The sequence below is a fragment of the Primulina tabacum genome, chromosome 18 (assembly GCF_025594145.1).
Source record: "Primulina tabacum isolate GXHZ01 chromosome 18, ASM2559414v2, whole genome shotgun sequence".
NCBI lineage: Eukaryota > Viridiplantae > Streptophyta > Magnoliopsida > Lamiales > Gesneriaceae > Primulina > Primulina tabacum.
In genome coordinates this window covers 1,782,330-1,851,934 of record NC_134567.1, presented here as the reverse complement: position 1 = coordinate 1,851,934, position 69,605 = coordinate 1,782,330, and the positions used below count along the sequence as shown (strand labels likewise).

The 69,605-nt window shown below is 36.8% G+C and overlaps 2 protein-coding genes across 2 annotated transcripts; both read right to left on the bottom strand.

Annotated features, from left to right (window-relative positions):
• Positions 1 to 10,681: 10,681 nt before the first annotated feature.
• LOC142532781 (myosin-11-like) lies at positions 10,682 to 37,334 on the bottom strand. Its single transcript, XM_075639227.1, is given in 39 exon segments — positions 10,682 to 11,044; positions 11,391 to 11,473; positions 11,600 to 11,680; positions 11,767 to 11,823; positions 11,905 to 11,961; positions 12,055 to 12,154; positions 12,250 to 12,320; positions 12,539 to 12,682; positions 12,781 to 12,984; positions 13,090 to 13,248; positions 13,337 to 13,576; positions 13,660 to 13,704; positions 13,787 to 13,898; positions 21,715 to 21,821; positions 21,823 to 21,855; positions 27,720 to 27,941; positions 28,075 to 28,173; positions 28,437 to 28,556; positions 28,636 to 28,841; positions 29,085 to 29,262; positions 29,744 to 29,804; positions 29,900 to 30,009; positions 30,120 to 30,251; positions 30,401 to 30,571; positions 30,656 to 30,782; positions 32,866 to 32,903; positions 33,322 to 33,423; positions 33,497 to 33,554; positions 33,678 to 33,779; positions 33,890 to 34,036; positions 34,127 to 34,263; positions 34,381 to 34,530; positions 34,630 to 34,789; positions 35,052 to 35,110; positions 35,225 to 35,381; positions 35,457 to 35,602; positions 35,713 to 35,856; positions 36,483 to 36,611; positions 37,170 to 37,334. Coding segments are annotated over 39 exon segments (4,590 nt in total). The 5' UTR covers positions 37,173 to 37,334; the 3' UTR covers positions 10,682 to 10,905.
• Positions 37,335 to 58,552: 21,218 nt separating this feature from the next.
• On the bottom strand, positions 58,553 to 61,814 carry LOC142532686 (scarecrow-like protein 14). The gene is made up of 2 exons (XM_075639050.1): positions 61,487 to 61,814; positions 58,553 to 61,196 (listed from the first exon to the last, which is right to left on the bottom strand). The coding sequence occupies exon 2, from the start codon at positions 61,089 to 61,091 to the stop codon at positions 58,818 to 58,820; it is 2,274 nt and encodes a 757-aa protein (XP_075495165.1). The 5' UTR covers positions 61,092 to 61,196; positions 61,487 to 61,814; the 3' UTR covers positions 58,553 to 58,817.
• Positions 61,815 to 69,605: the final 7,791 nt, after the last annotated feature.

The following is a 69,605-nucleotide window of genomic DNA, read 5'->3' as shown; positions in this document are numbered from 1 at the left end:
TCAGAGAGTGTACACAGATCGAGATCACCTGTTTTGAGTGTGGCGGTGTTGGTCATCTGGCGAGACAGTGTCCTAGTCGTGAGGGACAGCGAGAGCCTAGGAGTGCTAGAGGTAGATCCTCAGAGAGAGGAGGACGACAACCTCAGCAGTTTACACCACGACCTTCTGGAGGACAGCCACGTATGCAGGGAGCTGGTCCGCCTCAGGCAAAGAGCAGGCAGAGGAGGCACGAGAGGAGATGATAGCGGGTAAGTGTTATTTATGTTCTTATCCTGCTTATATTCTTGTTGATACTGGTGCCTCGTATACTTTTATATCAAAGAGGTTTGTGGTTGAGCATCATATGCGCTCGTCTCCATTGTCTATGCCTCTTTCTGTTTCGACACCTTCTGGAGTTGATATATCAGTTGTATCTATGATATCAGATGGTATTATTTCTTATGAGGGCTATGAGCTTAGATCTGATATGATTATTCTAGAGATGACTGATTTTGATTGTATTATGGGAATTAATGTGCTGAGGAGATATTATGCGACAGTTGATTGTTATCAGCGGGTGGTATATTTTTATACAGATGAGAAAGAGCGTTGGACATTTTATGGGAAGGGTTCTTGTCCCCGTGTTCCGTTGGTATCTGCCATCCGGATGTCTCGGTTATTGGAGCATGGGCATGAGGGTTATCTTATTTATGCTGTAGATGTGACAGAGAAGAAGAAGGAGGTGGGAATAGAGGAGATACCTATAGTTGTTGAGTTTGCCGATGTATTTCCTGATGAGATTCCAGGCTTTCCACCAGCCCGTGAGGTGGAGTTTGGGATTGAGTTGATGCCAGGTACTTCCCCTATTTCTCGTACTCCTTACAGAATGGCACCAGCAGAGTTGAGAGAGTTGAAAGCCCAGTTGCAGGACTTGCTGGACAAGGGATACATTCGCCCTAGTGTATCGCCTTGGGGTGCACCAGTCTTATTTGTGAGAAAGAAAGATGGAACTATGTGGCTTTGTATCGACTATCGACAGGTGAATAAGGTAACGATTAAAAATAAATATCCCCTCCCTCGTATTGATGATTTGTTTGATCAGTTACAGGGAACCTCAGTATATTCGAAGATTGATTTGAGGTCAGGATATCATCAGATACGAGTTAGAGAGGAGGATATTCAGAAGACAGCATTCAGGACCAGATATGGGCATTACGAGTTTTTAGTTATGCCGTTTGGGTTGACGAATGCTCCAGCTGTGTTCATGAGTTTGATGAATAGGATATTTCAGCCTTATCTCGATCGATTTGTTATTGTGTTTATTGATGATATATTGATATATTCCAGGAGTGAGGCTGAGCATGCAGGGCACTTGCGTTCAGTGTTACAGGTGTTGCGAGATAGACAGTTGTATGCCAAACTCAGTAAGTGTGAGTTTTGGTTGGATCGAGTGGTCTTCTTGGGTCATGTTATATCGAGAGATGGGATTTCTGTTGATCCAACGAAGGTCGAAGCCGTGTTACAGTGGTCTGCACCTACATCTGTACCTGAGATTCGTAGTTTCTTGGGTTTAGCAGGTTATTATCGTCGATTTATCGAGGGATTTTCAAAGATTGCTAGGCCTTTGACACAGTTGACTCAGAAAGGTGTGCGATTTCAGTGGTCTGAAGCATGTGAGAGGAGTTTTCAGGAGTTGAAGCACCGACTGACGACTGCACCGGTGTTATCAATTCCTACAGAAAATGAGAGGTTTGTTGTTTATATTGATGCATCATTACATGGTTTGGGATGTGTTTTGATGCAGGATCGACATGTTGTGGCATATGCCTCGAGACAGCTGAAACCACATGAAACAAGGTACCATGTGCATGACTTGGAGTTGGCAGCCATTATCTTTGCCTTGAAGATATGGCGACACTATTTATATGGTACCTCGTTTACGATTTATACTGATCATAAGAGCTTGAGATTTTTGTTTACCCAGACAGAGTTGAATATGAGACAGAGACGATGGTTAGATTTGCTGAAGGATTATGATTGTGAGATTGAATATCATCCTGGTCGAGCCAATCTTACAGCTGATGCATTGAGCTGTAAAGTGAGTTGTACTGCAGAGGATGTGAGTCGTTTATCAGCTATGATGATGTCTTGTTGTTCCTTGGGATATGATTTTGATATCTCGACGACTCCTATCCAGGTATCTACCTTATTAGCTGAACCTGATATATATGGTTGTATTCGTGATGCACAGATGACAGACGAGAGAGTTCAGCGATGGAGGGAGTTAGTTTCTCAGAAACAAGATACTCGTTTTAGAGTGGCTGATGATGGCAGTTTGAGGATGAATGATAGATGGGTAGTTCCTGATATATCTGAGTTGCGCCAGGGCCTGTTGCGGCGTGCACATTGTAGTCGATATTCTATCCACCCTGGTGGCAAGAAGATGTATAAGGATCTACGCTCTCAGTTTTGGTGGAAGGGAATGAAACGTGATGTGATTGATTTTGTACGTCGATGTCTTAATTGTCAACAGATCAAAGCTGAGAGGAGAAGGCCGGGAGGTGAATTGAGGAGTTTAGAATTGCCGACTTGGAAATGGGAGCACATATCGATGGATTTTGTGTCTCATTTGCCAAGAAGCACTGGAACTATTGATACTATTTGGGTGATTGTTGATCGATTGACGAAAGTTGCACATTTTATACCCTATAGCATGAGTAGTACGTACTTGACGATGGCACAGTTGTATATATGAGAGATTGTACGGTTGTATGGGATTCCAGTGTCTATTATTTCTGATAGAGATCCTCGATTTACTTCTCATTTTGGGAAGGATTGCAGACTGCGATGGGGACAGAGTTGAGATTGAGTACGGCTTATCATCCCCAGACAGATGGTCAGACTGAGCGTACTATTCAGACGCTGGAGGATATGTTGCGTGCTTATGTTATGGATTTTAAATCTGTTTGGCAGTCATCTATTCCATTGGTAGAGTTTGCATATAACAATAGTTATCAGAGTAGTATTCAGATGGCTCCATTTGAGGCATTGTACGGGAGACGTTGTAGATCTCCGTTATACTGGGATGATGTTGATCGAGCTGCAGTTACCGGTCCTGATATGATTCATGAGATGGAACAAAAAGTAAAGTTGATACAGCAACGATTGAAAGCAGCTCAAGATAGATAGGCCGCCTATGCCAATAAAAGACGAAGACCTTTAGAGTTTCAGCAGGGCGATCGAGTATTTTTGAAAGTTTCTCCTTTTCGTGGCACAGTGCGATTTGGCATGAAAGGAAAGTTGGCACCGAGGTATGTTGGCCCATATGAGATATTGCAGCGGATAGGCACTTTGGCTTACCGATTGGCTCTACCTCATCTTTATCTGGTATTCATGATGTGTTTCATGTATCGATGTTGCGGAAGTATGAGCCGGATCCTTCACATGTGTTGGATATTTATGAGGTTCAGTTAGATCCTGACGTGTCTTATGTTGAGAGACCAGTTTGTATTTTGGATCGATCTGAACGGAAGCTTCATAGTAAGCTTATACCGATGGTGAAGGTTCAGTGGGAACATAGAGGTGTCGAAGAGGCCACTTGGGAGACAGAGCGGCATATGAGGGAGCTCTACCCCTACTTATTCTGATGGTATGACGTATCTTTTATTTATGCATGTTATTACTGTTGTTGATTAATTTCGGGGTCGAAATTCATTTAAGGGGGGTAGAAATGTAATGCCTGAAGTAATATCACAAGTTGTTGATTTAGTAATATGAAATTACTAAATACTTAATGATTTTTAAAGAATGAAATATGACATATGTTGGTCATATGAAGTCCAAATTATTTGAAATTTGGATATAACGTAGAAAACTCAAAGATATAGAAGTTTCATGTTTTGAGTTTTGGAAAATTTGATCGTTTGACTAGTACAAAGAGATTTACCGGTGTTAAAATCTTAAATATATTATATTATATTATTTTATTAATATAATATAATATAATATAATATTTAAAAAAAAGAGAAAATTAAAAAATTTTGTGGCGGTGACACAAAAGAAAACGAAGGAACAACGCTATGAGAGAGGAGAGAAAAAGAAAAATAGCATTTCAATTTTCTTTTCGATCGTGCGATTTATCGGTTTATCCAATCGACAAACCGACTTCAGTTCTGGGATCGTTGACACGAGGTCTTCGATTTGAGGTATAAATTTTATATTTTTGGTGATATTTGAAATTCGTCGATTTCTGGAATAAATTCAATAAATTGTTAAATCATACTGAAATTGAAGATTGTTGAGTAGTGTATGATTTTAACGAAGTAGAGAAGATTATTGTGTTGTTATTTTGAATTATTCCTAATTTATTATAATTAAGGATTTTTAATCATTGGATTGAGATTGGAGAGTTGTTTGTCAGTTGTTATTAATTCTGATTATATATTCGGAGTCTACGAAGTATAAGCTACACGTTGATATAAAGTTTTCGTAATTTGACGGATGTTGTAAAATAGCCTATTATTTGAAGTTAATTAATTAGGGTGTATTTGATGGTAGTATTGTGAATTAAATACACCAGATTCTTAAATTGTTGAACAATACGAATTTATAATCGAGTTTTATATTTTGTTGAATTAATTGTTGTTGGGCTATTTGATGTTATATATTGAGGCTGTTATAACTGTGTTGATACGGTGACAATGATCTGGTAATTATTGTTGAATTATTTTGATACATCACAAGCCTCAGGATCAAAGAAATAGCCAGATTGTATATATACTCGATTATCAGGTACGTGTTGACTTACGAGCATATGTTGTTATTGTTTAGTATTGATGAATACTATTGTGTTGAACGACGATAAATCACTGGATTTGGGTGATTTGGTATTATATTTGTTGTTTATTATTGATGATGTTGTTGGTTACCGTTGTTGGGAGACGTCTCGTTGATGTTGTCACGTTGATGTTGTTCGTTCAATGATATTGCTGTCGCCGGTGTTGGGGTGCGACGTATCGTTGATGTTGTTATTCGTTCGACGATATTGCTGTCGCCGGTGTTGGGGTGCGACGTATCGTCGATGTTGTTGTTCGTTCGACGATATTGCTGTCGCCGGTGTTGGGGTGCGACGTATCGTCGATGTTGTTGCATTGTGATGTTGTTGAGGTTGTTGTTGGCTGATTGTCCAGAAACGGCAAAGGGGGTATTTCTATTATGATTTCAGTTATATTTTATGTTGTTAATATAACTGTTATGTATTACGATGATGATTGTTGTATATGCTCACCCTTTGAGGGCTGTTTCTGTTGGGCAGGTTACAGGACTATGCGTGAGACATGATAGTGGTGAAGGACTAGGTGTGTCTAGTCAAACAGTCTTGTAGTTGATAGTAGATAGAGACAGTATATCTTATTGTCTTATTTGAGTTGTATGTGTGTATTTATTATACTGTTTCTGCTACATTGACGTAGATAGTGTGGTGATTGCACTATTTTGTCGTATATGCATTATATTATTACGTCGTCGAAAAGAAAAAATTTTATGCATATGACGTCACATGTTGCATGATTACGTGGCGAGGTTTGGGGCGCCACACTAGGGCAATCGGGCGATGAGGGAGGGCCGTGCATGGCTTGAAGGGTCGCGACGGTATGGTTTCGGCTTCTAGGCGTGGGAGGATCGGTCCAGCAGGTTCCTTAGGATTTATTCAGGGTCCTAGGAGGTAAACTAAGGTCTGGACATGTGGCTAAGGGGCTGGAGTCGAGGTTAGCTTAGGATCGAACCAAATATGGGCTAAGGTTTGTGCAGAAATTTTCAGTAGGTATCGTAGGCTGTCCAGTGGCTTTAATTGGCTTGTATTGGCTTGAAAATAGTTTATTTAGGTGTTATTAAGCTTTGGTTCAAATTGGGTAAAGTTTGGTTAAGTTTCGGGTCCATACGAGTCAAAATCGGGATGTACGTCTAAGTTTTATAAACGATTTGGGAAATTAGTTGACGGCATAAGTTTATGTCTATGAAATATTTATGGGTGTATTTTAAGGTTATATGTTAAGTTTGGAATGATTTGGGTCGTCGTTTCGAGTTCTAAGAATAAATACGTGAAATTTTAAGTTCAGGGGTAAAACGGTCTTTTTACACCTAAAAATTAGTAAACGTTATGGCAGTGTCCCTGAATGCTACTTTATGTACTAATATGATTATTTTCTATAGTTATGGATGTTTATGGAATTTTTTATGTTAAAATGATATTTTAAATGTTTATGGAGTTTTATATGTTTATGATTTAATATGTCAAAATGTTATTTTAAAATGTTTTGAGGTTAAAATGTCATTTTAAATGGTTATGAAATGTTCATTATTAAATTATGATTTTTAAATGTCTATGGATTTTTATGTTTAGGGAAGACATTTAAAAACATGTTGCATGCTTGGTTTCAAAAACACAATGTTATGTTATGCATGATTTTTTTTAAAGTGATGAGAATGTAAACGTTGAAGGAAGTGAGGTAATTGTGACTAATTCGATAATGTTGGAGATGTCGTGAGGGTGACGGTCCCAGTGGGAGCCCGACGATCGTATTTTCATCATTTCGAATATGTGGTAACGGTATGAGGTAACGGTAAGAATGAGAATATCGTGAGGGGAAAAAGGCCCCAGAGGGAACCCATTTATGAGAAAAGGCCCCAGAGGGAACCCCGACGATAGTATTTCTGTTCGAAAGAGGATAGGCCAAGGCTCAGTTGACCGGTGAGAGTGTCGCTGATGTCCCCGCCGCCCAGTACTGTGGTTTCATGTAGATGGATCCATCGACTTTTTAAGGTTAAGGAAAGTCACAATTAATGATCTGAATTCAACAAAAGAAAAGAAAAAATGTTTATGATCATGAAAAATGTTTTATGTCATGTCATGTTGAGGAAAAAGGAAAAGATTAAGGTTTATGTTATGCATGTCATGAAAAAAATTTATGCTTAAAGTTGATGCATCATTATAAAAATGTTTCTATTTAAAGTTCATGCATTATGAAAATGTTCATGTTTGAAATTTATGCATCTTCATGAAAACGATATTATAAGTACAAGTATTTTTCACTGTTATATGTTGACTGTATTACGTATTACTTGTTACCAAGATTATGGTGTGTTGTGTTTAGACTCACTAGGTGTGATGGATGCAGGTGAGGTTGAGGGAAGGTTTGACGGATGATTTGAATGGACTGAAGGCGCACATAACCCAAGGACCAGCGCTTCTACTCCGCATTTACGACTTACGATCATGACTTATGTTAAAGTTTTTAGAACTATTTATTTATGCTTTTTGAGAGATTTTTGAGAGATTTGGTATAGGCTATACTTTTCAAACTTATTGCTTATTAGATTGGGTAAAATAGTTGACGATTTCATTTTATGACTATTGCACTTGATTTTAAAAATGCTAGTTGGTTGGTGTTTTATTTTAAAGCGTAAAAAATTTTATTAGAAAGGTACATGGCCGAAAAAAATTGAGTGTTTATAAAAAAAATTCTAGTACTTTTAAAGCAATAAAAAAGGGCAGACGTTTCACAGCGGCTGCTCGCATGCACTAGCGAAATAAATTTTTTAGAATTTTTAAACGCAAAATAAAATACTCAACACGATTTAAACAAAACATAAAATTGAGAAACCTGACTCTGATACCACTGTTGAAGTAACGTTTTCTCGCACCCAAGGCTCAGTGAAAATTTTAAATATTTTGTCTCGACGTTTGAAACGCTTCTTGGGCGTTTTATGAATTAAAAATCCATAGGGTGTTCAGAATCGTTTACCTTTGTGCATTCAACGATAGATACCAAACCAGTTCAGGATTAGCAGAGTTGGTCCTTTTTGTATATCCTTTATTTGATTGTCTAATTAAGTCCACGATCGAAGATTTTGTTCCTTATTTGCATCAGACTAGAGATCTCAAACAATTTTTGCATTGAGAATGGGACACCCGAATTTCAGAAATCTGAAGTCGGTGCAGCAATGCTGAGAAAGTCTCGGCCGAAGTCTTTTCTAAAAAACTTTGAGATGCCAGATAGTTTCTATGGGAGTAGAGGAGAAATTTCTTGTATGTGTTATGTGTGTTGTTATCAACCTTTGATATCATATTTATTAAAATACAAAAATCCTATGTTACCAGGATTCCTAATGTTTTTAGGACTCTTTATTTTCATTAATTAAATTTTCAAATAATTATATCATATATTAATCAACTTTTGATAATGCATGATATATTTGCACAAATACAAATTGCATAAATATATTATTTAAAATTAAATAATCAATATTTAATTTCCTTGATTAAATTATTAGTTAATTAATTATAGACCTCTCTAGAATATTTTATGAGAATTATGTACATATTATTAGTCACTACTACTAATAATATTATTTAATTAGTAAATTCTAAATTCACTAAATAAATAATTGTGAACTTATTATAACTCCGATCGATGATGTGATAGCGCCCATATATCAATGATAAAAATATTGTTCATATAATGAAAATTGAAAATTTCGAATATCAAATTTCTGCTGATTCATTTTTTGCAGCTGTCAGTTGTGTGAACTCATTTATCAGAATAGACAGTTTCATTCTCCTCACTCAGTTAGCAGTTAAGCTAACTTTCATTTCTTCTATCATATGGAATAAACTTATAAACTTTTTAAAGCATTCTGTTTGATCTCCATCGAAATAAAATTGCCAAATTCAATTCCTTTAACTTTTACTTTATCAACGGGAACACAGATTCCAATATTTGTGTGACATTCAATGGTTCAGAGATACAACTAGCATTGTGTTCACATATCCATGTGATTCAGAATAACATTTATTCTTAATCGAGATTAACCTAATTAGCCTCATTCTTTTTATCAACACCTTGATCAAGAATTTAAGAACTCAATTTTTATTACACCCATTGGATCATGGTAAGAGCGTCTAGTAGCATCGTCCCATGATCCTCTAGGTATCACTGATTGTGCTTGCAAGAACTTTATGTTATGGTTAGCGTACAGTATGGTTCCTTCAAATCAAATATCCCGATCAAATCATCAACCGTTGGTATATTGAGAGTTGCATAAGAATGCGACAATGATTTGATGTGTCTTTGAGTAATAATAGTGACATTGTATGTGAAACTGCGCAAACACCTTTCCAAAATATACATGTTTTATTCTGGCAATAGATTTCTTGCACTATTAAATCATCATATCACATAGGATAGATTCACCCTTAGGCAAAAGGTGAATATCTGACTACAATGCATTTTCTCATACGTATTTTGAAACTACACCCAACATTGACATCTTATGACACTCAATGGAGTCGGTAAACATATCAATATGCATACTAGTACGTAACGCCTTATGTTGTCCCGAATCAAAGGAGTAATTGCTATGAATCTGACCGAGCGTTATGAGCTAACTGTTGGAAAGAAGTTCAAGGAAGCTCCTCAAGGATTCATGGAAAACTACTAAGAACATACCAATCAAGTTTGGGGCCATTATAATGTCATTCATGTGTTGAAGTACCAAAAAGAAGGCAACCATGTTGAGATAGGCGTGCCTCAACATAGCTTTTCACCCGCCCCTGCACACCCTACGAGGCCCAGCGTGCCCCAGTGAGGATTTCTACCCGCCCTAGCTCGTCCAGCGCGCCCCAGCGGGGATTTCGACTCGCCCTAACGTGTTACCCTCTGACAGAAATTCAAAAACTCGGGATTTTGACGTAAATTAATTATGGAAACAATATTTTGGCATTTTTGGATTATTTTTACCATGTTTTTGGTTAAGTATACCTTGTAAACATATTGAAAATTATTGAATGAAATTGTGAGTTTTTCTCTCAACAATAAAGCTTCGGCTTTTTGCACGATTTTTGTGTTTTATCAAATCAAACTTATCAAAGTTTAATAATTTGGTACGTTTGTCGATTGTCAAAGACGAGTTATTTGAAGATTCGTTTGAGTTCGATTGTTTATTTGTGTAATTTGTTACTAAACCACGTGATTTGGGGGCGAATATACGTTACTTGTTTTCAAATATTAAATATTTGGGTTAAATAAATCTTGTTGTTCATTGAATCAAGGGCGCTACTGGGTCTAGATCGTGTTTTGTTTTATTGGGTAACCAGATTCGCATCCTTAATGGTGTACAACCATAACTACAGACTATTCCACTCGATAAATGATAATCACTTACATAGTCCGAGGGATGGTTGTTCAGTAAATCATCAAATGATCATCTATCTATATGAATAGACATATCCATACCCTTATCTATGAAACATGACGTTTACATCACATATACTATTCTCAAACTCAAGGGACCTTATACTCATTTTAGGCGGCTGATTCGACCAAGAACAAGTTTAGAATATATAGCACACATGCTAATGAGTTTTATGATTTTATGTTGAGAGACAGACCTCATGATACATTTAATATATTCAATAACTTTATCTATGCAGTTTGCATGCATATACAGATAAAGTAAATGTCATAATTGGATAAAACAACAAAATATTATTAAAAATAATTATTATTTTTTAGATTAAAATCAATAAAACACAAGTCACAAATTAGCTTGCTAGACACTTGCTCCAACAGGTGATAACTATTAAATGTTAATATAATGATAAACAATTGTTCATTATATTACATAAACATATATATGTACATATGAGTAAAAATGTCAAAATACAATCAAGTATAATAATTATTCATTTACATATACACATTTCGCCTCGGTGAGATTTCCATATTTCCAACTCCTCCTTGAATATTAATTCATCATATCTCAATAAAGGACAAACATAACGAAAGTACATTTGCATTTTAATTTTCGTACAAACAAATATCTGTATTTTGTATCTTCATCAATGACATTAACAAAGAACTATGTAGGTCAGCTAGAGTTTTGGTCGGTGCGTGGCGGTAACAAAAAGCTGAACCCAGAATTCTCACTGATTAGAGGTGGAGGTTCAATATCTAAGATATCGATTTGTTCCATCGATTTAGATATGTCGTCAACAGAAAAGGGTATGCTGCAAACGACCAACCAAGACGAATCAACAATTAGAATCCAAACAAAAGTTGGTGGTAATGGAACAACATGAACAACATAACTTTTCCATTTTGATCCATGTCTTCTAGGCATTGACCAATGCCAAAGACACTACGTGTTGATCAAATAACTTTACAAACACAAATTTAATAGACAATATCTCTCACGAAAAAATAATGCCAAGAAATGGAAATTTGAAGCTAAATAAAGCTTGATTTTATGCATCTTCACTCTCCCAGCTACGAGTAACTTTACTCGAAATTCGATGTTAAACTGAAGACGAACAAAAACAAAATGGGCCAAACCCGTAAAATATTTGTGCTAACCTCGAGTCATCATCCAACAGAAAGGAATTGCTTACTGCATTATTCGAATCCTCAGTCATCAGCATCCTCATGTTGGCTATAACCTGAATACATTGAAGGATTTGCATCTATATTAATATGACCAAATATGTACTTTTACCCAGAAATTTCTCTTTCTAAAGAAGACGACTCGAACCTAGTTTTGAGTAATGGCATCCATAGAAACTTACATCCGAAGACACACTATGTGTGCCATATTTGTCATCCCAGTACATTGTACTGATCCGGTACAACTGCTGAATGCTCAGTACCTATTCAATAAGGAATATGCTAATTGATATCTTTTTGTAAGTCAAGATTGATATAATTCTATGGTTTTGGTTATGGTTTGACTCACTGGACAGAGGTCATGACTAATTTCATCCGATGTTTTCTTTGGCTTTTGGTGGAGAACCTGGATTGAAACAGTTGATATAACAACTGAAATTTAAATAGTTTTTCCTAGACATGAATCAGTAAATGCAAAATGATTTACCAGAAACTCAATGGCTTGTCTTATATGCTTCAGCTCATCCCAAGATGAACCTGCGTACTGCAGTATTTATAAATATTCTCATTCAACAAATTTTAAAATTTAAGGAAAAAAATACACAGAAACATGCATTCAACAAAACCAAAGAAGTACCTCTTCGGTCGCAATACAACACCAAAGTTCCAATTCAGCGAGCCCAGCCTTAACATATTCACCATTACTAAACGAACAACATTCTCGTCTTAAAAGGAGGCTGCATACAGTTAGTTCACAAAACAATATAAACAATTAGATTTTAAGAAAAAATAACTCAATAAATACTAAATATGAGACAAAATAAGCCTTCACCTGTTAAATAATTGCACATTGATGAATGAAAAAATCTGTGTGAACACCTTGCGAACTAAAAATGGTGGCACCTGACACGACACAATACATGTATGTTAGACTGGTTACTATATGAAAGAGATGCCAAATTCGTATTCATATCAAAACAACACATCCTTCTCCAACATGACATGAAATGGCGAGCATGAAAAGTTTGCAACTGAACATAGAGAAATCTTTAAACGGATTCCATGATTTAGAAGATAAACGGATATTATGGAGAGCATATAAGCAACATAATTCTACTGACATGATTAGCTTTCAATGTGTTCAAGAAATTTCCAAGGCTATTTACGATTCCTTGCCAGTGCGCAATCAAAGCTTGTTGTGCTGCTGTATTGGCAACTGAACGTGATGATCCCTTAACCAAGCTTGCTCTGGAAGTTCTTGGTGCCTGTATGGATTCACACAAGATAGGCTTATTGTCAAATTTTACAGTATTTTGGTTCTTTTCAAACTTATAGTGACACATTATGAAATGTAAATCAATACCTGAATACATAGCCCAAGAAGTGGAGAAATCTCCTTCTTCAAATTATCTCGTATCAGTCCGTAAATTTTTTCAACATATGCGGTGAGTTGTTGCTTGAATAGCAAAGCAGGATACTTGGCTTCTACTTGACGTAAAGTGTCTACTCCACCAGATAGGCCATTCACAAAGGAAAGATTTACTCCATGAGGAGTTCCTCTGAAGCTCTAAAATAAAGAGTTTAGAAAATATGAGTTTCAAGAGAATTCATTTAAATGGAATTTAAAATTGTTTTTCAGCCACTGAAAGGAACAGTAGGAAATATATCTTACATGTGTCATCCTGCCAAATAAATTAGCCGAGGATGACCTACGACGTTGAGGGGCCATTCCAGCTGCACCACTTGCTTTCAATGTGCGTTGGAGCAACAAAAGTAAAGTTGAAGCATTTGACAACCAATAAGCCAACACATCATTGTTATCTTGTGTTTTCTATTAATGGTTAAGGTCAAGTATTAGAAACTCAATACATTTGAAGAGCGAAACAAGAAACATTATCATAATATTGAAAATTACAAACCTCAATACATTGACCTATAGTCTGAATGATCCGATCAAAAACACTTGTTCTTTCTACTTCAAAGGATCTCCACTGCAAAAGACACTTATAAATAATACATGCTGCAATTGGCCTGTTGGCTGCAAAACCCAAATGTTGTGAAATACAACGAACTAGCAACTCCTGACTTTCTTGTTGTTTCTCATTAAGTGATTTTTGTGGTTTGTCATCGCCTTCGGAAAATGATGGGCTGTGTAGATCCTATGAGTCACATGGAAAACACAAGTGAAGGTTAAAATCGGGGATTTGCAAGGGAATTAAATATGTTTAGAAGATTTTATTACCACATGCATCTTAGTGTCCCCAAACATATGCCCACTATCATTCCTCTGTCATTCACAAGCACCAGAAACTTTGTAAGCACCAAATAAAAAATTCAAAGTCCAGCACACTCTTCAACGACATAAATACCTGTATAATTGATCTAGAACGCCCAGAAAGGAACTTATTTGGTGTCATTGACAATGCCTGTTGACGAAGAACTTTGTTCTCTGACTCGAGATTATTCATCTTCTCTTCGAGCCTTTCACATTTTGAAAATTCATTCAATTATTTCCTTAGAAATAGAAAAAGACTTGAACACCTATTAAGTTATTGTCATTCCTGTAATTCGCATCTATTTCCAAATTTACTATCCCATTTCTTGTGTGGTGCTACCTTAAGGACAAAGATATAGAAACGGGACAAAATTTAGTCAATGCCAACAGTTGTACAGATTTAAAAAAAATTCTAAACATTGTGAGCTGATTTACAGTACTTGAAAATGGCATGATCAAATAAATGGCTACCATATCAATATGCTGCAATTAATTGGGCAACATCTTCATGATGATGAGCAGTTGCACCTTGTTGCATTAATGAAGATATGATACCAACAATAAGGTCATTAATATGAAGCTATAGTTCCTTAGTTACTATAATCGGTTCTCTTTTGTGTATTGAGATTTCGACAAAAAAGAATGTTGACGTTCTTGGTATGGTTAGTGCAATGGTTGGAATAGTCTATGGCTTGATGATGGCATGGTAGATCATGTTAGAACTATTGACTGGGTGTAATGTTGCAACAACAATTCGAAACATTATCTAGATGTACAAGAAAGATATGGATGCAAAAAAGCATCAGGGAACTCCATGCCCAAATGGAAGCATTAACCTTGACTACCACTGTAACCCAAACATGAGCACTAGGGAGTAAGGTCAAGAGAAAGACTACTAAGGGGCTTAGCTGTGTGGGAGTGAAGCTGTAGATGATAGCATATTGTCACTTTCCATTGTGTTGAGATCACAAGGAAATAAACGAGGTAACATCGCAGCGAAACATAACAAGTAATATCAATAAGTAAATAAGATGAACATCAATATTTATAGTGGTTCACCCCAAAGTTAGGCTACGTCAACTCTAAACCTCTCAAGTAGATCACTTCATTATTAATAACAAAGAAGAAAAGATAATTGAGAATACAATGTATTTCATTCAGAACACTCTTATTTTAATACTCATTTTCTCTCCACTAATCATTTTCCTTCCAAGGATAAACACTCCTTAAGAAATCTTACATTAAATCATTTATCTCACTTCTACACTTATGATTGTAGATGAAATGATTTTGTATTTTGATGTAATTTTGAAATAAAGAATGGATGAGTATTCATAGGTGAAGTTTAGAGAGGAAAACAAAAAAATAAAACATCATTTCTTACATAATCAAACCAACCATTTTTTACTAACTCAAACTATATGTTAATTATTTGTCAAAGTGTGTTGTTGAATTCCAATATGGTGGCTTAAATATTAGCAATTCTCTCCCTCGGGCACATTGTGTGAATTCGATCAGACCTACAATAGCTCTGCAGTATCTTCCATTTTGGCAATGTCTTAGTGATCATATCAGATCTGTTTTCGTCTATGTGAATCTTCTCAAGCTTTAACAACTTCTCCAATACATTATGTATCCAATGATAACATACATCAATTTGCTTAGATCTTGAATGCATTGAAGGATTCTTTCCAAGATGAATTGCACTCTGACTGTCACAGAACAACTTGTATTGATTTTGCACAAAACTTAATTCCTCCGGACACCCTTTCATCCATAAAAGCTCGTTGCATGCCTCAGTTGCTGCAATGAACTCCGCTTCAGTGGTTGACAATGCTACATACTTTTGTAACTTTAACTATCATGGCACAGCTCCCCCGCAAATGTAATCAGGTATCCTGATGTTGACTTTCGGGAGTCAACATCTCCTGCCATATCTGCATCTGTGTAGCCTATAAGATCAAGTCTGGATCCACCAAAACTCGATCTATGTTTAGAAGTGCCTTGTAGATATCTAAATATCCATTTTACTATAGTCCAATGTTCCTTTCCCGGTTTAGAAAGGGATCTACTCACTACACCTACAGAATGAATTAAATTTGGCAGAGTACATATCATGGTATACACCAGACTTCCTACAGCTGAAGCATATGGAACAATTTTCATTTATTCTTTCTCGTCCTCTATAATAGGACTCTATTTTGAGTTCAACTTGAAGTGGTTGGCAAGAGGACATCCAACCGTTTTGGCCTGGTCCATGTTGAATCTTTGAAGTATCTTCTCAATATACTTCTCCTGCGACAACCAGGTCTTCTTGGCATACCTGTTTCGATAGATTTCCATGCCAATAATTCTTTTTGTTGGCCTCAAGTTTTTCACAGAAAAAATCTTACTTAGTTGCTTCTTTAGGCTTTTATTTCAGAAGCATCTTTGCCAACAATCAACACGTCATCTACATAAAGCAGAATCACCATCAAATCATCATCAGAGGTATTTTTGACAAATACACAATGTTCTGTAGTGGTTTTCTTGAATCCCTGTCGAGTTATCATTGATTCAAACTTCATGTACCACTGTCTTGGTGTTTGCTTGAGACAGTACAAACTCTTCTTTAATTTGCACACGAAGTCCTCTTTCCCCTTCTCTACAAACACATCTGATTGCTCTATGTAGATTTCTTCCTCCAAATATCCATGAAGGAATATGATCTTGACATCCATTTGTTCCACCTCCAGATCAAGCTCTGCTGCTAACCCTAGCACAATCCGTATGGATGTCATCTTTACCACAGGTGAAAATATTTCGTCAAAATCGACCCCATGTTTCTGTCTGAAACCTTTGACGACAATCCTAGCTTTGAATCTTGCTTGACTAATGTGTTCTTCATTTTTCAACCTAAACATTCACTTATTCTTCAAAGCTTTCTTGCTTCTTGGCAGCTTCACCAGCTCAAATGTCTCATTCTCATGCAATGATTGCATTTCATCTTGCATGACTTCCATCCACTTATCTTTGTGTTAACTGGTAATAGCTTTCTCGAAACTCTCTGGTTCTCCCCTATCAGTTAGCAGGATATATTCATTAGAGGAATATCTGGTTGAGGGTCACACTTCTCTTCCAGAACGTGTGGTCATTGTACCACAAAAACTTGTTGCTGCTGGTTCATTGTGAACACAGATCTATCATCATCCTCATAATCGTTATGCAATTCTTCACCTTCAACCAACTGTGGATTTACTGTTGAAGACCACCATTCCAGATCTTGTTTGGATCCAAAATTCTCCTTTCCTGTAGTATCCAAAAATTCATTCTCCAGAAATAAGGCATCACGAGTTCTTATAGGTTTTTTTATATGTATTATAAAACTTGTAACCGATTTGATCCTCGCCATAACCTATAAAAATGCACTTTTTTGTTTTGACATCCAACTTCTGTCTTTCATCCTTTAGTATACGAACATAAGCAACACAACCAAATACCCGCAAATGATTATAAGAAACTTCTTTACCTTGCCACACCTGCTCTGGGAAATCACTATTGAGAGGAACACAAGGTGAGATATTTAATATATATGCAGCAGCAACTACGGCCTCACCCCAAAATTCCTTATTCAGCTTCGCAAGTGAGAGCATGCTTCTGACTCTTTCTGCCAAAGTTCTATTCATCCTCTCAGCTAATCCGTTGAGTTGTGGTGTCTTTGGAGATGTAGTTTGATGTCTGATTCCTTTCTTTTTGCATATATCATCAAAGGTTCTAATGTATTCTCCTCCATTATCTTTTCGAATAGATTTGAGCTTTATGTATGTTTGTCGTTCAACTAAGTTTATAAAATTGTTGAATGTTTCCGCCACGTGGTCTTTGGTTTTGAGATCCGACACCCAAATTTTTCGAGATTGATCATCGATAAAAGTTATCCAGTATCTTGCTCTTGCGAGCAACAATGGCATTAGACCATATAGATATGAGTGCACAAGATCTAGGATTTTATCGGCTCTGCTTAGAGTTGAACTTCTGAATGATATAATGTTTTGTTTTCTGGCTAAGCATTCCGTGCCTTGTTTCTTATGAACCTACTTTATATCAGGCAGAACTTGCTTTCTAACAAGGCATGAAAAACAACTCTGTTGAGTTTTCTTCATCTTCGTAGTTCACACATTCCCTAAACTACATACAGTTTCGATATCTTTATTCGTTTTGCCACCACAAGTGATTCTCTTGAACTCTTACATACCCCGTTTTGGAAGGTTGGGGAGAAACCTTCTTTATCGAGTCTTTCGACTGATATCAGATTCAAGGGCATATGTGGCACATGCATGACGTCTTTCAGGATCAGTGTAGAGCCATCCACGGTAGTCAAGCTCTCATCTCCCTTTCTTATAATTCTGGAATAGTCGCTATTCCCCATCCTGACCATACCAAAGTCTCCTTGTGTGTAGGATGCAAAGCATTCTATTCGAGATCACCCAACTCGTTACTTGAGTTGTCAAATTTACGGACTCCTGCTCTAGCTCGTGAACAACATTGAATTCGTCAATGGCGTTTGGTTTCTCATTGTTGATTTCATGTTTGTTTCCGATTTTCGGAAGTATTTTTTTAATATGTTTGTTTTCTCCACAGCGATAACACTTTATGTTGACATATCTCTCCGAGGACTTGCTTGTTCTTGGCTTCTGATTTATGTTTTTCTTGATCTTGCTTCATCTATTCATTCAAGATGTCACTCTTTATGAAGTCCATACTCACGACTCCTCCTGTTCCTGTGTTTGTGAGTGATTCCTTCAAAGTCTCCCAAGACTCTCGTAATGAAGCTAGCACAATTAGAGCTACCACCTCGTCATCAAGTTTTATGCACATACTTGATCACTACACCACGAATCCTTGAATCTCATTCAGATGATCTGCGACCAGAGTTCCTTCTTTGTATCAAACATAGTTAAGCCTTGCTCAAATGAACAATTTGTTGTTGCCACTTTTGGAGGCATATAGTGTATCCAAATTCGTCCAAAACGTACGAGCATGTGTCTCGTTACAAATGTGATTATACATGTTGTCATCGACAAATTGTCAAATGTACACATAGAATTGGTTCGTGCTCAAAGTCCCATTCAACATCTGATTTATCTTCTGGTTTAGACTCACTGAACACCAGTAAGTGCATCTTGGCGACGAATAGAAGATCTTTATCTTACTTTTCCAAAGTTGATAATTAAAGCCATTAAGGTTAATCATCTTGCTTGTGTGTACCTCTATCTTTTGTAACTACTACCAATGAATTATTCGTCAAAGCCTGAATACAAAAGAACTGCTTCCCTAATACTGTCTTATAAGTCTTTTCTGATGTGAAAGTTCAGGCTAAGCAGCAACCACAGAGCATATGAGGACTTCCTATAGTATTTGAGAACCTCTCTCTGATGCTAGTTATTGAGATATCAAGAAAACAAACGAGGTAACATCGCAGCAGAACATTACAAGTAATATCAACAATTGAATGAGATGAACATTAATATTTATAAGGGTTCACCCCAAAATTGGACTACGTCCACTCTAAGACTCTCAAGAAAATCACTTTTTTATTAATAACAAAGAAGACAAGATAATTGAGAATATAAATTATTTCACTCAGAACACTCTGATTTTAACAATCAATTTCTCTCCACTAATCGTTTTCCTTGAAAGGAGATACAATCCTTAAGAAATCTCACGCTATAGGCGAAGTTTAAGGAATAAAATAAAAAATAAAACATCATTGGTTACATAATTAAACCAATTATTGTTTTACTAATTCAAGCCATGTGTTAATTATTTGTCAAAGTATGTTGTTTAATTTCAATACAGTGGCTTGAAAATTAGCACATTGTTACGACCATATCAAATGCATAGGCAAGAAAGGACGATGGCAGCTCAGCGAATGGTTTCTTGCACACAATGCCATCCTAAAATTGGGCTTCTCAGAAACTGTAAAATCTGAGATTTCCACCTCCACACGTGCAGAAAGGTGAATTGGTTTTCTATAAATTGAAGCCCTATAGACAGGTGTGGCCACTCGGTCCAATAAGAAGTTATATCCTCGCTCTCGTGGGCTTTTTCAAATCGTTGAACAGATGGGACAAGTCGCATACCGGAAATTCAAAACTTCACGCCATGTTTCATTTCTCTAGCTTAAAGAAGTTCAGAGGAAACAATGATTGCATTTCACTGCCCCCAGCTCTACCACCTGAAAGACTTTCAAACACTGCCCCGAGCTTTTTGGGATAAGAGAACACATAAAAGTAGAAAAGATATTACAGCATACTGGAAAGGCTCGTCACCAACAGATGTCAATTGGGAAGATGCTGAAAATATGATGAACCAACATCCTTCCCTCATGGTTGAAGACAACAAGATCTAAATGGAGGGAGTAATGTCACACATAATAATCCATTAGAGCAAGATGGAAAGTCAAATCCAAGAATAAGATTGAGATGCTGCTATCTTTATTTGAATTATAATCTTACTATTTTGCTGGTTGATTTGTTGCTATCTTTTCTTAGAAATGGTTTGATTTGTTATCATTTATTAGGATTTGATCTTTGTATTTAAGGGAGGAACGATGAATAAAATATTCAGTCTTAATTTTCTCAAAATTTCTCTTCCAACGAGCCAACCAAGAGATTGAAATGTTCTCTCTAACGAGCTCAAAGAATTGCACCACTATGAAATCTAAGACACAGATATATAGTGAAATAAAATTTATCAAATATTCTCACTAAATTATCACAACTCAACCCCACGACTTCCCCTATAGTTTTTATGAGCAGTATGCATATACATATACTAAATAGTACTCTGAATCTACATTTACAAATAGTAATGTCAAAACTGAGCATCTATATTTATTCAAATGAAGAATGCACGCAAAATTTTGTAATGTCTACATGTACGTGTGTTGCATGCAACATTATGAGAGTATAGACAAAATATAAACTATAAATAATGTAAACTCTCTGTATGTATCGGTAATTTATCGAAAATTTCAGAAAAATATCAAAACTCCATTTCATGTTTCCTATCAATCATGTCATAAGAACAGAACATTGCCAGAAATGAATATCTACAATCTAAATAATCTTCAAGTCATCCCAAGACAATGAGTTGTGGGCTAAATCGATTATTTTTTGAGAGAGCGACTACTCGCAAGCAACTTAGCTGGTTTTCTAAGCCCAATCGATCTTTCGATTTAAGTTGTTTGATAGATAAAAGACGCAGGTTTGAGTCGTTATTCTTGCATTCTCAGTTCTACATGCTTAAAATAATGCTGCTTGAATCAGTTCTATGATTTTCTCAATTACATGAGGCTTTAAGTTTTTGTTGCATAAAGCACTTTTTATGGCTAGCTATAAAAATTTTAGTTCTTCGACGCATTGAAATTCGGGTTATTTCAATATAATGTATCTACAACTTATCTAGGAAAAACAATACTTATTTTTCCTACCACTTTATCCAGGATTTTTTTAGCATGCCAAATGCCAGCAATCCCAGAAGTTTTATAGTTTATGTGAAATCCCAGAAGCTTAGAAACGTTTATGAAAGTGAATTTTTTACAGCATATGAGAGAAGAGCAACAAAGACCAAAGACTCCAACTGCCGAAAATATCCAGCAAGATGCCTAGATGGTCGAGTTAACCAAGTGCATAGTTAGACCTCCTATATAATGAAAAGAAAGTGGTGAATCAATCCATCATAGCTAAGGAAGTATTATAGATCAATCCATCAAAATGGTGCAAAAAGTTTGATTTTTGGATTTTTTTTTTTTTTTAAGAAGTTGATTTTTGGAGTTTTGATCAGCCTTTATCATGGATGAAGTAAGAGACATTTGATCAAGTACTCTTATGCCTACATTGGACCATATTATAGTTTAAGATTTTAATTGACCATATAGTCCCATCCTATATTGAAAGATATTAATAATTGTTTGCGAGTGTGGGAGAAAAGAGATTAATTTACATTACCATAGATAGAGAGAAATTATAGTAAACTAATTACCTGTGCAAAGACTCCTGTAATTGATGATCTTTTTTTTCTGTCTCTTCTAATTTTACTCGTCTTTCTTCACTACATTCCTGTTCCTCGGCATATTTCTTCAGCAAGTCCATTATATATTTCCTTTTCATATTTTAAAGAAGCCTGAGTAAAAAAAAAAAAACTTAATGGGTTTATTTATAGAGAGAAGCATGCATATTCTCAAATACCATTTCCAAGATACACAGACATTGTTTCTCATTCAACAGAAGTTGGCATATAGGATCGAGTTGGGCTACCATCTTAATTCATTTTGGGACACATGGACAATTTAATTTTTTTTTTAATTAAAAAAAACGGAGTTAATCGACAGCGTTTAACTTTTGGCTGAAAATGATTACTTCAGATTGCGAAGTGGATGAGTTTTTTTTCTAGAGTTAAATATATTCGTGATTCTTAATCAGATGAATATACTATGGCTAAACAATATTCCTTTTGCATATAAGTTTATTTGGATGTTCAAACATGGACTGAAATTGAATAAGACTTGGTCAATGGAATTGTTGTTCTCCTGTATTAAGAGAGTGTGTGTTCTCTTTGGAAACACAGTGAGTGAGTTGTACACCACAAAATATTATAGTGGAATTCTTTTCATCTTGCCCGTGGTTTTTACCCTAATAATTTTTAGGGGTTTTCCACGTAAATCTCGGTGTCCAGTTTATTCTTTATTTTCGGGTTTTATTATCTCAAATTCCGCACGTGGGACCAACAAGTGGTATCAGAGCCTTGGTTTAAAATTTCTTAAAATTCTGAGTATGCTCTGTGATTGCAGCCTAGGCTGATCTTCCACATCATAAAAGATTTTTTGAGATTTTTTATTTAAGGCTGGATTATTTTGTCAAGTCTACTAAAATTGTTGTAGACATAATGGCGGGAAAGTACGAGATAGCAAAATTCAACGGAAGCAATTTTATGCTGTGGAAAATAAAGATACAAGCAGTTTTAAGAAAGGAAAATTGCTTGGCGGCTATTGGAGATAGACCGATGGAAATTACAGATGATGGAAAGTGGAACGAGATGAATGATAATGCTGTTGCCAATTTACACTTGGCTATAGCTGACGAAGTTTTGTCAAGTATCTCTGAGATAAAAACAGCCAAAGTTATCTGGGATACTCTGACAAAGATGTACGAGGTCAAGTCGCTACACAACATGATTTTCCTAAAGAGAAGGCTTTATACTCTTCGGATGGCGGAATCCTCATCGATTACCGACCATATCAATACATTAAATACTCTATTTGCCCAACTCACTTCCATGGGGCATAAAATAGGGGAAAATGAACGTGCGGAGCTTCTACTTCAAAGTCTACCAGATTCATACGATCAACTTATCATCAACATTACCAACAATATTCTTATGGGCTTTCTAAGATTCGACGATGTCTTAACTGCGGTTATCGGAGAAGAAAGTCGGCGCAAGAATAAGGAATATAGGTTGGTAACATCGAAGCAGGCAGAGGCTTTACCGATGATAAGAGGAAGATTTATGGACCGTGACTCCAGTGGGAGCCAAAGACGAGGTAGATCAAAGTCAAGAAGTAAGAAGAAAAATATTTACTGCTTTAAATGTGGCGGTAAAGGACACTTCAAGAAAGAGTGTACGAGTATCGATAAAAGTTTTCAAGGAAATGTGGCTAGTACTTCAGGAGGTGGTGAAATATTATTCAGCGAAGCAGCAATTGTTGCAGAAGGCAGACACAAATTTTGTGACACGTGGATTATGGATTCAGGAGCGACATGGCACATGACGTCTCGGAGAGAATGGTTTGATCATTATGAACCAGTCTCAGGAGGATCTGTATTCATGAGAAATGATCATGCCTTGGAAATTGCTGGGGTCGGTACTATCAAAATTAAAATGTTTGATGGCACCATTCGCACCATACAGGAGGTACGACATGTGAAAGGACTGACGAAAAATCTTTTGTCCTTGGGGCAATTGGATGAAATCGGGTGCAAAACTCGGATCGAGAACGGGATCATGAAAATTGTGAAGGGCGCGCTTGTGGTTATGAAGGCGGAAAAGGTTGCTGCAAATCTGTATGTACTTTTGGGAGAAACACACAAAGAGACAGAACTAGCTGTTGCATCAATTGGTTCAGGAGAAGAATTAACAGTGTTATGGCATAGAAAGCTCGAGCATATGTCAGAACGAGGGTTGAAAATTCTCTCAGAACGGAAGCTGCTGCCGGGACTTACAAAAGTGTCACTACCCTTTTGTGAGCACTGTGTTACCAGTAAACAACACAGATTAAAATTTGGCACTTCTACTGCCAGGAGCAAAAGCATATTGGAGCTGATTCATTCGGATGTTTGGCAAGCACCGGTTATATTCCTAGGAGGAGCGAGATACTTTGTCTCGTTCATTGATGATTTATCTAGGAGATGTTGGGTGTATCCAATCAAGAAGAAATCAGATGTTTTCCAGATCTTCAAAGATTTCAAAGCGCGGGTTGAACTTGATTCTGAAAAGAAAATCAAGTGTCTGAGGACTGACAATGGAGGAGAATATACAAGTGATGAATTTGATGCATATTGTCAACATGAGGGCATCAAAAGACAGTTCACGACGGCTTACACACCTCAACAGAATGAAGTGGCGGAGCGGATGAACAGGACCTTGTTGGACAGAACAAGAGCTATGTTGAGGACTGCGGGTCTAGAAAAGTCATTTTGGGCGGAAGCAGTCAAAACTGCTTGTTATATTATCAATCGTTCTCCTTCAGTGGCGATTGATCTGAAGACTCCGATGGAGATGTGGACTGGGAAGCCAACAGATTATTCTCATTTGCATATATTTGGAAGTCCGGTGTACGTCCTGTACAATGAACAAGAAAGATCAAAGTTGGATTCGAAATCCAGAAAATGTATCTTCTTGGGTTATGCTGATGGAGTAAAGGGGTTTCGCTTGTGGGATCCTACTGTTCACAAGCTTGTCATCATCAGGGATGTTATCTTCGAGGAAGATAAAGTAAAGGGAGACAAAGGCACACCGAATTCAGAAACTACTATTTTTCAGGTGGAAAATAAGACAGATGAAGTTCAGGTTTCTTGTGAAGCAGTACCAGAGCACGAAGAACAAGAACATGTTGAGTCTGAGGTTTCCAATGTGAGGCAGTCAACTCGAGACAGAAGACCACCAGGTTGGCTTTCAGATTATGTCACTGAAAGCAACATTGCATGTTGTTTATTATCAGAGGATGATGAGCCATCGAGTTTCCACGAGGCTACTCAAAGCTCGGATGTATCCTTGTGGATGATAGCAATGCAAGAAGAGTTGGATGCATTAGACAGGAATAAAACATGGGATCTTGTTACACTACCACAAGGAAGGAAAGCCATTGAAACAGATGGGTCTATAAGATCAAGCGTGATGGTAATAACCAAGTGGAGCGGTATCTTGCTAGGTTGGTGGTAAAAGGGTATGCTCAGAAAGAAGGCATTGACTTCAATGAGATATTTTCTCCTGTGGTTCGGCTTACAACAGTCAGAGTGGTGTTGGCATTGTGTGCGGTGTTTGACCTACATCTAGAACAGCTAGATGTGAAAACAGCATTTCTTCATGGAGATCTTGAAGAAAAAATCTATATGCTCCAGCCAGAAGGTTTTGCGGAAAAAGGCAAAGAGAACTTGGTTTGCAGGTTGAACAAATCTCTGTACGGTCTCAAACAGGCGCCGAGGTGTTGGTACAAGAGATTTGATTCCTATATCATGAGCCTTGGATACCACAGATTGAGTGCAGACCCTTGTACGTATTTCAAGAAGTCAGGTGATGATTATATCATTTTACTGTTGTATGTGGATGACATGTTGGTAGCAGGCCCCAACAAAGATCAGGTCCAAGGATTGAAGGCACAGTTGGCTAGGGAATTTGATACGAAGGACTTGGGACCAGCAAACAAGATTCTAGGGATGCAAGTTCACCGAGACAAAAGTAACAGAAAGATTTGGCTTTCCCAGAAAAATTATTTGAAGAAAATCTTGCAACCCTTCAACATGCAAGATAGTAAGCCAATATCGACCCCTCTTCCTGTTAACTTCAAGTTATCCTCCGAGATGTGTCCTAGCAGTGAAGCAGAGAGGATGGAGATGTCTCGAGTACCATATGCATCAGCAGTGGGAAGTTTGATGTTCGCCATGATATGTACAAGACCGGACATTGCTCAAGCAGTGGGAGCAGTTAGTCGGTATATGGCGAATCCTGGAAGAGAGCATTGGAGCACTGTTAAGAGGATTCTTAGATACATTAAGGGTACCTCGAATGCTGCATTATGTTATGGAGGATCGGATTTTACAATCAGGGGCTATGTCGATTCAGATTATGCACGTGATCCTGATAAGAGGAAATCTACTACTGGTTATGTGTTTACACTTGCAGGAGGAGCTGTAAGCTGGATTTCAAAACTGCAGACAGTTGTAGCGTTATCTACAACAGAGGCAGAATACATGGCAGCTACTCAAGGTTGCAAAGAGGCAATATGGATTAAAAGGTTATTGGAGGAGATCGGGCACAAACAAGAGAATGTTTCTTTGTTTTGTGACAGTCAGAGTGCCTTGCACATCGAAAGGAATCCAGCCTTTCATTCCAGGACGAAACATATTGGAGTACAATTTCACTTTGTGCGGGAAGTAGTAGAAGAAGGAAGTGTGGATATGCAGAAAATCCATACAAAAGATAACATAGCTGATTTTCTGACCAAGTCAGTGAACACTGATAAGTTTGAGTGGTGTAGATTCTCAAGTGGTCTAGCTGAAACGTAAGCAACAGGGAATGGCAAGATTGAAAGGATGTGTGGAGATGTGTTTGATTCTCAATCAAATCTCTAAGTGGGAGAAATGTCGGCAAAAGTGGGGGGGACCAGTCAAATATAATTAAATGAGTTAACACGTTTTTTGTGCAGGCTGGCAAATTTGACGAATAAAGCAGAAGAGAAAACGCGTTTTGATACGCATTTTCACACGGTCAAGGGGCTCTATAAATAGAGCTTCCCCCCTTCATTCTGAAATTATCCCTTCTTCGAGTTTCTCTCATCTTATAAGCATTTGAGTGCTTAGTTCTATAATATTTGTGAGGTGTTTTGTTCTCCTATATTAAGAGAGTGTGTGTTCTCTTTGGAAACACAATGAGTGAGTTGTACACCACAAAATATTATAGTGGAATTCTTTTCATCTTGCCCGTGGTTTTTATCCTAATAATTTTTAGGGGTTTTCCACATAAATCTCGGTGTCCAGTTTATTCTTTGTTTTCGGGTTTTATTATCTCAAATTCCGCACGTGGGACCAACAATTGCATCGTTCAAAATCCTATTATCATGAGCAATTGCTGCTTTTATAATAGTATACGATGCAAAGTTCATGTATGGTGCCTGCACCACCCACCCATGATATATAGATTTTCAATTAGCAATTGCAACAAAATGTCTTTAAAATTTGCTTTCCCCAGTACTTCCAATAGCTTGGGTTCTTTCTGAAGTGACTTGTTAGTGCATGATTCTCACAACTCTCAAATAGGTCAGCTAAATGCAAGGACTTTGACCAGAAAACTAGGTCTTCAACTACATTTAGGGCTACATTTAGCTACGTGACGCTACTGGATAAAATAGAGAAATTCAAATTTCAACCTTAGCCATAAAGCATGGAAAGTTGAATAGAGTGTCAAGGTCACAATGCTTGATGGTTAAGGAATAAATTTTTATTAGTGAATAAATTCGAGCTGTGAATTGTAATTTCAGCAGATTCACAAGTAACTAGTCCAACTTAAGGAATTTATTTTAGCAACTAATAGCTTATTTCCCTCGACGGAATGACACAAAGTGTACTGCTTTCTGGTGTCATGCTTACACGTGACATGTTACAGATATGACTTTATTATCCAAATAATAAAGCTGAGTGAATGCTGAACGAGAATTTTTAGTTTGCATATGGTAATAATGTACCTCAGCTATGAAACTTATCCACACTCATTACCTTCAGGCTGATAACTTCATCTGTAAGGGATTTGATTTTTTCAGTATCTTCAATATAAACAGGAGTTTCTTTGATGACAGGAGGTGCTTCTTTAATTGCTTTATTTGCAGCCTCACGTTCTTTTACAAGTATTGCATTTGTTTCATCAACTTTCTTCTGCATTTCATCCAACGAACTCTGCAACTTTACAATCTCTAGAGCTTTGGCTTCTTCCAAATCTATCTGTATTCCCATTTTAATAGCATGGACATCAGACAAATTCATATTCCCTTGAAAAACTAGAGTAGGTAATCGAAATATGGACGGAAAGTTGTAAAAGGCCTGTCTAAAAGATGAGGTCAAGATCATGCTATACCCTTAAACGTTTTTCAAGTTGTAAGCGCCATGTGAGTTCCTCAAGTTGTTTTTCTAGCTTATCTTTTGCCTCTTTGAGTGCACCTGTCTCCCTTGCAGCCTGCAGAGTTATGTAATTAACTTTTGAAAGTTGACCAGCCATGAAAGAGCTAAGTGCCAGAAGTCTGGCCTGTTGTTCCTTTAAAATGGAACAACACCAATTAAACCATGGAACTTTCTCTTATCTTATTCCTGACCAACAAATGATAGTTCCAGAATATAAATTTATAAAGAATCTAAAGGGGGCAGCTTTGAAATATATATTTATACAAACAAACGAGGAGAGGGTTGTTATTTCAACAGTATTATGAGACTAAAACTAACCATTTTAAGCTTCCGCAATTCATGTTTTGCATTTCTTCCTCTCCATCTGCATTGTGCAGCTATCGCTCCTCTCTTTAGGTTCCTAAAGTAAAACAAAGCTCTATGGCAGCGCCACCATGCCTAGGTAAGGATAACATCAAGTGAGTTTGAATGAAATATGAACATCAACACTGAGCAAGAATTATCAACCACTTGCTACCTGAATAACAGTAATGGCTTTAGTTTGCCTCCTGAGTCTAAATTTATTACGAGCCTCCATGGTGCGAAAACCAGTTTGTATGACAAGCACTGAAATCCGGAGTCTTTGATATACATTTCTAGCTTGGTATCTAAGTGAATTTTTCTGAATTTTTACTGCAGCTGCTTCCTTATTCATGCTCTCAAATAGTTTGCATGCCAATCTACCTACATTGTTACAAATACGCAAGGAATCACCATAAAGCTAGAGTAGACAGATGAGTACGTCGATAAGAGAGAGAGAGAGAGAGAGTGTGTGTGTGTGTGTGAGAGAGAGAGAGAGAGAGAGAGAGAGATCTAGAGACTACTAAAACGTTTATGCTATGCTAGACTTAGAGGGTGTTATAAACTGAAATCCGAAAAAACCGTTAAGCTTCATCATATTTATGAACCTGTTTTTTAAAGGCTCACCTCTGCAATAGGATTGTACATAGATTGAGGCCTTCTTCAATGCTATAAAATTTTTACGAGCAATATGTGTCTGTATGCGTCGTTGAATTGATTTTGCAGCAGTAGTTAAAACTTCTGCTCTAAGAGCATCTAACTCAGCCATCTGACCAGCTCTTAGGAATACCTTTGTTTTGCCTATCTGTAAGGTAACAAAGGATCCATATCAATTTGCAGAAATGCAGGGATTTGTGCCTGAAACTAATTCTAAGACAGCTACACCAAAGTACATGATGTTATAATTGGATTCTAACACAACATTTTTCGAGCTTTTCACATATCTCAAAAGAAAATCCTATCATTGGTAGTTGAAGTCATGGACTTCAATATGCATAAGCAAAGATGAAATGTCATATTTCACACCACAAGAAAGCCTAATGAACAAGAAAATAGATTTACCATGATGTGTGTGATGTAGGTGTATAGAGTATACTGTATACATAAGCAAAATATGATGTAAATGGCACATAAAGATGATATTGTAGCCTGTATTGAACGTAAATGATCAGTTGAAAGTAGGAAAACCTAAATCCCAAATAATAGAAATTGAATGACTTTGATCACTAGTATTAGAAATCGTATATGCGAGAACTTGCAAAGCCTATTTGGTACGTGAGGCTTACCTGGAAACCTTTTAGCCCCTTCTTTTCCATAATCCTCTTGCATGCGATCTTTTCATCATAGCTGCCCATGAGAAAGGCTTTGTTATTACCAATTGATTTTTTTCACCAGAAAAGACCAGTAACTTAAGTTTAGTCAGGTTAAAAACAGATACTTACTTGCCTTCCAAAACCTCTGGTGCAAGAGGTCCAAATCTGTTTATAAACTCAAAGAAATGCCGGCGAGTAGGAAAGCCTGCACAGCTAATCCTGATTGCCTCTAAAACACCCTGAATTGATATGTTTGAGACCAAAAACTTTAGAAAAAAGCCAAAACCGATAGGGACGCCTTGTAGAGTGTGAGAATATTTACAACACAGCAAAGGGTGAAAGAACTTACACCACATCTTAGTTGTTGCATTATATTTGTATTTTCAAAAATGGCAGGTTTAAGAAGATTATTAGGCTTCACACATCTTATGTAGTGAGGTTCAGTCGCATTGAGAGTTTCCATCAAATGTTGCAGTTGTAACTGCATCGAAAGATTGTGAATAAAAATACTGTCGTAGCATCACTTTCCAGAGTATTAAATGATAATGCACTATCTCATTAACATGATCTCTTTCTCTTTGTCCGTGTGTTCTTACTCCTGAAATCTCTGTATGTGGTTTTGCTTAATACCTTAAAACGTGAACCTATAGAAGAGAACTTCGATGATTTTGTTGTCTCTTCAGGTATTGGAGGGAAAAGGCCAGCTACAAAAGAACACTTGGAAGAACCCAACAGATCTTGGTGCTCGGGAACAACGTAGTCTTTATTTTTGTCCAAAAACTGATTAGATTGATATTGAACCTGATATTGAATGGCTACGGGATTAGAAATCTTGATTGCTGACATAAACAACCAATGGAGAAAGCAATGTAACATTTTACTTACCTCTCCAGCATAATGTGCAATCGTAAAATCGGTACGAGACAATTTTGGTTTTACGAATCTCTTATTATTCTTGAACATCTGATAGAGCTTATTAGAGAATGTTTCGTGAGTTGATTTTGGGAACATACTGCATATGAAGAACATTAAACAAAAATAAAATGTCATTAGTTTTAGAGTACATGCATGTTAGTCAACTGTTGGCTAGAGAATTTATTGACTCAATTGTAATAAACAATATTTATTTTAATATAATTTGACTTTTCATGGTTTCATTTTACTTTATATGTATACACATGTAATCAGCATAAATAAAGTCCTTGATTATGCTTTAATACAAATGAATCGTAATTCGATCTTGAAACTCATTTGTAAACACTGTATATTCTAAATCCGTTCCTAGTCGATTTTCAGCCACCTAAAATAAAGATAAAGGCCGCTTGAGTTTGAGAATAACATCTGTGATGTTGTGTACTGTGTTTAATTTTAAGGGATAGAGATGTCCAATCATGCAGATGGGTAATCGTACGATGATTGTACCAAACAACTCTCCGTCGGACTTTCCAAAGGAAAAGTCCATGGTTGTGATTGTACATGATTAGTCCTTACGACCCGGGACAACACTGAGGTTCTACATTCTAGAATTGTGCTTTGACTCGTTTACCTGACTCCGCGAGGGTCACTAAGGTGGCGAGGTTGGGTGCAATTGCGAAGTGTGTAGGAGCCAGTGCATTGTAGTCGGGGATTCACCGCTCACCTATGGGTGTGGATATCCTATATGATCTAACGAAATAATAGTGCATAAAATCTCTGATCAGAGTGTGAGATGCACATTAGGGAAAGAGTTCTATTGTTGTACATGCGATGACAATATGAATATTTTGTGATCGTATCACATAGCCATCGAATTTAATATGCAACATTCGATGAACCAATGGTTGTAGATTCGATCGGGATATATGAGATGAAGGGATCGTACTTTACGTTAATCATAACCGATTGGTTCTTGCAGGCACTATCAGTGATACCTAGGGAATCATATGGCGATGCTACTAGACGCTCTTACCATAATTCGATAGGTATAATCAGAAATTGATTTTTGACATTCTCATGACCAAATGTTGGTGCATGAAATGGGACAAATTATGGTAAGCCCGAATAAAGAAAATGTCATGAATCACAAAGAGTTGTGAACTCACGACTAACTGTATCTCTGAATCATTGAGAGTCATATAAGCACGGGATCATTTGTTCATGTTGAGAGAATAAATTCAAGGAGTTGAATTTATATAAAAGTATGAAATAGTAAATTCAAGGAGTTGAATTTATGATAATTTAAAATTTGGAGAGAATAAATATAAGGAGTTGAATTTATAAAATTTGAGAATTTAAATTATTAAACTCAAAATTTGAATTTATTAAATATTAAATTAAATATAGTGGGAAGTATGTTTAATGGGCTTGTACTCTTCGAATTTGATATAATTAATTAAACTAATTGGACTAGTCCAATTAATTAATCAAACACATTAATGTTAATTATGGAACCTAAATCTACAATTAAGGTAATTAGGTTAATTCTTTTGTTTTAAGGTAATGAAGCCATAACCCTAGCCTCCATTCATTCTCAATTCTCGAAAATCTCTCCCTTCTCGTATCAAAAGTTTCGGCCTCCATCAAAAGAAAAAGGGGCTTGAGCCGCCTATTGAATTTTTGCTCTCCTAGGCAAATATCTTCTATACTTTCTAGTGCAATTTAGAAGAGGACCAAGTAATCCGATCGTAGATCAGATTAAGAGGATTGAAGAAAAGAGATTTGAAGAACGTTCGTAGGGATTTACAACAAGATCTACATCTGCTAATACTAGAGTAGCTGGTGCTAAATGAAAATTCACTAAAATTATATTCACAAACACCCTATGAATGTTTGTTTAATTTAAACCATACGAATGTCCAAGATAATATTTTGAATGTCAAAATAAAATTTTAAAATATTCGCTATATTTTGGACACGAGAAAACCGATAACACAACAATTAGATAATCATAGGTGAGAAAAATGGTTCGATAGATTAATGAAACTAAATTACAAAGAAAACAATATAAAATACTTGTTAAAACAAAGTGCCAACTCGCAAAATCGTGCAATCAAGAATATCTATCTAGACTGAAACAAAATTGAGCAAAAACCCAGATCAAGTTTAGAACGTGTTACCATGCTTCATCAAGAAGAGCAACTATTCCACCTGGTTTCTGCAAAAAAATAATAATAAATTTAAGTTCTGCAAAAATTTAGTGACAACGTATAACTATGATATGATCGAAAGTCGCATTCCTCATCCAGATCAATTCTGAACAGGGGAGGATTTAACATGAATGTTAAAGGGATGAAGCCACAAAGAAAATTTCAATGAGAATGAAGAAACATAAATTGTTTGGACGGAAACATATAATGTGCATGACTCTAGCTGTTTCAAAATCCCAGTTTTATGTCTTTATAAAGAAGTTATCGTCTCCTTGAAAATCATATGTTCTACTTTTTAAGTTCATCTGTCAGCATCACAAGACATCAGAAAAAAATTGTTTTTGTCAAAGCTACGTTGGAAAAGCAAACTTTCATATGGTTCATGATTTTAATATTGGAAGTTATAGATTTACAAGGAGGAAGTACCTTCTCAATAAGATCTAAAACATCTTGGTTATCAACAAACTCAATGTAGCTCCAATCAATTTCCTCCTTCGAGTATTCTTCTTGTTCCATTTTGAAAACGTGCTGCGAACGAATTTTGAGACTTAGCGAGTAGATAATTAGTTAAAAATAAAAGGACAGCATGTTTCAAATCTACCTGGTTAAAATGCTGTTGCAGCTTCTCATTTGTAAAGTTAATACAAAACTGCTCAAAACTGCGTAGTACGGTGTGCGGAAATTAGAAAAAGGATGAAACAGTTTGAAATCACGTATTTGTATTGTTTTTGCTCGTTTTGGGAGTTTGCCAAAAGGGTGGGGATAGTAGATCAGGTAGCTACCTATTGTGTTTAAAACTTTCAAAACCATAAATGTCAAGTACTCCAATCAGAGATTTTGATTTATGGTCTTGCCCAATTGAATTATTGATCTTATCCACCAACCTGAAATAAATTCACATAAAATGAGAGACGAAAATATCACATAATGGTGTTTTTTCTCACTGGAACATATATTCTACTGGATAACAATTTAAACCTGCCAAGCTCCATACCAATCAAACAGTCTAGAATATATTGTCTTCGCTAATCCATCCCTACTAACTGTTGCGCCCAAAGGATCTAGACTTCTCTTTATAACTTCTTCAGGAGTGATCATCACACGTTTACACAGTGCGTCTTCCAGTGATGCAGGATCACACCTATGACAAAGAAAGTCAGAACTGTCTACATTCTAGAAGTACATATACAACAATTGTACTTTTGGACAAGATACTCTGAAGTTTTCATACATGAGAAGTTCAGCTACTGTTTTTAGATGAAAATTGGATTTGTCATCTTTTGGAATCGATGAATCAACTTCTTTTCCTTTTGCAAAATCAATATTACCAATATGAAGAATAGCAGCAACAACCCTGAAAATTGCTTCCTGAGACAGAGAGAAAGGGCGTGTGGTGGATAGAAACAGAGGAAGATGATGATCATTACTAGTTCTCCACTGTATATATTTAACATATGCTCAGAAACCAAATTACATTGGATATACCTGCTCTGTTTTACTTATTCCAACAATGTCCATTGCTCTTCTTGTGGCAAGGTAGTCATGGGCATCATTTATACCAACCAGCTCATAACATTTTGATTGGTTCAGATAGTGAAATGACTTCGGGTGATTTAACTTGTACTTGTCAATTTCCTGGACGGTGAAGAATTTTGCAACCATGAAAAATCTCGAACAATCGCAGAGAAATAAATTGGTAACAGAACCAAAACTGTCAGCTAGCACATTTAGTACCTCTTGTGGTGCTGCACATAAAAGGTAAAAGCAATGATAGTTACGCTCGGGATCAGATATTTGGCAAACTCGGGATCTCTCAAGAAGATAAGTTCTAATAGCTGCACCTGATATTCTCCCTTGCTTGTCAAACTGGATCTCGACAAATTTACCAAAACGACTGCAGTATCAGCATACCCACAGGATTACATCATTGTTGATATTTCAGATAAAATTCACATAAGCCATCGTACATTTATTTGACATAAATTGATTAAGTAATGTTTGTGAGTTATCTTAATAGAAACAAGTTTCCTTGCCTAATAGACTTACTAAAGAAGATGATAGTTTACTAGACAGTTATCTATTTGTTATGATGATGAAAGATAAGAGAAAAAACAGGAATCCCAAGACTTAACTGCCTAAGGGTTAAAGAGCTTCACCTGGAATTGTTATTTCTAACAGTTTTAGCATTGCCAAATGCTTCAAGAACTGGATTCGACTGCATTCATTAAATAAGTGCAAAATATCGTTAGAGTTACTTAAATAAAGAAAGGTGACAAAAAGGAACAATATCAAATGCCTGATCAACAACTGGCTCCATAATGAATCATACTTCAAGAACTTGTTGTTCAACAGTGCGTCCTTCGGTGGCAGCTCGACCGCCCAAAAAGGCAAGGTAGCGCATAAGCATTTTTGTGGTCTCAGTTTTACCTGCTCCACTTTCACCGCTGACCAGTATGGAATTGCTCTTTCTTTCATTTATCATGGCCCTATTTTCAGTAGAGAATCATTAATCACAGAGCATATATGCAATATTCTTTTAATCGAGAAAGACAAAACTTCACCGGTAAGCTACATCAGCAACAGCAAAGACATGAGGGCTTAGTTCTCCAAACGGAGCTCCTTTATACTGTTGCATCATATGCTGGTTGTATAGATGAGATAGTTTTTGGAAAGGGTTTATAGCTATAAGAATATTGCCAGTGTAAGTCTGCACCATGCTCAAAAAAGGAAAAAACAATCACATATGCCCTCAGTCAGACCCTGGTAAGGTAAACAGTAATGGTGCACAAACCAAAACAAAGTAATAATATAACATACGTATATTTCGTTCAGTTCATATCTACTTTTGAGATTCGCAAGAACTCCAGGCTCATGCAGGTAAGACAGCTTTGTCATGTCATCAACACCACCGGCAGGAGCTTCCATATCCTTGGGATAAAGTTTTGATAACTTGGTGATGATCTAAACAGCAGATGAGGAAATTCAATAAGGCTTGAGTATAGTAAATAACACAACCTTTGCCCATTATATATATGAACTTGAAACTGGAGCGCATATCAAAGTTCATTTCATCAAACATTGTAAATATGACAATTAAGTTAATTTACATGGTTGTATCCATCGTCATCTAAGATGAACAAGAATACGTACCCAGATTCAACATTCAAAGGAGCATGTCTACAAAAGTTATACCCACTGCCGTTTCAAGCACACGAATTAGAAACTTGGTTTTTAATCAGAATTAGAATAAACCTTGGGATATACAACATGGATTAAGTTGACAGTTTATATGGATAGGAGTAGGCAGTTATTTTTAGTAGTTGGATGTGAAAGACTATTTGTATATTTAAGATGCTTATGAAAAACAAATAGAAAGCTATCAGAACATATCTTAAAAAAGAAAAAAGGTTTCAAAGATGGCTAGGTTCTCTCTTTTTCGAGCCTCATCAGCATTTACAAATAGGTTGTCTTGGAAGAAAATCGAACAAGAAGAAATATATGCTGGATATACTGTTACAACACACACATGCATGAACAAACAAAAAACAATAAAAGAAATCAACTGAGGTCATCAATCCAAAACGTACCTTCTTCCCATCTGTCCTCTGAATCTCAGCTTCTTGGCCGTTAATTTTGGTGACCTGCCCACTTATCCAAGCCACAGCTGGGTCCTCAACCCAGACATGAGATCCAATTATTATGTTCACAGGAGTGCCCTGTAAAAATTCAAGGACACGCTTTCATGACTGAAAATTTTCAGTAAACAAAGATAAGTATAGTGCTTAAATGATCATATGGTAGGCAGATGTTGCACAACTTGCAGGGGCACCTTCTCGAATCAAATATGAGAAAGCTTTTTGCCGCAAGAGCGACCATGACGAAGATTAGACAACTTAAATTCAAACAAATATCCGAGCTCGAGTCGAAGTATACGAAAGCGGTTCAGTCATTGAGTTTAATTAAAGCACATACAAAACTTCCAAAATTCTTATGTAAATTACTTTGAGATTCTTATGTGATTCATTCTACGAGTATAGAGCACATTATGATTATAATGTTCCATCTCAAACAGGATAAAATCTTCAACATAGCTTATAAACTATCTCTGATTTCACAAATTTATTTAAGAAGCGTTGATGAATGAAACTTTCCCATTCAAAAAGACGATTTCCCGCACAATGCAAGAATACGATAGATCAGATCTCCTAAAATAGCTCAAATTCATGAAAATACAATCCATCGAATACCAGGGAGTGGAATCACCCATAACGTACCATTTCGAATCCTTAAATCTTCAATCTCAGGCAGCGATCCCTCGGACCATTTCACGCAAAAAACACACCTGCATGTAACGAATGCGAGCCAAGAATGATCATGAAAGAGGGAAAAAAGAAGTAGAAATGGGGAAATTTTCGGTTTTTGGATAATCTCTCTCCATAGTTTCGCTGTAAGTTCGGATCAATTCTTGTTATTTGTTGTTACTCTTCTGTTGCATATATTTCATTTCAGTAGAAATTAATAATGCACGTGCAACAAAACATATGATGGAATAATTAAAATTCCAAACAAAATTAGTTAACTTAATAAAAAAATATTGACATTAATATTATAAATTTTGACAATTAATATTAATTATTCATATATAACTAATTTGGATAAAAACATATGTTAATTATTCATATGTAAATTTTGACAAATAATGTTTAATTATTCAGATGTAATTTTTTGACAATTAATATTAATTATGTATGTGTAACCCAGAATAATTAATATTTTTTACTTTTTATCTTCTGCATCTCATTGTAAAAAAATTATAATATATATATATATATATATATTCATATATATATATATATATTCATGTCTAGAAAATACTTTTATTTTTTCTTCTTTTTGTCTATATATTTTATTATATGTGAATATATACCCTACTTCATTGTATAATTTGTGTATATTAAAGATAAACAAATCCATTTTATAGTTTCATTTCCTAGACTTAGGCTAACATATATATGATCAAACTTTGTTTATTTCTTATTTCGAGGATTGAAAAATCCAATATTACATTTAAATGTTTTAGTTAATAATACTTACATAAGTTATATTGTGTATTTCTTCAATTTGGAAAGAATCAAATGTCATTCAATCTACAATCAATGTTTAAAAACTGAAAAATGCTTCCAAATTTAAAATCTAGCTAGTAACATGTGAGACCAATTCAAAACTAAATGTTGATGCATATTGTTTCTTCTAGTTTTGTAATCGAATAATGTAAAACCGATCATTTGTTGTTTTACCAAAAATTATAGTTTGTGGTAACGATACAAATCAAATCTTTTAAATCATACAGCAGCTCAAGCGTCACATTTCAATATTAGTTTAAGAGACAATTATTGTACCCAATCAATGAGAATAAAACTAGGGATCTTGGCTCTAATATCAATTGTAAAACATATTGTTTCACCAAAAACTATAGATGATGATTACGGTATAACTTAAATCTTTTAAATAGTACAACAGTTTAACCGGAACATTTCGATTGTTCTACTCAGCAATAACAATTATTGTACCCAACAAATAAGTTTATGTTTTCACTTTATCATACGAATTTATAATACATTTGAGTAGACTAAATACTTGATATTTCACATAAACTAGTAGAAGAAAAAACATTTTCATCTATTTGATAATCACTACAAGAAAATACTGAATACACAACACTTAAAACACAACGATTTTACAAAAAAAACCGTCGTCTTTTACTTTTTAACAACGATTTTAATGAAAACCGTTGTTTTTAGCATTTTTTAAGCAAAGAGAAAATCGTTGTCCTTTAGCCCCTTTTTTTGGGGGTCAAAGACAACGTTTTCTAAAAATTGTTATCTTTTAGCGTTTTTTTAGGGTCAAAGACAATAGTTTTATAAACCATTGTTTATTACCGTGTTTTTTTTTTGGACAAACGACAACGGTTTTGATTAACGTGTTTTTTGGACAAACAACAACAGTTTTCCTAAACTGTCGCTATAATAAGCGACGATTTTTGAAACGACCTCGATCGATTTTTTTAAATCAAAAACTCGAAAATACTAATTAAAATAACTTAACATTTTCATAAATCATAATAATTTAACATTTAAACCTCAAGTGTATAAAGATATCCCTAAATCATCGATTAACCAAAAATTCTACGTCGACCTTTAAAAATATCAACTAACATAAATTTAAAGTATAAAAATATCTCTAATAAATCATTAACATAAATCTTTTAAATCTTATATCTAACAATCTAGTGCGGAAACATAAAGGTCCCTCGGGAGTGCACTGCTGCACTCAATCCACTCAATTGTCAGCGTCTCCCATAAAATCTTCAAATCTTGCATCATACAAACCTAGTGAGTCTAATGATTCAGCACGTACTACAAGAAAAAAGCTAAACGACAACAGATAAAATATGTTTATCCGTTGTCGTAGGCTATTTAAAATTGTTGTAATTGAGGGTGTTGTTGAAAGTGCGTTCAATTGCGACGGTTTTTTTTTTTGAAAGACCGTCGTTAATTAGCGACGGTTTATGATATAATTAGCGACGATTTAAGATATATCGTCACTAAAATTGGCGACGTTTTTTGACTAAGCCATTGCTAAGTAGCGACCGTTTTTGACTAAACAGTCGTTAATTAGCGACAATTTTTAACTAAATCCGTCATTATTTTTTTACGTAAAATAAAAAAAATTACTTTTATAATTTAATAAATCTACCCAAAAAAACTTAAAATTTGACTAAGCTAATAATAGACAACGGTTTTTAGAAAACCGTTGTCGTAGACACATCGAAGACAACGATTTTAAAAAAACTGTTGTTTATGAGCGGGTTTTTTAGGCTGCGAAAAAGGTTTTTGATGAAACCGTTTCAAAAGAAAAAACACAACGATTTTAATAAAAAATCGTTATCTTTAATACGTTGTTGAATGTCTATTTTATTGTAGTGACGTTCAAAACATGAGTAGCAAATAATACATATATAATCACATGCATTTAAAAATCTTACTTTTATTTAAAATAGTTTTTGAACATAAATAAACATTTAAAATCATTTAAGCATAAAGAAATCATTTAAAAAGCTTTTAAGCATAAATCATATATTATAAATCATTTTAATCGTAAAGCTTTCAATCAATTATCATTATTTAAAAAGCTTTTAAGCATAAATCATATATTATAAATCATTTTAATCGTAAAGCTTTCAATCAGTTATCATTTTGGATGAAGTTTGATCCTCGAAAGTGACTAGCATTTAACTTTGGTCAACGGATCAGTCTTCAGCTCCACATGGTCCAATGTGGGTGGGCATTAGGCTCCACCATGAAAATTCGATCGTCGGGGCTCCCTCGGGGGACTTCTCATAGACGGGCTCTCTTTGAGTCCTTTTTCCATATATGGGCTCTCTTTGGGGCCTTTTTCCCCTCACGATATCCCCACAAAACCATATATCATTTGTCACAGTCAATTCACATCCCTCAAAACATTTTTCATTTTCTTTTAAAAGCATAGAATATCGTAACTTTCCAAAAATAGTATTTTAAACAGTATAAATTGCACAGATTTATCATAAATAATAAAATATCAATTTTTCATTAAAATCATCATTTTAAAATCATAAATGATCATTTTACATCCGTTATGATCCTTTGAGACGCTGTCAAGCTTTTACGTATTTTCCAAGTGTAAAATTACCGTTTAGCCCCTAGACGTAAAAATTCTCGATTTTATATTTTTCTTGCTTTTAATGACATGGGTTTATTCCAAATAATTACTTAAGCTTAAATATAATTTTTTCATACTTTTATTCGGCTTAATTCTAGGTATTTCAATTAATTCTTTAATTAACTATTCGTGAGTCGATTAAATCTCGAATAAATTCAAAACTCAATATTTTCTTCCCAAATTTTAAACATAACATTTTTAATACATAATCTATCCTTGTAAGCCATGAACCACACCATTGGACCAATGATTCCAACTTTATTCTTTTAAATTCGAAATATGACCCTTAACCAAACAACCCAAGCCATCTCCCAAATTACTCGAGCCATGGTCAAGCAACCTCAAGCTAAACCCGAGCTAACCAATCTAGGAAACCTACTGACAAAGACGAGCCCATAAACCTAGCCTTAGCTTGCTCAAACTCTCCTGGAACCAGACCCCAAAGCTGCGAACCACTATCCCTTCTCGCCCAAGACTCCTAGCTAACAAGGACTCTTCCAGCCGAGCCACCACCGAGCCCACATGACCTTAACCATCCCTATACCACACTCAGACCCAGCCCAGACACCTAGACTCGCGCACGAACCATCTGAAACTAGACAGCAGCCGCGCGCCTCTCCTCAACGCGATGCTTGTCCTTCTCGCGTGGGGCTCCTCGCCTGAGCCACCACCGAGCCCTGTCCCTTCCTACCCCTCTCTGAACCAACCTAGGGTACCGACCAGAACACCTAGCCTAGCCTCTACCGAGCCGCAGCCCACCTGTGCAGCAGCCTACCGAGAGTTTCTTGGGGAGAGTCCTAACTTTCGTGGACTCCTCCCCAGCCCTGATACACGGGTCCTAGCCATGCTAGCACTCTTCCTAGGACCTAACCACGACCCTTAGGACCCAACCTCCAAACCTGGTCGAGCCCCAAGTGCCCATGAAACAGTAGCCGACCACTAGAACCAAGAACAAACCATCACAACCAACGGTTCCTCTCTGTTTTTTCCCTTGGCTATTCCAGCTTTTGTTTTACCTTTAAATTTATCATGTTTTGTTTATATTTCAATCATATAACATCCTACCTTGGCAGCGTACTCGTTGGATTCAAAATTGTTTTCAAAACCAGCGTAAAATCCTTAAAACTTTGCAAATACGTATCATACCGTAAAATAATCGAACACCACTATTTTTCATGCATAATCAATAAACACGCATATATTATGATTTGTATGATGTTTAAAAGAGTTTAAGAAACGTGTCTTTGCGTTTATAACGCTCGAGTAGACGATCGTTGGCGAGAGTGCGACGTTGGATGACCGGACGACGAAGAACACAATCCTTTCTTCCCAACCTTATTTTTGAAATTTGTAGGTGTATGTTGTGGTGAATTTCAGCTACTAGGTTATGAAATTGTGGTGTTAAAAGACATATGAGTCCTATTTATAGAGTTAAACCACATGCTAATGGGCTTGAGTTTTGGGTTTGAAAGTTTAAGGGTAATTGGGCCTACTTTAAATAATTAAATTGGGCCCAATAATATTTATTTAATTAAAACATAAAATTTTATAAATTAATTTCTCAAAAATAATATTTTTGATCTTTTAAAACTTTTTGTTTGTCCAAATGCGGCTTCCCGAGAAAAATCGAGCTCGACTCGTAAAATAATTCAAACTCTAAGATTTTTAAAAAAATTAAACTATTTTTAATCATATTTTGGAGCATTGCAATTATTTAATGAAAAATAAATATTCTTGTCTTGGTCGTCTCCGGTCTCCTTTCCCCTGCCTATTTCGAATATTCGGGTAAAATCCTCAAATTTCATGTAATCATGTCATAATATCATTTAATCATGCAATCATTTCTTTAATCATATACTAAACATCATGCTAGCATTTAAAATCAATTAATTAAAACAATGAAGCAATTAAAATAATTTGCATGCATGTGATTTACGTAGGTTTGGTATTTCAGACGTTACAAATCTCACACCCTTAAAATAATTTCGTCCTCGAAATTGTCTTTGTCTTGATAATTGCAAAGCTTAGATTCCCTCGTCCACCTCAAACTTAACTTCTAACTTAAATCTTTTTATTCAATTCGGTCCTCACAATCTTGAAAATCGTATTTCTATCACAAAAAAATTCAATACCATCTCCTGAATCCAATTTAGGTAGAGCATGCAACATATTCTCCTTTATGTTCTTCATTATCCCAATTAGTTCCCTTAACCTATTTCAACATTTCATACAATAAAAGCATCGAAAAAAATGTTAAACAGCTAGGTTACCTAGAAATCAGTGTAGTGCCGGCTCTGCCTCAGCCTCCTCAGCTTGCATCACATTGACCCTTCCAGCAGTGGGTTGCTCGAGCTTTGGGCAATCCACAGCCTTGTGTCCCAATTCTCCGCACTTGAAGCACTTGTAGGTGCCCCACATGCACTTGCCATTGTGTGGACGATTACACTCCTTGCATAGTGGTTTCTCATCATCCTTTGGAATATTCCCTCTAGGCGGTTGTCCTTGTGTTTTTTGCCGTTCTGGCTGCTTAGGTGGTCCCGTATAAGGCTTCTTATTATTCTGACTAGCTTGCTGAGCACGGTTCCTCTTTCGCTGCAGCTCCCCATCTATATCTTTAAGTGACTGATCGGCTCTAAAAGCTTTGGCGACGGTAGTAGTATAATCAGTAGGGTCGCCAAGCATCACATCCCGACAATATTTGGCCTCATACCATCTAGAAAGTGTCGTAATTTTTCAGCAGCATCATTCGCAATCAAGGGCACAAAGTGACAAGCCCCTATCAAACTTCTATACAAACTCAGCAACAGACCAATCCCCCTAACGGAGACTCATGAACTCTCTCTTAAGCCTAGAACGGACATCGGATGTGAAGTACTTGTCATAGAACACTCTCTTGAACTCTTCCCAAGTCAAAGTCGACATATTCACTCCTCGCTCCGCTCCCTCCCACCGTAGGGAAGCGTCGCCTTTCAGCAGATAGATAGTGCAACGAACTCGGTCACCGTCCGCCATCTCCATGTAACGAAAGATCACCTCCAAAGATATAATCCATCCCTCAGCAACGAATCAATAGTGCCATGAAAATCCTCGGGGTTAATCTTACTAAAACACTCATAAGCAGCATCTGGTCTAACCCTCGCACCATTTCCTACGTGTTGCTAAAAAAACGGGCCATTCCGGCTAGTACACGAGCACTAGCATCTTGATTAGGTGGAGGCTGTGGAATCTCCTCCTCATGTCTATCCTCATCATTCCTACGCGAAATCCTTCTAGATGGCATCTCTGTATTCGTCGTCCAACCATGTAACCAACATGCATTTAACATTTTACATGCAACATGCGATATGCAACTAACATTTATATCATGTATCATGAAAGTATTTTAAAAGAATTTTAGCATATAAAATATAAGCAGCAAAAACTCACATACTTGAGGCATGACTTCTCGAGCTTCTCGGAGTGACAGTACACAGGCTCTGATACCAACTGACACGACCTCGGTCGATTTTTTAAAAAAATTAAAAACTCGAAAATAATAATTTAAAATTTTCATAAATCATAATAATTTAACATTTAAACCTCAAGTGTATCAAGATATTCCTAAATCATCGATTAACAAAAAATCGTACGTCGACCTTTAAAAAGATGAACTAACATAAAATTAAAACATAAAAATATCTCTAATAAAATCATTAACATAAATTTTTTAAATATTATATCTAACAATCAAGTGCGGAAACATAAAGGTCCATCGGGAGTGCACTGCTGCACTTGATCCACTCAATCATGCATCATACAAACCTAGTTAGTCTAATGACTCAGCACGTTCTAAACATGAGTAGCAAATAATACATATATAATCACATGCATTAAAAATCATGCTTTTATTTAAAATAGTTTTTGAACATAAATAAATCATTTAAGCATAAATAATTCATTTAAAAAGCTTTTAAGCATAAATCATATATCATAAATCATTTTAATCATAAAGATTTCAATCATTTATCATTTTAGGTGAAGTTTGATCCTCGAAAGTGACTAACATTTATCATTTAGTCGACTGATCAGTCTTCAGCTCCACATGGTCCATGGAGGTGGGCACTAGGCTCCACCATGGAAATACAATCGTCGGAGCTCCCTCGGAGGTCTTCTCCCATAGACGGGCCCCCTCTAGGGCTTTTTCTCATAAATGGGCTTCCTCTGGGACCTTCTCCCGTAAACGGGCTTCCTCTGAGGCATTTTCCCCTCACGACATCCCTACAAAATCATATATCATTTGTCACAGTCAATTTACATCCCTCAAAATATTTTTAATTTTCTAATAAAAGCATAGAATATCATAACTTTCCAAAAATAGCATTTTAAACAGTATAAATTTCACAGCTTTACCATAAATTATAAAGTATCAGTTTTTCATTAAAATCATCATTTTAAAATCATAAATTATCATTTAACATACTTTATGATCCTTCGGGACGCTGTCAACCTTTTACGTATTTTCTAAGTATAAATTACTGTTTTGCCCCTAGGGCGTGCACCCTCCAAAGAAGGTTGGGCATATTCCAGCATTGGTATGCGGCGCGGTATCTCCACATGTCTATCTTCACGACGTTCCTCCTCTTGATCATTCAACTGCCTCTCCATCAGTTCTTTTAGTCTCTGCTGTTGTCTTCTCCTGCGGAAAGTATTTTCGATTTCAGGATCAAACTCAAGCTCCACGTCAAGTGACTTTGGCATGCACTAGACAAGATATCTGGAATAAAATATGGAGTGTTAGCTAAAGAAAAATAAAATAACGCTAAAGAAAATGACTAAAAATAAAATTGTAGATTAACAGTCCCCGACAACGGCGCCAAAAACTTGATCGAGCAAAACTTGCACAGTAAAATCCCCAATAAAAATATGGTTTTGTAAGCTCGAAAATTAATCGCAAGTGCACGATGTCAAATAATAGTATAATGTAAGTGAGTACGAGTATCGTTCCACTGAGGACTGTATTTAACAATTATTCTTTTCAGTTATGAGATCTTTAGCAACGAAAATTTGATTGAGTGATTAATACTACTATGCTCAAAGAAAGATGTAAATAAAATGCTTTAATAAGTAATGAATGAGAATTAATATCTAAAATGTTGAGTAAAATTCAATGATAAATGAATTTGTTGGGAATTTCGGTTCAGCTACCCCTCGTTAATTAATTATTTCGTTCGATAGTGATTATATGCTTCCGACAGGATTTCCTTTACAATTGAACACACTCTTCAAGCTATGCCAAACTAATTAAACTCAATGAAGTAATTAAATGTCTTTAGCTATTTATCAAGAGTGAATCGCATGTCGATTTATGAAATCCCCTAGTTTTCGACCCTAAGGACTATGACTATCGGCGCGTATCCAATTTCATATGTCTATGTAAATTGTAGATCCACGGATTATACTACTCGTTCCTATCACAAATTATTCTCTCGAACTCACTCGCAATATAAAAAACGTTGTTAAAGTTAGCTACGCTCTAACAACACGAAGAAAAACAATAGTATAATCAAGAATTACGCAACAATCGAATAAAAATTAATTCAAATCAAAGTTTGGGGTAGGCTCCCCTTAAATCCCAACAAATATTAAAGTTTAGCTACTAGAATTCATGATTGAAATCAACAAAATTAAGTTCAAGTGACAAAAACTAAATAAGAAATACTAGAAGTGACGAAAAACACGAAGAGCGATGCCCGAAAATCTTCAAATCTTCAATCCAAGCGCCAGAGGCTCTCCAAAGCTTCTGGTGGCTGAATAATGGAGTCTGAATAATCCCTAATTCGTGCCTCCCTCCTTTCCATATCTTCACTTCTCCAAAATAAGGTAAAAGATCGGACAAGAAATCTTGCCAAAATTAGGTAGCGCTCGGGCGGTAGAAAAGTACTGCTCGAGCGCCACACTCTCTGTAGAATGCCTGGAGTATGCGACTTCTAGCGTTCGGGCGGTAGAAAAGTACCGCTCGAGCGCCAATCTTCTGTAATTTCTTCCTTGTGGATCACTTCTCGCGCTCGGACGGTAGAATTTCACCGCCCGAGCGCCACATCTTCTGTCCGTCTCTTCAGCAACTCGCTTCTCGCGTCCGAGCGGTAGAAAATTACCGCTCGCGCGCCAATCCTTTCTGTACACAATCTTGTTGGCTTAGCACTTGGCTCCGACTTCCGTTTTTCCGGCCATTTTTCCTGCAAATTCGTCACATCCAAGTGAGACACGATCACATGCAAATGTTTACTCTAAAATGAACAAAATGTAAACGAAATGTACGCATGCACAATGCAAACACACACAAACTAATGTAATAAAGCACGTAAAAATCACACATATCACCTAGCTTGCTCAAACTCTCCTGGAACCAGACCCCAAAGCTGCGCACCATTAGCCCTTCTCGCCCAAGACTCCTAGCTAACAAGGACTCTTCTAGCCGAGCCACCACCGAGCCCACCTGATCCTAACCATACCTGGACCACGCCCAGACCCAACCAAGCCCATCCGAGACCCCTAGACTCGCGCACGAACCATCCGAAACCAGACAGCAGCCGCGCGCCTCTCCTCAACGCGATGCTTCTCCTTCTCGTGTCGGGCTCTTCGCCTGAGCCACCACCGAGTCCTGTCCCTTCCAACCCCTCTCTGAACCATCCTAGGGTACCAACCAGACTACCTAGCCTAGCCCCTACCGAGCCACAGCCACCCTGTGCAGCAGCCTACCGAGAGTTGCTTGGGGAGAGTCCTAACTTTCGTGGACTCCTCCCCAGCCCTGATACACAAGTCCTAGCCATGCTAGCACTTTTCCTAGGACCTAACTACGACCTTTAGGACCCAATTTCCAGACCTAGTTGAGCCCCAAGTGCCCATGCAACAGTAGCCGACCCCTAGAACCAAGAACAAACCATCACAACCCACGATTCCTCTCTGGTTTTTTCCCTCGGCTATTCCAGCTTTTGTTTTACCTTTAAATTTATCATGTTTTGTTCATATTTCAATTATATAACGTCCTACCTTGGAAGCGTACTCGTTGGATTCAAAAACATTTTCAAAACCAGTGTAAAATCATTAAAACTGTGCAAATAAGTATCATACCGTAAAATAATCGAACACCAATATTTTTCATGCATAATCAATAAAGACACACATATTATGATTTGTATGATGTTTAAAAGGGTTTAAGAAACGTGTCTTTGCGTTTATAACGCTCGAGTAGACGATCGTTGGCGAGAGTGCGACGTTGGATGACCTGACGACGAAGAACACAAGCCTTTCTTCCCAACCTTATTTTTGAAATTTGTAGGTTTATGTTGTGGTGAATTTTGGCTACTAGTTATGAAATTGTGGTGTTAAAAGACCTATGAGTCCTTTTTATAGAGTTAAACCACATGCTAATGAGCTTGAGTTTTGGGCTTGAAAGTTTAAGAGTAATTGTGCCTACTTTAAATAATTAAATTGGGTCCAATAATATTTATTTAATTAAAACATAAAATTTTATAAATTAGTTTCCCAAAAATAATATTTTTGATCTTTTAAAACTTTTTGTTTGTCCAAAAGCGGCTTCCGGGAAAAATCGAGATAAAGGAAAAATTAGAAGACAACGATTTAAAACAGTGATGTTGAAAGTGCGTTTTTGTTGTAGTGAATTTATATTTTGGAGATAAAGGAAAAATTAGAAGGAAAAAAATACATAGCATGTGGACATAATCCGAAAACCCAAATTGAAAGTTGAATTAATATATTTGATCGAGCTTTTCTTGCACTATAATTCTCCAGTAGAATTATTGAAAATTTTAAGCTCAAAATGATCTCAAGTTCACAATGCAAGTTATAGTATATTGTATAAAATATGGATATCGTTCCACTAAGAATGTATTACAAGAATATTATTTTCTGAAACGTCTGCGCTTTTATTGCTTTAAAAGTAATAGAAATTTTTTTTTACTCATTTTCGGCAATGTGTACATAAAATATTTTACAAAATATTTTACCCTTGAAAATAAAACATCAACCAACTAGTATTTTAAAAATCAAGGAAAATAATCATAAAAATGAAATTGTCGCATGTTTTACCAAACCTAACAAGCAATAAATTTGAAAAGTATAGTTCATACTAAACCTCTCAAAAATCTCTCAAAAGCATAAATAAATAGTCTTAAAATTTTTAACGTAAATCATGAATCATAAATCGTAAATGCGAAAAAGTAGAAGCGCTGGTCCCGGGTTGTGTGCACCTTTAGTCCAGTCAAATCATCCATCAAAACCTCCCTCAATCTCACCTGTATCCATCATACCTAGTGAGTCTGAAGACTCAACACACCATAATCTTTATAACAAATAACACGTATAAAATCGCATGCAATTGTAAAAATACTTTTACGTAAAAATAACATTTTCATGATATGCATAAATAAACCTTAACTTTTTCTTTTTCCCTCAACATGACATAACATAAAATCTTTTATCATGATCATAAACATTTTCCTTTTCCTTTGTTGAATTCAGATCGTTAATTGTGACTTTCCTCAAACCTCAAAAGTCGATGGATTCATCTATATGTAACCATAGTATTGGGCGGCGGGGACATCGACGACACTCTCACCCGTCAACTGAGCCTTGGCCTATCCTCTTTTGAATAGAAATACGATCATCAGGGCTCCCTCTGGGGCCATCTGCCCTCATGATATTCTCATTTTTACCTCAAATCTCATATCCTCATATCCTCATATTCGTAATAATAGAAATACGATCGTCGGGCTCCCAATAGGACCGTCGCCCTCATGATATCTCCAACATTATCGAATTAGTCACAATTATTTCACTTCTTTCAACGTTATACATTCTCATTACTTTATAAAATCATGCATAACATAACATTTTATTTTTAAAACCAAGCATGCAACATGTCTTTTAAATGTCTTCCTTAAATCATAAAAATCACATAGACATTTAAAAATCATAATTTAATAATGAAAATTTCATAAACATTTAAAAATAATCATAATATCATAAAAACAGCATTTAGAGCATTGTCATGACGTTTACTAATTTTTAGGTGTAAAAAATCGTTTTACCCCTGGACGTAAAATTCCTCGATTATGACTTTTTCTTGAATTCATTGACTCTAACATGTCCCAAATAATTATTTAAGTCTAAATTAATTTTCCCATAATTTTATTTAGCTTAAACATTAAACTTTTTCATTTATCTTTAATTAATTGTTTTGACAGTGTTTTAATCCCGAAAAATCCCAAACTTTAATATAGAATTCCTAAATTCAAAATTCCGTTTTTCATTTTATTTTAGTTTAGAAACCTTAATATGACAAATAAACTTTGATCCCGAGCCATCTTTCGATTTTCTCGAGTCACCCCCGAACCAAGTTTATCCAAACCTTGACCAACACCCTATAGTACCCTATTGGACCCTTAGATCCCTTAGAAACCATACCAAACCCAGAAACGAAAGCCCCCACTCCCCACCTATGCTGGCCGAGAGTTGCAAACATCAAGGACTCTAGTTTCTTGTGTCTAGGACCTAACCAACGAGCCCAGCCTCTGAACCAACACATTGTGCACTTCCCTAGGACCCTTAGGACTCACCTTGGCCCAGCCCCTGAGTCCTGGACCGAGCCCTCACTCCCCTGCAAGTCGCGCGCCCCTTGCACGATTCTGTGCAGAATCTCGGGTAGGAGTCCTTGTGTATCAGGACTCCTCCCAGCCCTCAAACCCGAGTCCTAGCTTGGCTAGCACTCTACTCTAGACTCAACCAAGCCCCTAGTCAGCCCTGAACCCAAGCCAAGGCCATCCCTCCCCCTTATTAATGAAACCCGAACCCTTAAACCCCTTGACAGCTAACCGATTTTCCCTCGCTTCCTTTGTTTTTGCCATGAGTTGGGTGTGTGTGGGACTCTAATACATATAAGAACTTTGCTTGATCATCACTTAATATCATGGCAGCCCCTTCACGCAAAAGAACAAGATTTCGAACCACACTTCATGAATACAAATCATGCATGGATAATATTTCGAAAATAGCAACATAAACATCATGCTTTCCATAAAAATGTTTAGAACGATATTATGATGTAATAGACGAGAAAAATAAGAATTATGGCGTGCCTTTGTGTTTTATACGCACGAATTAACGTTGACTACGAAGAACGGCGATGCGGAGGGCCCAAACTCGATTTCCCTTGAAGCTTTCTCGAAAATTTCCTCTTCAAGTATTGAATGTGTGTGTGCCGTGTGGTTGAAGAGTTTTGGAAGAATAATATTCAGAAAAGAGGCGTGAATATGAGTAGGGTTTTAGGTGATTTACATTTTAAATAGCTAATTAAATTACTAACTAGGCTTAGGTCTATTAAGCCACTAAATTATGCTCATTAGTCTTAATTAGGATTTAATAAAATATTATCAAAGTTTTTTTTTAAATAAATTTGTGAATTATTAGCCGGGTTGCCAAAAAGCTCGCATTTTTATTGAAAAACCCACACCGATAAAATTTACGTCCTGGCATATAAAATCACCTCAAAACCCTTTATTTTCAAAAATATGAACAACCATCATCTATATTTTAAACAATTTAAAATAATTATTTAATAAAAACATTTTTCTGTCCTAGGTCTCCGTTCCTCTATCGCAACTTGAATATTCCTTAAAAATATATTTTAATGCAACCATGTAGAAAAATATATTTTAAAAATGAAAATATGCACTACATAATTAATTTATGTAATTAAAATATTTAATTAAAATACACAAAGAATTTAATAATTGCATGCATGTGGTTCGCGTGGACCTTTAAATTTTCGGGGTGTTATATTTTCAGTTGCATATTCGTTAGAAAACAATACTTTAAATTGATTTGTTAACTACTGTAATTTAACTAACTGAGTGGTTCCAAGGTTAAATACGCAAAAAAAAAATGAAAATATGAAGTAAATTTGTTGGGAATTTCGGTTCTCCTATCCCTTGCTATTTTCGATAATTAATCTCGACTATATTTCATTTCCATTCAAAGGATTCCCTAAATAATTAACAATTTCTCAAGCTATGTTAAACTAATTTGACACAATGAAATATTATATATCAACAGTGAATTGCATGCACGATCTATGGAATCTCCTACATTTCAACATATTGAAATATGACTATCAACGTGTATTCAATTTCATATGTCTATGTAAATTGTAAATCCACGGAGTATATTACTCGTTCCTATTGCAAATAATTCTCTCGAACTCACCTGCAACATACAATATTATCAAATTTAGCTAGATTTTAATAATTCAAAAAAAAAAACAAAATATAGTTAAGAATGAAGCAAAAGTCGATTATTTAATTAATTCAAATGGCGGTTCGGGCTACTATCCTCTTAAATCCCAACAAAAAGAGTTTAGCCACTAGAATTCATGCTAAAATATGCAGCACAATAATTAAATGAATGCTCTTAAACTAAAAATACTAGTGTAGTCGAAGAACGGAAGACACGTTGCTCGAAAAATCCCGAATTCTTCAAGTTGCCTCAACTCCGGTTTTTTTCTCCTTGCGTTCTGCTGCTCTCCTTGCTGATAAAAACTGATTCTTCTCATTAAAGGCATGTAGTTAGGGTTTTATCAAGTAGGCAACATCAAGGAAAATTAAAGAAATCGATTCAAATTTTTTTTCTTAGATGTGCTAGGGCGGGCAAAAAATCTCCGCCTCAATGCGTCTGTCTCGAAAACACCTCTTTTTCTCTTTGCGGGCGTGCTAGGGCGGACAAAAACCTCCACTCAGTGTGCATGTCTCGTATTTTTTCCTCTCGGGCACGCTAGGATGGGTATAAACGTTGTCCTAGTGCACCTGTCTCGGCTTTCCTATCCATCTTTCTTCATGTGCATGTTGGGACATATATTTTCATCCGCCTTAGCGCTCCTTTCTCGAATTTAGTCTCAGCACCCATATTTCTTGATCATATTACCTATAAATCAACCCAAACACATGAAAAACAATTTATATGCCTAACATATAATAAAAATAACTAAAAATAAATGAAATCTCACGACATATGCATGAACATGACGAAATGACATAATAAAAACTCGCAAAAACGACACCTATCAACTTTCTTTATTAAAAAAAGAATTAATATTGTAGGATCGAGTGAAGTGTTTAGAATGTGGTTGAATAAACACTTGATAGAATTTTGTTTCTTTTTGTTAATTTAGCTGCATGCAGCTAACTTATTTATATTCTCGAGTGTCGATATCAGCTGACTAACAACTAAGCTAGTGCGAAAAAAAACAAACTGATAGATTAGAACAAATCATCAACAAGGTTGGCTAAGTTCATTAAAAGATAGAATTAAGTGTAAAAAATGCAGATGTATGTTTCTAGATATTCAAAGACTCAAGCTCCTATGTCACCCCTTCTTATTTTTTGAAGACTCACATTAGAAGATTTTGGATTATACAAGTGATTTTCAAGATCCAGTTCAGTTTGGATTTAAATACTGCCAAGTTGAAACTCTTATTATATCTCTGTTGATAATAGATAGTATGCAAACTGCTATTCAAAAGTAATAGATAGCAATACTATCTTAGCACTTAATGATCAGATACAATACTTTTTGATAGTGTGCTTGTAAAATCTAGAAAATTCGAATTATGTAACATAACTGCATGCAATATATGGTTTTATTAAAATATGTGCATAATTATTTTACAGCTTTAAACGTATGATTATTGCATGGATATGTGTTTCATTTCACAATGTATTAAGATTTCATTAGGGCTTTTAGTAGTATTTCGCGCTCGAACGAGGAACGAAGACCGGGGACGGTCAAGGAAAAATATTTTTATTAAATATTTATTTTTATTTATTTAATATATGGTGTAAATAAGTGAGATGTTCGAAAATGAGCCTAGGTGGAGTATGTTTACTCGTCGGGTCATATTTTAAACTGGTACGCAAATTTTAACAAGTCAGATGACTTTTTGAAGTATCAGACAATATTTTCAAAAACATACCTGAACGAATTATTTTTCAGGAGTGTTTTTGGGCTCGATGGGACTATTTTCTTGCATAATGGGGCTGAAATCCTTTCCAGATCTCAATATTTTAAATTAAGGCCCATTACAACTTATTAATATACATAAACCCTACACTTAATGTAGAGCCCAAAATCAGTACACGTAGACCCTTGCATTTATTAATATAATTAGAAGTTATTAAACATCAGTGTATTATTAGATAATGTAGAGTTATCGCAGCGATAAGCCCTCAAAATGTGTCTGTACTTTCCGACATCAATTCTGGAACGTTTTGGCTTTAAGCATTGATGCAACGTCTATTATTTTCCTTTGACTGGACAATAGCTTTTGTAACTTTGTGCACAGTTGGATTCTATTTTGATAAGCTTGTCTTGATCAGCAACTGATTGGTTCTAATTGATGCTCTGAACTGATCTTCAGTTGGGTTGGTGAAATCAGTTGACTCGTCAGTTGAATTGATTTAACTCTCTCAGTTGAACTGGTCAGCTGGGCTCTTCATCAGTTGAACTCTTCATCAGTTGGTCGGGCTTCTGAAGATCTTCTGCTGAACTGCCTATCAGCTGGACAATCAGTAGAACTGGGCTTTGATATATCAGTTGAACTGATTCAGTTTGGGCAATCAGTTGACACTTTCAGTTTGCGTCTCGACAACTTTAGTTTTGGCTCGATAACTAATCAGTTCGAATCGTGATCAGTTCCAGTTTCTGCGCACTTAGGTAAATAATTAGTAACAAAATAACAAGTTTTGTTAACATAAAAATTAAGCAATATTGCGAACATGAAATGTTCCAACAGTAGTCTTTAACACATAGACGTTAAACAAGTGTTGGCTGGAAGGTTTTGCCTTTAGTCTGGGCTAGGAGTTTAGTTAGACAGTAGGGTAAGTCCTAAGCTGAGTGGGTTTCTACAATGCATTATATAAATCAAATTCTTCTAGTGGATCCTACCCGAGGTGGTAGAAGGGGTGACGTAGGAGCAGTTGAAGTCTCCGAACATTCATAAACATATATTGTGTTATTTCTATTTAACTGCCTGCTTTTGTACTTAACTGATTTGATCAGTTCAGCTGATATCAGTACAGTTATGTCCATAACTGAACTGATATAATCTAGAACTGATCCCATGTAATTTCAGTTGTTCGGTTGCACAAAATATAAAACCGATCAGTTTTCTTAACGATGAATTACTTCGAGTATTTTTCACTTGGTTTGAAACCAAACTCGGTTTAATTCATCGTTGATTTCATTCTTAGAACACGAGCTATTGCAGCTCGTTGATTTATTGTATTCGAAGCATCCTCGCAAGTGCCAGCACACGGTCCTTCAATATATGTATACGATGAGCTGTAAGGCCAAGGCTCAGTGGATGGGTAGTACTGTCGCTGATGTCCCCGTCGCCGGGTATCACGGTTATATGTAGATGGATCCATCGAATAGAGCGGATATGATAGAGCTGATACGAAAGTCACAACTAACGAACTGAATTCGATTAAAGAAAATGAACAAGTATATGATGATATAATGAGATGTTTTTGACATGCTATGCCATGATATGAAATGTTTAGGTTCGTGTTTCTTTTCACGTTCATGAAATGTAATTTTAATACGGTAGTTTCACTGTTGCATGTTATGTATGTGCATTTGATATTAACGTTACAGGTGCGTTGAGTCTTTAGACTCACTATATGTGAATGATGCAAGTGAGCATTTTGATCAGGAGGTTGGATGTGCCGAAGATTGAGTAGGAAGAGTTGGATATGTGCACGCGAATCCGAAAACCTTATTTTTTCTTCCGCACATCATGTTTATGAGATAGGAGTGGGCATGAATATTTTTACTCATTCATTTTATTATGTTATTGGTTATCGGGATTTTTACTCGTTAATAATTATATAATTTTTTAAAAAAATTGCAGTATTTTTATTTAGTAGATGATTACTATTATTTTTGAAAGGTGATATCATAATCTATGAAATTTTCGAGATTGAGCTTGTAAAAAAAAATTTAGTAGCATTTTTTTTAAGTAGTAGATGTTTAAAGAGAGAACAACTCTCACCACTTTTGCATTGAATCTCTGGAGATATGCCCGCAGACTGTCCTGCTCTTGTTGTTTCATGCTGTATAAACTCAATGTAGTGGATAGGTTGCCTCTTGCTACTAGCAAATCTGCGTGAGAACATCCTACTGAAGTCTTGGAATGTCCTAATACTTTCAGGTTCCTATTAGGGTGTCGAGAAAGACTCGACACTTGATGGGATTTGTGCACTGTTGTAGGGCGGAGGTGGAGGGGATCCTCTCAGACCTTCTTGTAGTTGTTGGACTTCTTCCCAAAGTCTTCTCATCTCCTCTTCGTACCATCATTCTAGCATGGGGAGGGTTGTTGGCTTGTCTTTGTGACAAAACTTTCTCTATAGTGGTAATAATCAACTAGGCGATCTTAGCCATATCGAAAACAGGCAGAGGAGGAGTTGGGGTATTATTTTCGCCACTCTAAGTTTACTTAATACTTTCTTGATCTTCACATTTTTGATTTGGGCCACGGCCTCTTCTGCCATCTCGTCTTCCTCTACCTCTCATAATTTATCTCTTGTTTCTTCAACTTCTCACAGACAGTGCCAATTGATGATACCAAAAATTTGTGTATCTTGGGCTTCGGTCTAGTTGTGGCCGAGCTGAATCCTGCACGGACGAACGAACATCAGAGGGCACCGAAAGTGTTTTTAGTGCAACTTCTCTGATGTTTAAGTCAGTCAGTCTGAAGAGCACATTTAAGAATGTGAATATAATAGTGCTCATATAAGTAATGAGTAAATGAATCAAATTTCAAAAAGTACCTGGTAATATTATAAATTCGAAACTATGTACCTTATATGAGTAAATGAATCAAATTTTAAAGAGCTACAACATTTATCGGGTTGGTTTAACTCAGATCGAGGTCAAGTTGACTTTATGGGGTATCAAAAATCAAAGGCATTATATGCTTACCATATCATTTATCTTCATCTCCCGTTAATGAATTATACTAACATGATACCACTATTATGATATATCTATTAGCAAAAAAATTAGGTTCCATGTGCGGGCATTGTCCAATTTATTTTCTCGTGGTTCTAGTTCCGATTATGGTTTGGATACATTCGATATGAGAAAGTTCCAAAAATATTCATAATAAGTTCGTCTATGTAAATAATTTATCATTTAATTAATCAAAAACCTAATCTTAATAAAACAAAGGAAAAAGTGTATTTTTATTATGTAATTTTTTATTTATGATTTTAGTACTTTATGTTATCAAATTACAGTTTCATTTCTATATTTTCAGACTTTTGAAATTTTTAGGCATTTTTCATTAGAAATGTTAATATGACATTATATGCGTCAGCGCTACATTAACATTAAATTGTTGTCAGATCAACACAAAATCGAAAAAAGATAAAAATATCCAAAAAAAAATCAACGAACTAAATCTCTAGTTTTACAACATTGAAAACTAAAATTACATAAAAATAAACATACTACACAATAGAAAAAAAAAAGATAAAATATCCAAAAAAAAAAAAATCAACGAACTAAATCTTTAATTTGACAACATTGAAAATTAAAATTACATAAAAATGAACATACTACACAACCAAGAAATCAATTTTGCATATAATAAATCAGCCTTTTTGTAGAGATAGAGCTTCTAGCCCAATGGTCTCACCTTGTCGGATTAGTCGGTTCCCCGGATCCGATCCCCCTCCCCGCTAGTTGTAATCCCCAAAAAAAAAAATCATCTTTTTGTAATTATTGTTTTTTTTTTTTTTACTTGAGTGCTAAGATGATGGCTGCCGCAAAGTAAAGAAAAGTACAACAACCGGATAAGACAAACAAATAAATTTAATCACATTGAAACCAAATTTTGAATTATCAGAAAAATGACCATTTTTTTGTAGTTTTTCATCACAACTTTGAAAGACATCTATCGAACTCTGTTGATTTAATAATACTAATACTAATATATTTTCAAGTCCCAACATTCCCACTTCAAACCCCAATAATTAGAATATATGCTTAATGCTCTCCGCATGGTACCCAAAAAAAAAAAAAATAAAATCACACACTTAAAAATAATAAGAGAAAAACAGAATTTATAAATAAACAAGATTTATAGCTTCTGAAATTTTTATTTTTATTTTTATTTTTTAAAATAACCTCACTTCATTAGATAAACAACAAGTCATTTGTAACAGCATGCTTCAGAAACAAAGCAATTGCATCCATCCACACTAAACTAATAACAGAATGCAGACATCTTCGTGCTAGTTCATGAGCTAGAGTCTTCATATGGCTTCTGAGATGGGAACCTCCAAAGAAAAGGGAGTTGAATTCTTCATACCACGAGTTACCGTAAGTGCATCCGTTTCATCCGTCCAGTGATCCCATCCCGGATTGAATGACTCCCAAACACCCTCTTTAACAGCAATCATCTCCACTAAATGTGGTGAGAGACATCTTTGAAAGCATTTCCATCAGCAAATAAGACATGGACATTGCTGTCACATCCCACTACTCCCACACTAAAGTAATCCTTCATCCCTACTACCACCGCTGCGTCTAACATTAATTCAGTATTAATTATAGCATCTGAAATTCCATAAGCTCAATTTGAACATGACTCGTTTACACCCCTAATCGTAATTCTTGCATATATACCAGGCCATCAATCATGTTACTCTAATGAATCTAATTGATTGTTCAACATTACTTTTTAATTCATTATAGCAGAGATAGATCATTGATCCTACCACATTTACTTAGTCAACTATGGAGACAAATGCCTAATAATTCCACACACCAAACAAACAAATTCCATGTCCTAAAAAACTGAATAGACATTCATTGAAGTGTTCAGAATGCAGGAAAATACAGCTAAATAGGGGCTTATCCCCTAATCTGTAACAAACTACACAGTCCGATAAAATTAGTATCCATAGTTTTCTTTCAAAGAGTGTGTCACTGCTAACCATTTGTGGAAGACCGAACGGGACATACCGAACGACCGATTGACATTTCTATGGCATCCTTGGAGCTCATTTTTTCTTCTCTAAATGTTGTGATGGAGACGAATTCCTTCAATACGTGGGCTTCCAAGAAGTAAGAGCATATGTGATCCGTCCCTTCCAACCTTGCAACATCCAACGGCCATCTTCTTCTATCACAAAATTTTTATTGTAAGATGATCCAACCCTATCTTTTGCCATTTTCTTGATTTCCTTGTCCAGAGGAAGCTGCTCGAACCCAGCTCTCATGCATCGAGCCTGCCACTGCTTGTATGTCTCTGGTCTCTCGATCCTCTCAGCTGCTTCGCATGCAATAACATTCATTGCCTCCCGACCAAAAATGGTTTTCTCAAGCAGCATTCTCTCGTGACATTCTCGGGGGATATTCGCATCAAGCATATCGAAAAAAGAAGAATAATGAAATAACGCCTCACGGAATCTTGTGATGAAAAATGGGGCATTAAAAGCGCCATTAATGATCCCTTGCACAAAAATTATCGGATTCATTTGCCGTATAAGGTTTAGAACAATATTTCTAGGACTGTTCACAATAACGGTTTCGTCTAGAATATTCCTAAGCCTATAAAGAGAGTTCACCACAAGAGTTTCATCCTTGTTAATCTTAAGATCTTCGAGTTTAATCGTTTCCCATTTCTGGGCTATAGCATTGAACTCAAATTGAATGTTAAAAGTCCTAGCATAATTTTCCAAGCGCCTCCCAGTCTCTTCAACCCTCTCCGATGGTCGGAAACCTGGACATGGAAAATCAATACCAGTAATTCGAAGCTTCGGAGGTCCACCGGGTCTAGAAGAAAGGCGTTGCAGAAAGCAAGGCCACTGGAAACCATATAGAATACCGAAATCAATAATATGTAGCTTTGTGGCTTTCTCAGCCACATTCATGATCGTTTTATTTGCGCAGAAATTAGAAATCTTCCTAAACGGACAGGTAGCAAGGTATATATGGTAGGCTTTCAAAATATCAGCAGCAGAAGTTGGAATATTGAGAAGGGATTTATATATCTGAGTCCCTGAGCCAGCCATACGTGCCTCTAGACCATCAGCGAAATAATGAGCAAGTCTCTGCATTCCATCGCCGGTTGGAGTGGCGTGCTCTCGAATCTGTTTTAGAAACTCATTTGCTGTCCTACGATCATCAGCTGCAACGGCTTGTGCACAAAGGGTCAAAAGGGTTCTCATATCAACAATGTTCCGCTTACTCCCTGATTTCTTGCCCTGAATTTTCCCACTGTTTGGCTCCTTAGACTGTACGTATGAAGTATTTCTTTTAGATATTCCATCCAATGCTTTACGAAGATCAGAAAGATTTTTCCCTTTACTGCAAAGTAGCACCTTGTCAAACATTTCCGAACTAACAGTTGATTCAGTATATACTGCTGATTGCTTGTTGCTCCTTTCCTCCTCTACACCCATGTTGGCATGAAAAGAGTTCTTTTTCCCCCTTGACACATCAGCGGACTCTTCGATATGTAAGTTTTTTTCCACTTTGACTGCCAGACTGACCGAACCTTCTTTCTGCTCCTTCTGAAATGGTTCGCTATAACTTGAATTAATTATCAAATTACCCTCATCAGGAAGAAATTTACTCGCTTCTTCAAACCCTCTTTTAAATTGCATGATGGACTGGCTATCCATAAAAATATCAGGAATTCTAAGTGTACTTATAGGTGAATCCACCTGACTATCAAGAACAGTGCCACTGCTACTTGATGAACTATAACAAGACTGAGAAATAGCCTGTGAAACTGAATTAACAGTAACAGGACTTCTTTCAAAGCCATTACTGTTGGACTCGGAATACCAATTGGGACATAAAATTCCTGTATCACCAACACCACGATAAAATCCCCTTTCTTCTAAGCTATTTGGGTCAAGGTTGTCCATACCCTGATGTAGCATCGGCTTCCGTTGATACACCTCAGAAGCAGGACGCTGCTCCCCAAGAACGTCAAAAAACGATTTCTCTGCAGCTTGAAGAGCAGCAGATTCTTGAAACATGCAGGATTTCTCCTCCACATCCTCTTCCATTAGGATATGGTTTATGTACTTTAGGACCACATCACTAAAATCACAATCCTCATGAGAATCACATTCGGATAACTGGTCTTTCACATCCAAATTCGAACAAGAAGAAACCAGTTCGTTATCCGCATTCAAATAAAAAAACCGACCGCTGCCTCTTGAATCATTGATCAGATTTGGATCCGAAAATGCCGGAACCCCCTGGTCATTCACTTTAATTGGATCCGAAAATACCGGAACAGCTTGGTTTTTCACTTTTATTCCAGAAGTTGGCCCTCTATATCCCCTATAATTCTGATCCATGACATCTACTATACGAGAATTTCTTAAGGCAGAAAGTGCACCCAATCAAACAACCCTTCCACAATAAATCCAATTCACTTTCAAAGTTTCTTCTCAACTTCAACCCTAGCAACAAAACCCAGATTTTTCTCAATATTACAATTACAAGATTATAAAAATCAAAGTTGAAAGCAGATAAAGAAACCCAGAAGCAAGCACAAGAAGATGCATAAAAACAAGAAACTCGTCAATGAAAAAGTAACATAGGATTCATGAAGATCAAATCCGGACAACAGAGAAAAAACCAAGACAAGCATACGTGAAAACACTCCTGAAAAACCAACCTACATACTCAGATACGTCAACCTATGAACCTCAAAAAGAATTCCCTTTCACAAAGAAAATAAAAACCATACCTCAGATTCACTTCACCCAAGTGTTGCCACCAATACCTGTTCTGACCGATCAATTAAGGCCACAGAAAGATCTTGGAAGCAAAACCCTTACAATAGAGCGAGATATTATAGAAATAAGAATAACATAGAATGTCTCAAAATGGGACTGCCTATTTGCATATAGCGATTATATAAGGAAGAGTTATGCGGGTAAATAAGAGAGGAGGTGATGAATCTTGGCCATTGTATGTTCCATATCCAAAGGCTGTGTACTGGTGTAAACTCTTGGCCGACGCATAGTAAACCAAATGGTTTTTTTTTTAAACTTTATCAAATTTCTTGATTTATGTCTTGCATCGATCATTTCGTAATATAAATGGAAAGCTGAAAGAGAAGATTTTCACACGCTGTAGAGAAGAAAAAGACTGGATTTTGGTCCCCTTTTGCACGCATTCACCTTTTTTTTAATCAACGTATATCATTTCACTTTCACCCGTAACAAGACAATAACTATTGTTGTCGACCGTCATTTTCATAATGATTTTTGGAGTCAATATGCAGATGATTCGTTTAGTGGTGACAAAACTGTTTGTAATTTGTTAAAATGGATTCAATATGAAACTGTAAATTATAAATAGTTATATATTCTACAACCTGAAAGTCAATAGCTGGTTGTTCTTGAAAGAGCTTTGCAGTGAATTAGTTGAAATTTCTTGTATAAACATAATTCTAGAATGAGATTGATGGGGATAGTGGTGGTGTATAGCATGTTTTACTTTAATTATATTTTTGTTAAATAATTCATGGAATTTAATCTTACATGACATTATGTCAAATTAAATATGTTTTTTTTTATTAATACACCTTTTAAAAACATGTACAAACATAGGTGGATTTTGGAATATCCCAAGGAGCCTAGGTTGGAAAGTTCATACATACTTTATTATTATCACTGTGTAACTTAAATGTTTGAAGATGATATATTTCTTAAAAATTATGGATCCGAATATATGTTCAAGATGTATTATTTTATGATTTTATTCTAATATTTTGGAATATCTGAAATAAGGAAAATTTGACAAGATTAAATATCAAGAAGAACTAGGAACATATCAGATTATTAAAGTAATATATTATTCAAAATGCTAAATTTCTAGAAATAGTCTCGGATTCCTGTAAACTATAGGAAGATCTTGAAGAATACGAAGATAATACAAAATTATGACAATAAACTATACAATATACCACAAAAAAATTGAAGAATCCTTGAAAAACAAGAAGAAATTAGTAGAACATGGAAGGATATTCAAACTGAAATATCTACTCGATTTAAAAAGTGCGGAAATATAAATATATTTTTGAAAAGCTCTCATTTTGAAAATAACCATTTAATTAAATCGCATGCATGCAATCCTACTTAAAAACATCATTTAAAATTATCACGAGCAATTACCAATAAAATATAATGGAGTAAAAACGAGTAAAATCTTAACATCAACTGTAAAACAAAACAGCGAATAAAATCATCGTATCTTTTGCAAAATATAAAATCATAATGTGCGGAAAATCATAGGTCCTCGGGTCGTGTCGCCCACCAGGCCCGCTGACTCAGAGTCCAGCACCTCCAGTCCCCTCGACATCGAACTCACCTGCACCATACACGCCTAGTGAGTCTAAAGACTCAACACACCTGTACCATAAATAATGAATACCTATACGCAGCACACAACAGTGAAAAATATCATAATCAACATATCTTTCATGAAATTTAAAAGCTTAATGTAAACGTGTCATATGCAATCGTGACGGGTCACACATCTCATCGTTGATCATCATTCATCATTCAGTTCATTAGAGATGACTATCATACATCATCATTTACGATGGATCCATCATACATAAAACCGCGGTACCCAGCGACTGTCGGACATCGGTGACAGGATTACCCATCCACTGTGCCTAGGCCTCATCATCAGCATTTACTTATATCTCTTAAACAATTACATATACTTCGATAGCCACAACTAATTCACGTCATTCAAAACATTATCATTTTCATCACTTATAAAAATCATGCATCAATGCAATTTTTCTTAAGTCCAAGCATGCGACGTATATCTTCATAAAATCTTAAAATCGTGATCATGATGCATAAATATTTAAAATATCACAAATTTGTGCTCAGGGCACTGCCAGGACCAAAATCTCACCCCGGGTGAAAAATGACCATTTTACCCCTGGAAACCCAAAAATTATCATTTCACTCCTGGACCTTTAAAATTAACCCGAAACTTACCAAACTCCTTAAAATGTCCTAAAACATGTTTAAAAATATTCTTAGCCGTAAACTCGAGCCCAATTCGTAACTTAACCGATTCGTTTTAAAACTTGGACCGATATCTCGGTTTTAATCCGAATCGACCCGAAACTTGACCGAAAATTTCCCAACTTTTTGTCATACCTTAAAAACACTTAAAAGGTCATAAAAACCTCAAAAACACCGAGTCCTAAACTATCGGCCCTACCCAAGGTGGCTGGACAATTTTCAGCAACTCCCCAAACAACACTTGTGGAACTCTCCCCATGGTTTTTTTCGATCTTAGCCCAACCCGACGGAACCAGCTACTGATCCACCTTCCTTGGACCATCCCGAGACCCCTCTGAACCCATGGAACCAACGGATACCCTCTCATGCACGCAGCAACTCACCCCAACCTCTAGTCACCTAGGAGAGTACCCTCACGTCTCACCCCTTCAACACGCTCCTACGGTTCTAACACAAGGCCAGTGGCGTGAGACTCATTCTATATCACATCTTGAACAGACCCTCGCGCCCCCAGATAACTCAAACTCCCGATCTACTTTAAACCATGCCCATCACCGACCCACCGATCGCCCCCTCTCCACTCGAGCAAGCTTCGGTTCTAGCCTAACCAACCCTTCCTCCTCTGCATCTGCAGCCCCTCAGGACCCTCATCAGCAGCCCCCTTACACCAAGAAATAAAACGTGAGATGCTAGGAAATGATACATGCAAAGACCGAAACAAACAAACTATGTAGGATTGATCCAATATTGCTGAACGAAAAATACATATACATCACACATATCAGCATAAATAACGTGAATGATGCAGAAATGGGGTTACAATACGTGCCTGATGAGTTTATTGGTGCACAACAGTTTGAAGGAACACAAGACGTGGGAAGAACTTGAGCTTGGAGGAAGAGAATAACCGAAATTTTATGTTGTTGCACTCACGAAGAGAATAACCGATTGGAGGGGGTGGGCGGCTGAGTGGTGAGTGGATTATGATTAGGTTAAATGGGATAATATAGATAATAATAAATAATGATAGATAAAGGGGCCTTAAATTATTAATTAAAGGTTAAAAATATTTTAGACAAAACAAGCTCAAAACTAGGCCCGTTAATTTCAAACTCACTCCCGAAAATTATTTCGTGTTGGTAAGTTCTTGAAATTATTAGTCGAACCCTTAAAAAGTCCCCCGATTGGATAAAATTTATGTGCCGTTAAAAATAAAATCATGCGGATAAAAATAAAAAAAATCCTATTTTTTAAAAATACCCTTAAAAACACCTTATATTAATTAATAACAATTAATCATGTATAAAAATCATTTTCCTGAAAATTCTCCGGCCTCCGACCCTCGTTCGGGCGTGAAATGCATTTAGAAACCATAATGCATGAACTTATAAAATTTCATGAATTAACTCCTATCATGCATGAATGATGCATAAAATAATTAAACACATAATAAAAAAATTAAAAGTCATAGATTGCATGCATTCAGATTATGTGAATTAAATTCCTGGACCTTACAACTCTCTCCCCTTAAACAAAATTTCGTCCTCGAAATTTCGAACGTACCGAATAGCTCCGGGTAGCGACTCCTCATCTCGGTCTCAGTCTCCCAAGTAGCCTTCTCCTCAGAATGATTCAGCCAATTGACCTTGACCATTTGGATCACCTTGTTCCGGAATCTCTTTTCATGTCTGTCCAGAATCTGCGTAGGTCTCTCCTCAAAAGATAGGTGCGGTGTCAGCTGAAGTGGCTCATAGTTAAGCACATGTAAAGGATTCGACATGTAATTTCGCAGCATGGAGTCGTGGAACACGTTATGAACTCCTACCAGATTCGACGGTAACGCAACTCTGTATGCGAGTGTCTCAACTCTCTCCAGGATCTCAAATGGCCCGATGAATCTAGGGCTGAGCTTGCCCTTCTTCCCGAACCTCATCACACCCTTCATAGGTGCGACCTTCACAAAAACATGATCGCCTACTGCGAACTCAAGATCTCGCCGTCTCTGATCAGCATAACTCTTCTGACGGCTCTGTGTAGTCCTCATCCTGTCTCTAATCCTTGCCACTAGATTTGCTGTCTGTCTGACAATATCCGAACCCAACTCTGCTCGCTCTCCTACCTCATCCCAGTATACTGGCGACCTACACTTCCTCCCGTATAGTGCCTCGTATGGAGCCATACATATCGATGTCTGATAACTGTTGTTGTAAGTGAACTCCACAAGAGGTAAATTCGGCTCCCAGCTGCCCTGGAAGTCGATCATGCAAGCTCGGAGTAGGTCCTCTAGAATCCGAATCACCCTGTCTGACTGACCGTCTGTCTGAGGATGAAAAACGGTACTGAACTGTAGCTTCATACCCAAGGCCTGGTGAAGACTCTTCCAAAACACAGACATGAATATCGGATCCCTGTATGACACTATGGACAATGGAATCCCGTGCAGTCAGACTATCTCTATGATATACAGCTCTGCGTACTGAGTCATGTTGAATATCTTCCTGATCAGTAAGAGGTGAGCTGACTTAGTGAGCCGATCAACAATTACCCATATGGCGTTAAATCCTCCAGTAGTCCTCGGAAGCCCTGTCACGAAGTCCATAGTAATGTTCTCCCATTTTCACTCAGGAATAGGGAGTGGTCTCAGCTTCCCTGCAGGTCTCCGGTGCTTTGCCTTAACCTGCTGACAAGTCAAACACTCGGAGACGAATCGCAGAATATCTCGCTTCATGCCCGGCCACCAATAAACAGCCTGTAAATCCTTATACATCTTTGTACTCCCTGGATAGATGGATTACGGGATACTGTGGGCCTCACTCAGGATATCTGCTCGAAGGGAATCACTGTCAGGAACCCATAGGCAGGTCCTTATATCTGATTATGCCCTCCACAACTGTATACATTCTCTGGCCCTTAGCCTCGTCCCACTGTCTCCACTTCTGTAACTGCTCATCAGAAGTCTGCCCTGCTCGGATTCTATCTCTCAGAGTAGGCTGTACTGTCAGAGTAGCAAGATTCGGGGCCTCGTCCCCTGGCATAAACTGCAAGCTCAAATATCTGAATCTCAGCCTGTAGCGGTCTCTGCACTGACAGATGGGCAATCACTGCGTGCTTCCTGCTCAAAGGGTCTGCAATTACATTAGCCTTACCCGGATGGTAGCTAATGTCACAATCATAATCCTTCACCAGCTCGAGCCATCTCCTATGACGCATGTTTAGTTCCTTCTGTGTGAAGAAGTACTTCAGGATTTTATGATCTGTGAAAATCCTGCACTTCTCCCTAATAAGATAGTGTCTCCAGATCTTCAGGGCAAATACCACTACTGCTAGCTCGAGGTCATGAGTCGGATAATTATTCTTATGAACCTTCAGCTGTCTGGACGTATAGGCTATCACTCTGTCCTGCTGCATCAGAACCGCCCCCAACCCAAGCTTAGATGCATCTGTATATACCACAAACTCTCTTTGCCCTTATGGCATAGCTAGCACTGCTGCTGTGGTCAAGGCCTGCATCAACCTGTCAAAACTCTCCTGGCACTCAGATCCCTAGAAGAATTTGGCATTCTTATAGAAGAGAAGCCCTGGATAAATTTCCTGTAATAACCTGTCAATCCCAAGAAGCTACGGATCTCTGTCACACTCTTCGAAACTGGCCAATCTCTGACTGCCTTTCCTCTAATTTTTTGGGGTCGACCTCTATGCCATCCTGAGATACAATGTGGCCCAAGAATGCCACCCTGTCAAGCTAGAACTCACACTTGCTGAACTTGGCACACAGTCGTCTATCCTGTAGAATCTGCAATACTGTCCTCGGGTGGTGACTGTGATCCTCCCTGCTCTTTGAATAGATAAGAATATCATCAATGAAGACTATGACGAACTGATCCAAATAAGGCTGGAATACGTGATTCATGAGATCCATGAAGATCGATGGCACGTTCGTCAGACCTAAGGGCATCACCAAGAACTCATAGTGCCCGTAACGCGTCCAGAAGACTGTCTTATGCACATCTGACTCTCTCACCTTCAGCTGATGGTATCCGGATCGAAGGTCTATCTTGGAGAACACTGAGGCTCCCTGAAGTTGATCAAACAAATCCTCGATCCTTGGCAGTGGATGCTTATTCTTGACTGTGACTCTGTTCAGCTCTCGGTAGTCAATGCACAGGCGCATGCTACCATCCTTCTTTTTAACAAACAGAATTGGTGCGCCCCAAGGAGAAAATCTAGGGCAAATGAAACCCTTATCCAGTAGATCCTTGATCTGATCCTTAAGCTCCTTCATCTCTGCAAGCGTTAATCGGTAGGGTGCCTTAGATATAGGCACTGTCCCTAGCATGAGCTAAATAGAGAATTCCACCTCTCTGTCTGGTGGAATTCCTGAAACATCATCATGGAACACGCTGGAGAACTCACTGACCACGTCTTCATCCTCCAGCCTCTGACTGACTATCCCTGCCACTAATACAATGCTGGCTAAGAATGCCTGGCAGCCTCTCCTCATAAGCTTCCTCGCACACATGCAAGAAATGACGTGCGGCATCTGCTGATGTCTGGCTGCCTGAAAAACAAACGGCTTCCCCCTGGGTGGTCTGACAGAAACTGACCTCTGTTGAAAATCTATGACTGCTCCATGAGAACAGAGCCAGTCCATACCCAAAATGATGTTGAACTCCGGTAGTGGTAGCACTTTCAAATCCGCATGCACCGAATACTTCTGTAACCGAAGCTCCAATCTCTTCACTATCTGGGAGGTGAACATCTGGTCCCCGGATGTGATTGATACTCTGAAACCCAAATCCATCGCTACCGGTATGATTCCTAGTCGCTTCACGAAAGATTAGGATATAAACGAATGTGTAGCCCCTGAATCTAGCAATGCATGCGTGGCTACACCTGTAATACATATCCTCCCTGCGACAAAACATACCATCAAATCTGATAGAGTTGAACTTAAGGAACTTTTTATCGTCAATTAATCCAAAAATCCTCGAATAATCGCTGAGTTAACCCAAACATCAATTCCCAAAAGTTCGAAATTTACTCTCAGAAAAATTGAAAATTGCAAATTAACCCTTTAAAGTTTTGAAAATTGCATTTTGATCCTTCAATTATCTGTTATTACAATTAGGTCCCTATAATTCCTCGGATCAAACAGTTTAATCCTTAATCCCAACCAAGTAGAACATGCATCCTAAACATTTCTAAGTTATAAATCCCACAATTAAGTCATCATACAAGCATAAAATACATGCGATTGTACAGTAAATTAAAATCTTAAACCAAAAGGGTTACCAGTAATCAATGTCGAGTCTGATGCTGCCTCAGCCTCCTCGGCATGCATCACATATGCCCTGCCGGTAGTCGGGCCCTTGCTCTTAGGAAACTCTGCTGCTTTGTGGTCCTCCTGGCCACAAACGAAACACCTGTAGGTCCCCCATAAGCACTTACCGATATGAAATTTGTTGCACTGCGGGCAAGGCTGCCTGTCATCTGTCTTAGGCGCCCCTGGCGCCTGAGGAGGTCTCTACTGCTGCTGTGGCCTCCTAAACTGCCCTTGGGGCTTCTGTTGCCCCTACTATCTCGGCGGTCCAGTAAACTGTTTCTTATGAGTCTGGGAACTGGACTGATCCTGATGCCGCTTCCGCTGCATCTCAAAATCTATGTCCCGCAGAGCTTGATTTGCCTGAAAAGCGCAGGCGGTGGCCTCATCGTAATCTGCCGGCCTCATCAACATGACTTCCCGGCGGAGGATAGGTCTCAATCCATCCAAAAAGTGCCGCAGCTTCTTATCGGCATCCCATGCTATCATGAGCA

Excerpts from the sequence above, each read along its gene's own strand:
- LOC142532686 (XM_075639050.1), bottom strand. The coding sequence starts at position 61,091 with ATGGATCAGAATTATAGGGGATATAGAGGGCCAACTTCTGGAATAAAA.